The following is a 72,089-nucleotide window of genomic DNA, read 5'->3' as shown; positions in this document are numbered from 1 at the left end:
TTGTTATCTCAATGCTTCTAATATCAAACTTGAGACCCTCCCTATAGCATGAGATTTGACATCCAAGTCCTTCCCATTCCAATCCTGAGACCCTTCCGATAGCAGAGATGTGATATCTCAATGCTTATACCAAACCTGAGACCCTTCCTATGGCCTGAGATGTCATATACAACTCCTTCCCATTCCAATCCTGAGACCCTTCCTATAGCATGAGATGTGATATCTCAATGCTTATACCAAATCTGAGACCCTTCCTATAGCATGAGATGTGATATCCAACTCCTTCTCATTCCAATCCTGAGACCCTTCCTATAGCATGAGAAGTGATATCTCCATGCGTATACCAAACCTGAGACCCTTCCTATAGCATGAGATGTGATATCCAAATCCGTCCCATTTCAATCTTGAGACCCTTCCTATAGCATGAGATGTGATATCTCAATGCTTATACCAAACCTGAGAGCCTACCTATAGCATGAGATGTGATGTCCAAGTCCATCCCATTCCAATCCTTAGACCCTTCCTACAGCATGCGATGTGATATCTCAATGATTCTAATACCAAACCAGAGACCCGTCCTATAACATGAGATGGGATATCCAACTCCTTCCCATTCCAATCCTGAGCCACTTCCGATAGCAGAGATGTGATATCTCAATGCTTATACCAAACCTGAGACCCTTCCTATAACATGAGATGTGATATCCAAATCATTCCCATTCCAATCCTGAGACCCTTCCGATAGCATGAGATGTGACATCTCAATGCTTCTAATACCAAACCTGAGATCCTTCCTATAGCATATGTGATATCCAACTCCTTCCCATTCCAAACATGAGACCCTTCCTATAGCAAGAATGTAATATCCAACTCCTACCCATTCCAATCCTGAGACCATTCCTATAGCATGAGATGTGATATCTCAATGCTTATACCAAACCTGAGACTCTTCCTATAGCATGAGATGTGATATCCAACTCCTTCCCCTTCCAAACCTGAGAGCCTTCCTATAGCATGAGATATGATATCCAAGTCCTTCCCATTCCAATCCTGAGACCCTTCCTATAACATGAGATGTGATATCCAACTCCTTTCCCTTCCAAACCTGAGAGCCTTCCTATAGCATGAGATATGATATCCAAGGCTTCCCATTCCAATCCTGAGACCCTTCCTATAACATGAGATGGGATATCCAACTCCTTCCAAATCCAATACTGATACCCTTCCGATAGCATGAGATGTGATATCCCAATGCTTCTACCAAACCTGAGACCCATACTATGGCATGAGATGTGATATCCAACTCCTTCCCATTCCAATCCTGAGACACTTCCTATAGCATGAGATGTGATATCTCACTGCTTATACCAAACCTGAGACCCTTCCTATAGCATGAGATGTGATATCTCAATGCCTCTTATACCAAACCTGAGATCCTTCCTCTAACATGAAATGTGATATCCAACTCCTTCCCCTTCCAAACCTGAGAGCCTTCCTATAGCATGAGATATGATATCCAAGTCCTTCCCATTCCAATCCTGAGACCCTTCCTATAACATGAGATGTGATATCCAACTCCTTCCCATTCCAACCTGAGACCCTTCCTATAGCATGAGATGGGATATCCAACTCCTTCCAAATACAATACTGATACCCTTCCGATAGCATGAGATGTGATATCCCAATGCTTCTACCAAACCTGAGACCCATACTATGGCAGGAGATGTGATATAAAACTCCTTCCCATTCCAATCCTGAGACCCTTACTATAGCTTGAGTTGTGATATCCAACTCCTTCCCATTCCAATTCTGAGACCCTTCCTATACCATGAGACTTGATATCTCAGTGCTTCTAATACCAAACCTGAGACCCGTCCTATAACATGAGATGTGATATCCAAATCCTTCCCCTTCCAAACCTTAGACCCTTCCTTTATCATGAGATGTGATATCCAACTCCTTCCCATTCCAATCCTGAGACCCTTCCGATATCATGAGATGTCATATCTCAATGCTTCTAATATCAAACTTCAGACCCTCCCTATAGCATGAGATGTGATATCCAAGTCCTTCCCATTCCAATCCTGAGACCCTTCCTATAGCATGAGAAGTGATATCTCAATGCTTCTAATACCAAACCTGAGACCCGTCCTATAACATGAGATGTGATATCCAAATCCTTCCCCTTCCAAACCTTAGACCCTTCCTTTATCATGAGATGGGAATATCCAACTCCTTCCCATTCCAATCCTGAGACCATTCCGATAGCAGAGATGTGATATCTCAATGCTTATACCAAACCTGAGATCCTTCCTATAACATGAGATGTGATATCCAACTCCTTCCCATTCCAATCCTGAGACACTTCCTATAGCATGAGATGTGATATCTCACTGCTTATACCAAACCTGAGACCCTTCCTATAGCATGAGATGTGATATCCAACTCCTTCCCATTCTAATCCTGAGACCCTTCCTATAGCATGAGATGTGATATCTCAATGCTTCTAATATCAAACTTGAGACCCTCCCTATAGCATGAGATGTGATATCCAAGTCCTTCCCATTCCAATCCTGAGACACTTCCTATAGCATGAGATGTAATATCTCAATGCTTCTAATACCAAACCTGAGACTCTTCCTATAACATGAGATGGGATATCCAACTCCTTCCGATTCCAATCCTGAGACCCTTTCGATTGCAGAGATGTGATATCTCAATGCTTATACCAAACCTGAGACCCTTCCTACGGCATGAGATGTCATATACAACTCCTTCCCATTCCAATCCTGAGACCCTTCCTATAGCATGAGATGTGATATCTCAATGCTTATACCTAACCTGAGACCCTTCCTATAGCATGAGATGTGATATCCAACTCCTTCCCATTCCAATCCTGAGACCCTTCCTATAGCATGAGATGTGATGTCTCAATGCCTCTAATACCAAACCTGAGATCCTTCCTCTAACATGAAATGTGATATCCAACTCCTTCCCTTTCCTCCAAACCTGAGAGCCTATCTATAGCATGAGATGTGATATCCAAGTCCTTCCCATTCCAATACTTAGACCCTTCCTACAGCATGCAATATGATATCTCAATGATTCTAATAACAAACCTGAGACCCATCCTATAACATGAGATGGGATATCCAACTCCTTCCCATTCCAATCCTGAGACACTTCCGATAGCAGAGATATGATATCTCAATGCTTATACCAAACCTGAGACCCTTCCTATAACATGAGATGTGATATCCAACTCCTTCCCGTTCCAAACCTGAGACCCTTCCTTTAGCATGAGATGTGATATCCAACTCCTTCCCCTTCCAATCCTGAGACCCTTCCTATAGCATGAGATGTGATATCTCAATGCTTCTAATACCAAACCTGAGACCCTTCCTATAGCTTGAGATGTGATATCCAACTCCTTCCCCTTCCAAACCTGAGAGCCTTCCCATAGCATGAGATATGATATCCAAGTCCTTCCCATTCCAATCCTGAGACCCTTCCTATAACATGAGATGTGATATCCAACTCCTTCCCATTCCAACCTGAGACCCTTCCTATAGCATGATGGGATATCCAACTCCTTCCAAATCCAATACTGATACCCTTCCGATAGCATGAGATGTGATATCCCAATGCTTCTACCAAACATGAGACCCATACTATGGCATGAGATGTGATATCAAACTTCTTCCCATTCCAATCCTGAGACCCTTGCTATAGCTTGAGATGTGTTATCCAACTCCTTCCCATTCCAATTCTGAGACCCTTCCTATACCATGAGACTTGATATCTCAATGCTTCTAATACCAAACCTGATACCCGTCCTATAACATGAGATGTGATATCCAAATCCTTCCCCTTCCAAACCTGAGACCCTTCATATATCATGAGATGTGATATCCAACTCCTTCCCATTCCAATCCTGAGACCCTTCCGATATCATGAGATTTGTTATCTCAATGCTTCTAATATCAAACTTGAGACCCTCCCTATAGCATGAGATTTGACATCCAAGTCCTTCCCATTCCAATCCTGAGACCCTTCCGATAGCAGAGATGTGATATCTCAATGCTTATACCAAACCTGAGACCCTTCCTATGGCCTGAGATGTCATATACAACTCCTTCCCATTCCAATCCTGAGACCCTTCCTATAGCATGAGATGTGATATCTCAATGCTTATACCAAATCTGAGACCCTTCCTATAGCATGAGATGTGATATCCAACTCCTTCTCATTCCAATCCTGAGACCCTTCCTATAGCATGAGAAGTGATATCTCCATGCGTATACCAAACCTGAGACCCTTCCTATAGCATGAGATGTGATATCCAAATCCGTTCCATTCCAATCTTGAGACCCTTCCTATAGCATGAGATGTGATATCTCAATGCTTATACCAAACCTGAGAGCCTACCTATAGCATGAGATGTGATGTCCAAGTCCATCCCATTCCAATCCTTAGACCCTTCCTACAGCATGCGATGTGATATCTCAATGATTCTAATACCAAACCAGAGACCCGTCCTATAACATGAGATGGGATATCCAACTCCTTCCCATTCCAATCCTGAGCCACTTCCGATAGCAGAGATGTGATATCTCAATGCTTATACCAAACCTGAGACCCTTCCTATAACATGAGATGTGATATCCAAATCATTCCCATTCCAATCCTGAGACCCTTCCGATAGCATGAGATGTGACATCTCAATGCTTCTAATACCAAACCTGAGATCCTTCCTATAGCATATGAGATATCCAACTCCTTCCCATTCCAAACATGAGACCCTTCCTATAGCAAGAATGTAATATCCAACTCCTACCCATTCCAATCCTGAGACCATTCCTATAGCATGAGATGTGATATCTCAATGCTTATACCAAACCTGAGACTCTTCCTATAGCATGAGATGTGATATCCAACTCCTTCCCCTTCCAAACCTGAGAGCCTTCCTATAGCATGAGATATGATATCCAAGTCCTTCCCATTCCAATCCTGAGACCCTTCCTATAACATGAGATGTGATATCCAACTCCTTTCCCTTCCAAACCTGAGAGCCTTCCTATAGCATGAGATATGATATCCAAGGCCTTCCCATTCCAATCCTGAGACCCTTCCTATAACATGAGATGGGATATCCAACTCCTTCCAAATCCAATACTGATACCCTTCCGATAGCATGAGATGTGATATCCCAATGCTTCTACCAAACCTGAGACCCATACTATGGCATGAGATATGATATCCAACTCCTTCCCATTCCAATCCTGAGACACTTCCTATAGCATGAGATGTGATATCTCACTGCTTATACCAAACCTGAGACCCTTCCTATAGCATGAGATGTGATATATCAATGCCTCTTATACCAAACCTGAGATCCTTCCTCTACCATGAAATGTGATATCCAACTCCTTCCCCTTCCAAACCTGAGAGCCTTCCTATAGCATGAGATATGATATCCAAGTCCTTCCCATTCCAATCCTGAGACCCTTCCTATAACATGAGATGTGATATCCAACTCCTTCCCATTCCAACCTGAGACCCTTCCTATAGCATTAGATGAGATATCCAACTCCTTCCAAATCCAATACTGATACCCTTCCGATAGCATGAGATGTGATATCCCAATGCTTCTACCAAACCTGAGACCCATACTATGGCATGAGATGTGATATCAAACTCCTTCTCATTCCAATCCTGAGACCCTTACTATAGCTTGAGATGTGATATCCAACTCCTTCCCATTGCAATTCTGAGACCCTTCCTATACCATGAGACTTGATATCTCAATGCTTCTAATACCAAACCTGAGACCCGTCCTATAACATGAGATGTGATATCCAAATCCTTCCCCTTCCAAACCTTAGACCCTTCCTTTATCATGAGATGTGATATCCAACTCCTTCCCATTCCAATCCTGAGACCCTTCCGATATCATGAGATGTCATATCTCAATGCTTCTAATATCAAACTTCAGACCCTCCCTATAGCATGAGATGTGATATCCAAGTCCTTCCCATTCCAATCCTGAGACCCTTCCTATAGCATGAGAAGTGATATCTCAATGCTTCTAATACCAAACCTGAGACCCGTCCTATAACATGAGATGTGATATCCAAATCCTTCCCCTTCCAAACCTTAGACCCTTCCTTTATCATGAGATGGGAATATCCAACTCCTTCCCATTCCAATCCTGAGACCATTCCGATAGCAGAGATGTGATATCTCAATGCTTATACCAAACCTGAGATCCTTCCTATAACATGAGATGTGATATCCAACTCCTTCCCATTCCAATCCTGAGACACTTCCTATAGCATGAGATGTGATATCTCACTGCTTATACCAAACCTGAGACCCTTCCTATAGCATGAGATGTGATATCCAACTCCTTCCCATTCTAATCCTGAGACCCTTCCTATAGCATGAGATGTGATATCTCAATGCTTCTAATATCAAACTTGAGACCCTCCCTATAGCATGAGATGTGATATCCAAGTCCTTCCCATTCCAATCCTGAGACACTTCCTATAGCATGAGATGTAATATCTCAATGCTTCTAATACCAAACCTGAGACTCTTCCTATAACATGAGATGGGATATCCAACTCCTTCCGATTCCAATCCTGAGACCCTTTCGATTGCAGAGATGTGATATCTCAATGCTTATATCAAACCTGAGACCCTTCCTACGGCATGAGATGTCATATACAACTCCTTCCCATTCCAATCCTGAGACCCTTCCTATAGCATGAGATGTGATATCTCAATGCTTATACCTAACCTGAGACCCTTCCTATAGCATGAGATGTGATATCCAACTCCTTCCCATTCCAATCCTGAGACCCTTCCTATAGCATGAGATGTGATGTCTCAATGCCTCTAATACCAAACCTGAGATCCTTCCTCTAACATGAAATGTGATATCCAACTCCTTCCCTTTCCTCCAAACCTGAGAGCCTATCTATAGCATGAGATGTGATATCCAAGTCCTTCCCATTCCAATACTTAGACCCTTCCTACAGCATGCAATATGATATCTTAATGATTCTAATAACAAACCTGAGACCCATCCTGTAACATGAGATGGGATATCCAACTCCTTCCCATTCCAATCCTGAGACACTTCCGATAGCAGAGATATGATATCTCAATGCTTATACCAAACCTGAGACCCTTCCTATAACATGAGATGTGATATCCAACTCCTTCCCGTTCCAAACCTGAGACCCTTCCTTTAGCATGAGATGTGATATCCAGCTCCTTCCCATTCCAATCCTGAGACATTTCCGATAGCATGAGATGTGATATCTCAATGATTCTACCAAACCTGAGACCCTTCCTTTAGCATGAGATGTGATATCCAACTCCATCCCATTCCAATCCTGAGACCCTTCTTATAGCATGAGATGTGATATCTCAATACTTCTAATACCAAACCTGAGATCCTTCCGATAGCATGAGATGTGATATCTCAATGCTTCTAATACCAAACCTGAGATCCTTCCGATAACATGAGATGTGATATCCAAATCCTTCCCCTTCCAAACCTGAGACCCTCCCTTTAGCATGAGATGTGATATCCAACTCCTTCCCATTCCAATCCTGAGACCCTTCTGATAGCATGAGATGTGATATCTCAATGCTTCTAATACCAAACCTGAGATCCTTCCGATAGCATGAGATGTGATATCTCAATGCTTCTAATACCAAACCTGAGATCCTTCCTATAACATGAGATGTGATATCCAAATCCTTCCCCTTCCAAACCTGAGACCCTCCCTTTAGCATGAGATGTGAAATCCAACTCCTTCCCATTCCAATCCTGAGACCCTTCTGATAGCATGAGATGTGATATCTCAATGCCTCTAAAACCAATCCTGAGACCCTTCCTATAACATGAGATGTGATATCCAACTCCTTCCCATTTCAACCTGAGACCCTTCCTATAGCATGAGATGGGATATCCAACTCCTTCCAAATCCAATTCTGATACCCTTCCGATAGCATGAGATGTGATATCCCAATGCTTCTACCAAACCTGAGACCCTTCCTTTAGCATGAGATGTGATATCCAACTCCATCCCATTCCAATCCTGAGACCCTTCTTATAGCATGAGATGTGATATCTCAATGCTTCTAATACCAAGCCTGAGATCCTTCCTATAACATGTGATGTGATATCCAAATCCTTCCCCTTCCAAACCTGAGACCCTCCCTTTAGCATGAGATGTGAAATCCAACTCCTTCCCATTCCAATCCTGAGACTCTTATGATAGCATGAGATGTGATATCTCAATGCCTCTAATACCAAACCTGAGATACTTCCGATAGCATGAGATGTGATATCTCAATGCTTCTAATACAAAACCTGAGATCCTTCCTATAACATGAGATGTGATATCCAAATCCTTCCCCTTCCAAACCTGAGACCCTCCCTTTAGCATGAGATGTGATATCCAACTCCTTCCCATTCCAATCCTGAGACCCTTCTGATAGCATGAGATGTGATATCTCAATGCCTCTAATACCAAACCTGAGATCCTACCTCTAACATGAAATGTGATATCCAACTCCTTCCCTTTCCAAACCTGAGACCCTGCCTATAGCATGAGATGTGATATCCAAGTCCTTCCCATTCCAATCCTGAGACCCTTCCTATAGCATGTGATGTGATATCTCAATGCTTATACCAAACCTGAGACCCTTCCTATGGCATGAGATTTCATATACAACTCCTTCCCATTCCAATCCTGAGACCCTTCCTATAGCATGAGATGTGATATCTCAATGCTTATACCAAACCTGAGACCCTTCCTATAGCATGAGATGTGATATCCAACTTCTTCAAATTCCAATCCTGAGACCCTTCCTATAACATGAGATTTGATGTCTCAATGCTTCTAATACCAAACCTGAGATCTTTCCTATAACATGAGATGTGATATCCAACTCCTTCCCATTCCAATTCTGAGACCCTTCCTATAGCATGAGATGTGATATCTCAATGCTTATACCAAACCTGAGACCCTTCCTATAGCTTGAGATGTGATATCCAACTCCTTCCCATTCCAATCCTGAGACCCTTCCTATAGCATGAGATGTGATATCTCAATGCTTCTAATACCAAACCTGAGACCCTTCCTATAGCTTGAGATGTGATATCCAACTCCTTCCCCTTCCAAACCTGAGAGCCTTCCCATAGCATGAGATATGATATCCAAGTCCTTCCCATTCCAATCCTGAGACCCTTCCTATAACATGAGATGTGATATCCAACTCCTTCCCATTCCAACCTGAGAGCCTTCCTATAGCATGATGGGATATCCAACTCCTTCCAAATCCAATACTGATACCCTTCCGATAGCATGAGATGTGATATCCCAATGCTTCTACCAAACCTGAGACCCATACTATGGCATGAGATGTGATATCAAACTTCTTCCCATTCCAATCCTGAGACCCTTCCTATAGCTTGAGATGTGTTATCCAACTCCTTCCCATTCCAATTCTGAGACCCTTCCTATACCATGAGACTTGATATCTCAATGCTTCTAATACCAAACCTGAGACCCGTCCTATAACATGAGATGTGATATCCAAATCCTTCCCCTTCCAAACCTTAGACCCTTCCTTTATCATGAGATGTGATATCCAACTCCTTCCCATTCCAATCCTGAGACCCGTCCGATATCATGAGATGTCATATCTCAATGCTTCTAATATCAAACTTGAGACCCTCCCTATAGCATGAGATGTGATATCCAAGTCCTTCCCATTCCAATCCTGAGACACTTCCTATAGCATGAGATGTAATATCTCAATGCTTCTAATACCAAACCTGAGACTCTTCTTATAACATGAGATGGGATATCCAACTCCTTCCGATTCCAATCCTGAGACCCTTTCGATTGCAGAGATGTGATATCTCAATGCTTATACCAAACCTGAGACCCTTCCTACGGCATGAGATGTCATATACAACTCCTTCCCATTCCAATCCTGAGACCCTTCCTATAGCATGAGATGTGATATCTCAATGCTTATACCTAACCTGAGACCCTTCCTATAGCATGAGATGTGATATCCAACTCCTTCCCATTCCAATCCTGAGACCCTTCCTATAGCATGAGATGTGATGTCTCAATGCCTCTAATACCAAACCTGAGATCCTTCCTCTAACATGAAATGTGATATCCAACTCCTTCCCTTTCCTCCAAACCTGAGAGCCTATCTATAGCATGAGATGTGATATCCAAGTCCTTCCCATTCCAATACTTAGACCCTTCCTACAGCATGCAATATGATATCTCAATGATTCTAATAACAAACCTGAGACCCATCCTATAACATGAGATGGGATATCCAACTCCTTCCCATTCCAATCCTGAGACACTTCCGATAGCAGAGATATGATATCTCAATGCTTATACCAAACCTGAGACCCTTCCTATAACATGAGATGTGATATCCAACTCCTTCCCGTTCCAAACCTGAGACCCTTCCTTTAGCATGAGATGTGATATCCAACTCCTTCCCCTTCCAATCCTGAGACCCTTCCTATAGCATGAGATGTGATATCTCAATGCTTCTAATACCAAACCTGAGACCCTTCCTATAGCTTGAGATGTGATATCCAACTCCTTCCCCTTCCAAACCTGAGAGCCTTCCCATAGCATGAGATATGATATCCAAGTCCTTCCCATTCCAATCCTGAGACCCTTCCTATAACATGAGATGTGATATCCAACTCCTTCCCATTCCAACCTGAGACCCTTCCTATAGCATGATGGGATATCCAACTCCTTCCAAATCCAATACTGATACCCTTCCGATAGCATGAGATGTGATATCCCAATGCTTCTACCAAACATGAGACCCATACTATGGCATGAGATGTGATATCAAACTTCTTCCCATTCCAATCCTGAGACCCTTGCTATAGCTTGAGATGTGTTATCCAACTCCTTCCCATTCCAATTCTGAGACCCTTCCTATACCATGAGACTTGATATCTCAATGCTTCTAATACCAAACCTGATACCCGTCCTATAACATGAGATGTGATATCCAAATCCTTCCCCTTCCAAACCTGAGACCCTTCATATATCATGAGATGTGATATCCAACTCCTTCCCATTCCAATCTTGAGACCCTTCCGATATCATGAGATTTGTTATCTCAATGCTTCTAATATCAAACTTGAGACCCTCCCTATAGCATGAGATTTGACATCCAAGTCCTTCCCATTCCAATCCTGAGACCCTTCCGATAGCAGAGATGTGATATCTCAATGCTTATACCAAACCTGAGACCCTTCCTATGGCCTGAGATGTCATATACAACTCCTTCCCATTGCAATCCTGAGACCCTTCCTATAGCATGAGATGTGATATCTCAATGCTTATACCAAATCTGAGACCCTTCCTATAGCATGAGATGTGATATCCAACTCCTTCTCATTCCAATCCTGAGACCCTTCCTATAGCATGAGAAGTGATATCTCCATGCGTATACCAAACCTGAGACCCTTCCTATAGCATGAGATGTGATATCCAAATCCGTCCCATTCCAATCTTGAGACCCTTCCTATAGCATGAGATGTGATATCTCAATGCTTATACCAAACCTGAGAGCCTACCTATAGCATGAGATGTGATGTCCAAGTCCATCCCATTCCAATCCTTAGACCCTTCCTACAGCATGCGATGTGATATCTCAATGATTCTAATACCAAACCAGAGACCCGTCCTATAACATGAGATGGGATATCCAAATCCTTCCCATTCCAATCCTGAGCCACTTCCGATAGCAGAGATGTGATATCTCAATGCTTATACCAAACCTGAGACCCTTCCTATAACATGAGATGTGATATCCAAATCATTCCCATTCCAATCCTGAGACCCTTCCGATAGCATGAGATGTGACATCTCAATGCTTCTAATACCAAACCTGAGATCCTTCCTATAGCATATGAGATATCCAACTCCTTCCCTTTCCAAACATGAGACCCTTCCTATAGCAAGAATGTAATATCCAACTCCTACCCATTCCAATCCTGAGACCATTCCTATAGCATGAGATGTGATATCTCAATGCTTATACCAAACCTGAGACTCTTCCTATAGCATGAGATGTGATATCCAACTCCTTCCCCTTCCAAACCTGAGAGCCTTCCTATAGCATGAGATATGATATCCAAGTCCTTCCCATTCCAATCCTGAGACCCTTCCTATAACATGAGATGTGATATCCAACTCCTTTCCCTTCCAAACCTGAGAGCCTTCCTATAGCATGAGATATGATATCCAAGGCCTTCCCATTCCAATCCTGAGACCCTTCCTATAACATGAGATGGGATATCCAACTCCTTCCAAATCCAATACTGATACCCTTCCGATAGCATGAGATGTGATATCCCAATGCTTCTACCAAACCTGAGACCCATACTATGGCATGAGATGTGATATCCAACTCCTTCCCATTCCAATCCTGAGACACTTCCTATAGCATGAGATGTGATATCTCACTGCTTATACCAAACCTGAGACCCTTCCTATAGCATGAGATGTGATATCTCAATGCCTCTTATACCAAACCTGAGATCCTTCCTCTACCATGAAATGTGATATCCAACTCCTTCCCCTTCCAAACCTGAGAGCCTTCCTATAGCATGAGATATGATATCCAAGTCCTTCCCATTCCAATCCTGAGACCCTTCCTATAACATGAGATGTGATATCCAACTCCTTCCCATTCCAACCTGAGACCCTTCCTATAGCATGAGATGAGATATCCAACTCCTTCCAAATCCAATACTGATAACCTTCCGATAGCATGAGATGTGATATCCCAATGCTTCTACCAAACCTGAGACCCATACTATGGCATGAGATGTGATATCAAACTCCTTCCCATTCCAATCCTGAGACCCTTACTATAGCTTGAGATGTGATATCCAACTCCTTCCCATTCCAATTCTGAGACCCTTCCTATACCATGAGACTTGATATCTCAATGCTTCTAATACCAAACCTGAGACCCGTCCTATAACATGAGATGTGATATCCAAATCCTTCCCCTTCCAAACCTTAGACCCTTCCTTTATCATGAGATGTGATATCCAACTCCTTCCCATTCCAATCCTGAGACCCTTCCGATATCATGAGATGTCATATCTCAATGCTTCTAATATCAAACTTCAGACCCTCCCTATAGCATGAGATGTGATATCCAAGTCCTTCCCATTCCAATCCTGAGACCCTTCCTATAGCATGAGAAGTGATATCTCAATGCTTCTAATACCAAACCTGAGACCCGTCCTATGACATGAGATGTGATATCCAAATCCTTCCCCTTCCAAACCTTAGACCCTTCCTTTATCATGAGATGGGAATATCCAACTCCTTCCCATTCCAATCCTGAGACCATTCCGATAGCAGAGATGTGATATCTCAATGCTTATACCAAACCTGAGATCCTTCCTATAACATGAGATGTGATATCCAACTCCTTCCCATTCCAATCCTGAGACACTTCCTATAGCATGAGATGTGATATCTCACTGCTTATACCAAACCTGAGACCCTTCCTATAGCATGAGATGTGATATCCAACTCCTTCCCATTCCAATTCTGAGACCCTTCCTATAGCATGAGATGTGATATCTCAATGCTTATACCAAACCTGAGACCCTTCCTATAGCTTGAGATGTGATATCCAACTCCTTCCCATTCCAATCCTGAGACCCTTCCTATAGCATGAGATGTGATATCTCAATGCTTCTAATACCAAACCTGAGACCCTTCCTATAGCTTGAGATGTGATATCCAACTCCTTCCCCTTCCAAACCTGAGAGCCTTCCCATAGCATGAGATATGATATCCAAGTCCTTCCCATTCCAATCCTGAGACCCTTCCTATAACATGAGATGTGATATCCAACTCCTTCCCATTCCAACCTGAGAGCCTTCCTATAGCATGATGGGATATCCAACTCCTTCCAAATCCAATACTGATACCCTTCCGATAGCATGAGATGTGATATCCCAATGCTTCTACCAAACCTGAGACCCATACTATGGCATGAGATGTGATATCAAACTTCTTCCCATTCCAATCCTGAGACCCTTCCTATAGCTTGAGATGTGTTATCCAACTCCTTCCCATTCCAATTCTGAGACCCTTCCTATACCATGAGACTTGATATCTCAATGCTTCTAATACCAAACCTGAGACCCGTCCTATAACATGAGATGTGATATCCAAATCCTTCCCCTTCCAAACCTTAGACCCTTCCTTTATCATGAGATGTGATATCCAACTCCTTCCCATTCCAATCCTGAGACCCTTCCGATATCATGAGATGTCATATCTCAATGCTTCTAATATCAAACTTCAGACCCTCCCTATAGCATGAGATGTGATATCCAAGTCCTTCCCATTCCAATCCTGAGACCCTTCCTATAGCATGAGAAGTGATATCTCAATGCTTCTAATACCAAACCTGAGACCCGTCCTATAACATGAGATGTGATATCCAAATCCTTCCCCTTCCAAACCTTAGACCCTTCCTTTATCATGAGATGGGAATATCCAACTCCTTCCCATTCCAATCCTGAGACCATTCCGATAGCAGAGATGTGATATCTCAATGCTTATACCAAACCTGAGATCCTTCCTATAACATGAGATGTGATATCCAACTCCTTCCCATTCCAATCCTGAGACACTTCCTATAGCATGAGATGTGATATCTCACTGCTTATACCAAACCTGAGACCCTTCCTATAGCATGAGATGTGATATCCAACTCCTTCCCATTCTAATCCTGAGACCCTTCCTATAGCATGAGATGTGATATCTCAATGCTTCTAATATCAAACTTGAGACCCTCCCTATAGCATGAGATGTGATATCCAAGTCCTTCCCATTCCAATCCTGAGACACTTCCTATAGCATGAGATGTAATATCTCAATGCTTCTAATACCAAACCTGAGACTCTTCTTATAACATGAGATGGGATATCCAACTCCTTCCGATTCCAATCCTGAGACCCTTTCGATTGCAGAGATGTGATATCTCAATGCTTATACCAAACCTGAGACCCTTCCTACGGCATGAGATGTCATATACAACTCCTTCCCATTCCAATCCTGAGACCCTTCCTATAGCATGAGATGTGATATCTCAATGCTTATACCTAACCTGAGACCCTTCCTATAGCATGAGATGTGATATCCAACTCCTTCCCATTCCAATCCTGAGACCCTTCCTATAGCATGAGATGTGATGTCTCAATGCCTCTAATACCAAACCTGAGATCCTTCCTCTAACATGAAATGTGATATCCAACTCCTTCCCTTTCCTCCAAACCTGAGAGCCTATCTATAGCATGAGATGTGATATCCAAGTCCTTCCCATTCCAATACTTAGACCCTTCCTACAGCATGCAATATGATATCTCAATGATTCTAATAACAAACCTGAGACCCATCCTATAACATGAGATGGGATATCCAACTCTTTCCCATTCCAATCCTGAGACACTTCCGATAGCAGAGATATGATATCTCAATGCTTATACCAAACCTGAGACCCTTCCTATAACATGAGATGTGATATCCAACTCCTTCCCGTTCCAAACCTGAGACCCTTCCTTTAGCATGAGATGTGATATCCAACTCCTTCCCCTTCCAATCCTGAGACCCTTCCTATAGCATGAGATGTGATATCTCAATGCTTCTAATACCAAACCTGAGACCCTTCCTATAGCTTGAGATGTGATATCCAACTCCTTCCCCTTCCAAACCTGAGAGCCTTCCCATAGCATGAGATATGATATCCAAGTCCTTCCCATTCCAATCCTGAGACCCTTCCTATAACATGAGATGTGATATCCAACTCCTTCCCATTCCAACCTGAGACCCTTCCTATAGCATGATGGGATATCCAACTCCTTCCAAATCCAATACTGATACCCTTCCGATAGCATGAGATGTGATATCCCAATGCTTCTACCAAACATGAGACCCATACTATGGCATGAGATGTGATATCAAACTTCTTCCCATTCCAATCCTGAGACCCTTGCTATAGCTTGAGATGTGTTATCCAACTCCTTCCCATTCCAATTCTGAGACCCTTCCTATACCATGAGACTTGATATCTCAATGCTTCTAATACCAAACCTGATACCCGTCCTATAACATGAGATGTGATATCCAAATCCTTCCCCTTCCAAACCTGAGACCCTTCATATATCATGAGATGTGATATCCAACTCCTTCCCATTCCAATCTTGAGACCCTTCCGATATCATGAGATTTGTTATCTCAATGCTTCTAATATCAAACTTGAGACCCTCCCTATAGCATGAGATTTGACATCCAAGTCCTTCCCATTCCAATCCTGAGACCCTTCCAATAGCAGAGATGTGATATCTCAATGCTTATACCAAACCTGAGACCCTTCCTATGGCCTGAGATGTCATATACAACTCCTTCCCATTCCAATCCTGAGACCCTTCCTATAGCATGAGATGTGATATCTCAATGCTTATACCAAATCTGAGACCCTTCCTATAGCATGAGATGTGATATCCAACTCCTTCTCATTCCAATCCTGAGACCCTTCCTATAGCATGAGAAGTGATATCTCCATGCGTATACCAAACCTGAGACCCTTCCTATAGCATGAGATGTGATATCCAAATCCGTCCCATTCCAATCTTGAGACCCTTCCTATAGCATGAGATGTGATATCTCAATGCTTATACCAAACCTGAGAGCCTACCTATAGCATGAGATGTGATGTCCAAGTCCATCCCATTCCAATCCTTAGACCCTTCCTACAGCATGCGATGTGATATCTCAATGATTCTAATACCAAACCAGAGACCCGTCCTATAACATGAGATGGGATATCCAAATCCTTCCCATTCCAATCCTGAGCCACTTCCGATAGCAGAGATGTGATATCTCAATGCTTATACCAAACCTGAGACCCTTCCTATAACATGAGATGTGATATCCAAATCATTCCCATTCCAATCCTGAGACCCTTCCGATAGCATGAGATGTGACATCTCAATGCTTCTAATACCAAACCTGAGATCCTTCCTATAGCATATGAGATATCCAACTCCTTCCCTTTCCAAACATGAGACCCTTCCTATAGCAAGAATGTAATATCCAACTCCGACCCATTCCAATCCTGAGACCATTCCTATAGCATGAGATGTGATATCTCAATGCTTATACCAAACCTGAGACTCTTCCTATAGCATGAGATGTGATATCCAACTCCTTCCCCTTCCAAACCTGAGAGCCTTCCTATAGCCTGAGATATGATATCCAAGTCCTTCCCATTCCAATCCTGAGACCCTTCCTATAACATGAGATGTGATATCCAACTCCTTTCCCTTCCAAACCTGAGAGCCTTCCTATAGCATGAGATATGATATCCAAGGCCTTCCCATTCCAATCCTGAGACCCTTCCTATAACATGAGATGGGATATCCAACTCCTTCCAAATCCAATACTGATACCCTTCCGATAGCATGAGATGTGATATCCCAATGCTTCTACCAAACCTGAGACCCATACTATGGCATGAGATGTGATATCCAACTCCTTCCCATTCCAATCCTGAGACACTTCCTATAGCATGAGATGTGATATCTCACTGCTTATACCAAACCTGAGACCCTTCCTATAGCATGAGATGTGATATCTCAATGCCTCTTATACCAAACCTGAGATCCTTCCTCTACCATGAAATGTGATATCCAACTCCTTCCCCTTCCAAACCTGAGAGCCTTCCTATAGCATGAGATATGATATCCAAGTCCTTCCCATTCCAATCCTGAGACCCTTCCTATAACATGAGATGTGATATCCAACTCCTTCCCATTCCAACCTGAGACCCTTCCTATAGCATGAGATGAGATATCCAACTCCTTCCAAATCCAATACTGATACCCTTCCGATAGCATGAGATGTGATATCCCAATGCTTCTACCAAACCTGAGACCCATACTATGGCATGAGATGTGATATCAAACTCCTTCCCATTCCAATCCTGAGACCCTTACTATAGCTTGAGATGTGATATCCAACTCCTTCCCATTCCAATTCTGAGACCCTTCCTATACCATGAGACTTGATATCTCAATGCTTCTAATACCAAACCTGAGACCCGTCCTATAACATGAGATGTGATATCCAAATCCTTCCCCTTCCAAACCTTAGACCCTTCCTTTATCATGAGATGTGATATCCAACTCCTTCCCATTCCAATCCTGAGACCCTTCCGATATCATGAGATGTCATATCTCAATGCTTCTAATATCAAACTTCAGACCCTCCCTATAGCATGAGATGTGATATCCAAGTCCTTCCCATTCCAATCCTGAGACCCTTCCTATAGCATGAGAAGTGATATCTCAATGCTTCTAATACCAAACCTGAGACCCGTCCTATGACATGAGATGTGATATCCAAATCCTTCCCCTTCCAAACCTTAGACCCTTCCTTTATCATGAGATGGGAATATCCAACTCCTTCCCATTCCAATCCTGAGACCATTCCGATAGCAGAGATGTGATATCTCAATGCTTATACCAAACCTGAGATCCTTCCTATAACATGAGATGTGATATCCAACTCCTTCCCATTCCAATCCTGAGACACTTCCTATAGCATGAGATGTGATATCTCACTGCTTATACCAAACCTGAGACCCTTCCTATAGCATGAGATGTGATATCCAACTCCTTCCCATTCTAATCCTGAGACCCTTCCTATAGCATGAGATGTGATATCTCAATGCTTCTAATATCAAACTTGAGACCCTCCCTATAGCATGAGATGTGATATCCAAGTCCTTCCCATTCCAATCCTGAGACACTTCCTATAGCATGAGATGTAATATCTCAATGCTTCTAATACCAAACCTGAGACTCTTCCTATAACATGAGATGGGATATCCAACTCCTTCCGATTCCAATCCCGAGACCCTTTCGATTGCAGAGATGTGATATCTCAATGCTTATATCAAACCTGAGACCCTTCCTACGGCATGAGATGTCATATACAACTCCTTCCCATTCCAATCCTGAGACCCTTCCTATAGCATGGGATGTGATATCTCAATGCTTATACCTAACCTGAGACCCTTCCTATAGCATGAGATGTGATATCCAACTCCTTCCCATTCCAATCCTGAGACCCTTCCTATAGCATGAGATGTGATGTCTCAATGCCTCTAATACCAAACCTGAGATCCTTCCTCTAACATGAAATGTGATATCCAACTCCTTCCCTTTCCTCCAAACCTGAGAGCCTATCTATAGCATGAGATGTGATATCCAAGTCCTTCCCATTCCAATACTTAGACCCTTCCTACAGCATGCAATATGATATCTCAATGATTCTAATAACAAACCTGAGACCCATCCTATAACATGAGATGGGATATCCAACTCCTTCCCATTCCAATCCTGAGACACTTCCGATAGCAGAGATATGATATCTCAATGCTTATACCAAACCTGAGACCCTTCCTATAACATGAGATGTGATATCCAACTCCTTCCCGTTCCAAACCTGAGACCCTTCCTTTAGCATGAGATGTGATATCCAGCTCCTTCCCATTCCAATCCTGAGACATTTCCGATAGCATGAGATGTGATATCTCAATGATTCTACCAAACCTGACACCCTTCCTTTAGCATGAGATGTGATATCCAACTCCATCCCATTCCAATCCTGAGACCCTTCTTATAGCATGAGATGTGATATCTCAATACTTCTAATACCAAACCTGAGATCCTTCCGATAACATGAGATGTGATATCCAAATCCTTCCCCTTCCAAACCTGAGACCCTCCCTTTAGCATGAGATGTGATATCCAACTCCTTCCCATTCCAATCCTGAGACCCTTCTGATAGCATGAGATGTGATATCTCAATGCTTCTAATACCAAACCTGAGATCCTTCCGATAGCATGAGATGTGATATCTCAATGCTTCTAATACCAAACCTGAGATCCTTCCTATAACATGAGATGTGATATCCAAATCCTTCCCCTTCCAAACCTGAGACCCTCCCTTTAGCATGAGATGTGAAATCCAACTCCTTCCCATTCCAATCCTGAGACCCTTCTGATAGCGTGAGATGTGATATCTCAATGCCTCTAAAACCAATCCTGAGACCCTTCCTATAACATGAGATGTGATATCCAACTCCTTCCCATTTCAACCTGAGACCCTTCCTATAGCATGAGATGGGATATCCAACTCCTTCCAAATCCAATTCTGATACCCTTCCGATAGCATGAGATGTGATATCCCAATACTTCTACCAAACCTGAGACCCTTCCTTTAGCATGAGATGTGATATCCAACTCCATCCCATTCCAATCCTGAGACCCTTCTTATAGCATGAGATGTGATATCTCAATGCTTCTAATACCAAGCCTGAGATCCTTCCTATAACATGTGATGTGATATCCAAATCCTTCCCCTTCCAAACCTGAGACCCTCCCTTTAGCATGAGATGTGAAATCCAACTCCTTCCCATTCCAATCCTGAGACTCTTATGATAGCATGAGATGTGATATCTCAATGCCTCTAATACCAAACCTGAGATACTTCCGATAGCATGAGATGTGATATCTCAATGCTTCTAATACCAAACCTGAGATCCTTCCTATAACATGAGATGTGATATCCAAATCCTTCCCCTTCCAAACCTGAGACCCTCCCTTTAGCATGAGATGTGATATCCAACTCCTTCCCATTCCAATCCTGAGACCCTTCTGATAGCATGAGATGTGATATCTCAATGCCTCTAATACCAAACCTGAGATCCTACCTCTAACATGAAATGTGATATCCAACTCCTTCCCTTTCCAAACCTGAGACCCTGCCTATAGCATGAGATGTGATATCCAAGTCCTTCCCATTCCAATCCTGAGACCCTTCCTATAGCATGTGATGTGATATCTCAATGCTTATACCAAACCTGAGACCCTTCCTATGGCATGAGATTTCATATACAACTCCTTCCCATTCCAATCCTGAGACCCTTCCTATAGCATGAGATGTGATATCTCAATGCTTATACCAAACCTGAGACCCTTCCTATAGCATGAGATGTGATATCCAACTTCTTCAAATTCCAATCCTGAGACCCTTCCTATAACATGAGATTTGATGTCTCAATGCTTCTAATACCAAACCTGAGATCTTTCCTATAACATGAGATGTGATATCCAACTCCTTCCCATTCCAATTCTGAGACCCTTCCTATAGCATGAGATCTGATATCTCAATGCTTATACCAAACCTGAGACCCTTCCTATAGCTTGAGATGTGATATCCAACTCCTTCCCATTCCAATCCTGAGACCCTTCCTATAGCATGAGATGTGATATCTCAATGCTTCTAATACCAAACCTGAGACCCTTCCTATAGCTTGAGATGTGATATCCAACTCCTTCCCCTTCCAAACCTGAGAGCCTTCCCATAGCATGAGATATGATATCCAAGTCCTTCCCATTCCAATCCTGAGACCCTTCCTATAACATGAGATGTGATATCCAACTCCTTCCCATTCCAACCTGAGACCCTTCCTATAGCATGATGGGATATCCAACTCCTTCCAAATCCAATACTGATACCCTTCCGATAGCATGAGATGTGATATCCCAATGCTTCTACCAAACCTGAGACCCATACTATGGCATGAGATGTGATATCAAACTCCTTCCCCTTCCAAACCTGAGACCCTTCCTATGGCCTGAGATGTCATATACAACTCCTTCCCATTCCAATCCTGAGACCCTTCTGATAGCATGAGATGTGATATCTCAATGCCTCTAATACCAAACCTGAGATCCTACCTCTAACATGAAATGTGATATCCAACTCCTTCCCTTTACAAACCTGAGACCCTGCCTATAGCATGAGATGTGATATCCAACTCCTTCCCATTCCAATTCTGAGACCCTTCCTATAGCATGAGATATGATATCCAAGTCCTTCCCATTCCAATCCTGAGACCCTTCCTATAACATGAGATGTGATATCCAACTCCTTCCCATTCCAATCCTGAGACCCTTCCTATAACATGAGATGTGATATCCAACTCCTTCCCATTCCAACCTGAGACCCTTCCTATAGCATGATGGGATATCCAACTCCTTCCAAATCCAATACTGATACCCTTCCGATAGCATGAGATGTGATATCCCAATGCTTCTACCAAACCTGAGACCCATACTATGGCATGAGATGTGATATCAAACTTCTTCCCATTCCAATCCTGAGACCCTTCCTATAGCTTGAGATGTGTTATCCAACTCCTTCCCATTCCAATTCTGAGACCCTTCCTATACCATGAGACTTGATATCTCAATGCTTCTAATACCAAACCCGAGACCCGTCCTATAACATGAGATGTGATATCCAAATCCTTCCCCTTCCAAACCTTAGACCCTTCCTATATCATGAGATGTGATATCCAACTCCTTCCCATTCCAATGTGAGACTATTCCGATATCATGAGATTTGTTATCTCAATGCTTCTAATATCAAACTTGAGACCCTCCCTTATAGCATGAGATGTGACATCCAAGTCCTTCCCATTCCAATCCTGAGACCCTTCCGATAGCAGAGATGTGATATCTCAATGCTTATACCAAACCTGAGACCCTTCCTATGGCCTGAGATGTCATATACAACTCCTTCCCATTCCAATCCTGAGACCCTTCCTATAGCATGAGATGTGATATCTCAATGCTTATACCAAATCTGAGACCCTTCCTATAGCATGAGATGTGATATCCAACTCCTTCCCATTCCAATCCTGAGACCCTTCCTATAGCCTGAGAAGTGATTTCTCCATGCGTATACCAAACCTGAGACCCTTCCTATAGCATGAGATGTGATATCCAAATCGGTCCCATTCCAATCCTGAGACCCTTCCTATAGCATGAGATGTGATATCTCAATGCTTATACCAAACCTGAAAGCCTACCTATAGCATGAGATGTGATGTCCAAGTCCATCCCATTCCAATCCTTAGACCCTTCCTACAGCATGCGATGTGATCTCTCAATGATTCTAATACCAAACCAGAGACCCGTCCTATAACATGAGATGGGATATCCAACTCCTTCCCATTCCAATCCTGAGCCACTTCCGATAGCAGAGATGTGATATCTCAATGCTTATACCAAACCTGAGACCCTTCCTATAACATGAGATGTGATATCCAAATCATTCCCATTCCAATCCTGAGACCCTTCCGATAGCATGAGATGTGATATCTCAATGCTTCTAATACCAAACCTGAGATCCTTCCTATAGCATATGTGATATCCAACTCCTTCCCATTCCAAACATGAGACCCTTCCTATAGCAAGAATGTAATATCCAACTCCTACCCATTCCAATCCTGAGACCATTCCTATAGCATGAGATGTGATATATCAATGCTTCTAATACCAAACCTGAGATCCTTCCTATGACATGAGATGTGATATCCAAATCCTTCCCATTCCAATCCTGAGACCCTTCCGATAGCATGAGATGTGATATCTCAATGCTTCTAATACCAAATCTGAGATCCTTCCTATAGCATGAGGTGTGATATCCAACTTCTTCCCATTCCAATCCTGAGATCCTTCCTATAGCATGAGATGTGATATCTCAATGCTTATACCAAACCTGAGACCCTTCCTATAGCATGAGATGTGATATCCAACTTCTTCCCATTCCAATCCTGAGACCCTTCCTATAACATGAGATGTGATGTCTCAATGCTTCTAATACCAAACCTGAGATCTTTCCTATAACATGAGATGTGATATCCAACTCCTTCCCATTCCAATTCTGAGACCCTTCCTATAGCATGAGATATGATATCCAAGTCCTTCCCATTCCAATCCTGAGACCCTTCCTATAACATGAGATGTGATATCCAACTCCTTCCCATTCCAACCTGAGACCCTTCCTATAGCATGAGATGGGATATCCAACTCCTTCCAAATCCAATACTGATACCCTTCCGATAGCATGAGATGTGATATCCCAAAGCTTCTACCAAACCTGAGACCCATACTATGGCGTTAGATGTGATATCAAACTCCTTCCCCTTCCAAACCTGAGACCCTCCCTTTAGCATGAGATGTGATATCCAACTCCTTCCCATTCCAATCCTGAGACCCTTCTGATAGCATGAGATGTGATATCTCAATGCCTCTAATACCAAACCTGAGATCCTACCTCTAACATGAAATGTGATATCCAACTCCTTCCCTTTACAAACCTGAGACCCTGCCTATAGCATGAGATGTGATATCCAAGTCCTTCCCATTCCAATCCTGAGACCCTTCTTATAGCATGTGATGTGATATCTCAATGCTTATACCAAACCTGAGACCCTTCCTATGGCATGAGATGTCATATACAACTCCTTCCCATTCCAATCCTGAGACCCTTCCTATAGTATGAGATGTGATATCTCAATGCTTATACCAAACCTGAGACCCTTCCTATAGCATGAGATGTGATATCCAACTTCTTCCCATTCCAATCCTGAGACCCTTCCTATAACATGAGATTTGAAGCCTCAATGCTTCTAATACCAAACCTGAGATCTTTCCTATAACATGAGATGTGATATCCAACTCCTTCCCATTCCAATTCTGAGACCCTTCCTCTAGCGTGAGATATGATATCCAAGTCCTTCCCATTCCAATCCTGAAACCCTTCCTATAACATGAGATGTGATATCCAACTCCTTCCCATTCCAACCTGAGACCCTTCCTATAGCATGAGATGGGATATCCAACTCCTTCCAAATCCAATACTGATACCCTTCCGATAGCATGAGATGTGATATCCCAATGCTTCTACCAAACCTGAGACCCATACTATGGCATGAGATGTGATATCAAACTCCTTCCCCTTCCAAACCTGAGACCCTCCCTTTAGCATGAGATGTGATATCCAACTCCTTCCCATTCCAATCCTGAGACCCTTCTGATAGTATGAGATGTGATATCTCAATGCCTCTAATACCAAAACTGAGATCCTACCTCTAACATGAAATGTGATATCCAACTCCTTCCCTTTCCAAACCTGAGACCCTGCCTATAGCATGAGATGTGATATCCAAGTCCTTCCCATTCCAATCCTGAGACCCTTCCTATAGCATGTGATGTGATATCTCAATGCTTATACCAAACCTGAGACCCTTCCTATGGCATGAGACGTCATATACAACTCCTTCCCATTCCAATCCTGAGACCCTTCCTATAGCATGAGATGTGATATCCAACTTCTTCCCATTCCAATCCTGAGACCCTTCCTATAACATGAGATTTGATGTCTCAATGCTTCTAATACCAAACCTGAGATCTTTCCTATAACATGAGATGTGATATCCAACTCCTTCCCATTCCAATTCTGACACCCTTCCTATAGCATGAGATGTGATATCTCAATGCTTATACCAAACCTGAGACCCTTCCTATAGCTTGAGATGTGATATCCAACTCCTTCCCATTCCAATCCTGAGACCCTTCCTATAGCATGAGATGTGATATCTCAATGCTTCTAATACCAAACCTGAGACCCTTCCTATAGCTTGAGATGTGATATCCAACTCCTTCCCCTTCCAAACCTGAGAGCCTTCCCATAGCATGAGATATGATATCCAAGTCCTTCCCATTCCAATCCTGAGACCCTTCCTATAACATGAGATGTGATATCCAACTCCTTCCCATTCCAACCTGAGACCCTTCCTATAGCATGATGGGATATCCAACTCCTTCCAAATCCAATACTGATACCCTTCCGATAGCATGAGATGTGATATCCCAATGCTTCTACCAAACATGAGACCCATACTATGGCATGAGATGTGATATCAAACTTCTTCCCATTCCAATCCTGAGACCCTTGCTATAGCTTGAGATGTGTTATCCAACTCCTTCCCATTCCAATTCTGAGACCCTTCCTATACCATGAGACTTGATATCTCAATGCTTCTAATACCAAACCTGAGACCCGTCCTATAACATGATTAGACCTTTGGGGGTCCACTCCGCTAATCTGGCCTTCTCCTCCTACGAGGAAGAAGAGATTACAGGAGCATCCTTCTCCTCAGACTCGTTTCCCAGCGGAATAGAGGCTGAGGTAGTTTTAGTGTCCCTAGGTTCCTGGGAGCCGAAAGTCGCAGAGGCTTATGCTAGGATTCCGGATAATACCAAGCACTACTTTAAAGACAGTGTGCTGATCACTGGAGTGGATACTCCAGCTCTTAGGGATAGTGGGTGCAGTCGCACTGTAGTGGATTCTACCTTGGTAGACTCAGAGGAAGTTGCCAGAGCTACTCTGATGCCCACTAAGTTGGCTGACGGCCCCCTCCGTATGTTTCCAGTAATACCTGTAAATCTTACTTTAAATAGTACAGCAGTCAGGATTCCAGTGAGCATTCAGAGAAACGTCCCGGGAAAGGTCTTGTTAGGTAATGATCTCAGAGCTTTAGGGCTCGTAGGAGACACTGCCGAAAGACCCTACACACGGTCTCAAGCACGGGCAGCATTGGCCAAGTCCAATACGCCGCCCCAGCCGAAGGGGAAACCCAAGGCGAAAGGAGTCTACAAGTCAAAACGAGGGAAAGAGAATATTCCCCCGAGCTCGCCTACCACTGCGGTGGAGGAAGTTGGTCAATCGCCCGGGCCTGACGAGGAGGTGGCGATGCCTGAAGTATTCGACCCCAACGATCATCCTGAACTAAAAGACTTGTTAGTTGAAGGAGGTCCTGATAGGGACGAATTCAGTAAAGGCCAACGTGAGTGCCCATCTCTGGAAGGCCTAAGGAGACAGGCCTGCTCCCAGCTTGAGGGTGAACCTCCTGGGAAGCATAGGATTTATTGGGAAGGTGGACTCCTGTATAGTGAGCCCACAGAGTCTACAGAAGGAGACCATAGGAGGTTGGTGGTTCCCCTTGCTGTTAGGCCCTTCCTCCTGCAGTTGGCGCATGAAGTTCCCCTTGCTGGTCACCTTGGTATGAAGAGGACCAAGCAAAGGTTATCCATGCACTTCTACTGGCCCAAGATGGGGGTGCAAGTAGAAAGTCACTGCAGGAGTTGTGCCTCCTGCCAGTTGTCTGGTAAGGTTGGCGCGACAATCCAAGCTCCGTTGGTACCGCTCCCAGTTGTGGGGGTACCATTTGAAAGGGTAGGGATCGACATGGTTGGTCCCCTTGACCCGCAAACATCCTCGGGCAATAGGTTTATCCTGGTGCTGGTCGACCATGCAACCAGGTATCCTGAGGCCATCCCATGGAAAACTGTAACTGCCAAGTCAGTTGCAGAAGCTTTACTCGGCATATTTACTAGGGTTGGCTTCCCTAAAGAAGTTGTGCCGGATGATGGCAGCAACTTTATGTCGAAGTATAGGCAGGCTATGTGGAAAGAATGTGGGGTCACCTACAGGTTCTCTTCTGCATACCACCCCCAGACCAATGGTCTGGGGGGGCGTTTCAACAGGACGTTAAAGAGCATGATTGGGGCTCTGGAGGAGCCTCAGAGAAGAAAATGGGATCTTCTTGTTTCATGCTTACTGTTTGCCTACCGAGAGGTACCACAGGAGGGTGTTGGCTTCAGCCCCTTCGAACTTCTGTTCGGTCATCCCGTACGGGGACCCTTAGCCATCGTCAAAGAGGGATGGGAGATGCCCACTCCCCCTGTTACTACCAACGTAGTTGATTATGTGCTAGGGCTCAGAAAAGGGATGGTACTTCTGATGGGCTTGGCTAGTGATAAATTGAAGGCAGGGCAAGCGCTGGTGAAACATTGGTACGACCAGAAAGCTTCCCTCATCAACTTTACACTTGGTCAGCAAGTCCTGATCATGAATCCCATAAGGCCTCGAGCTTTACAGGACAAATGGTCAGGCCCTTACCCAGTGGTGGAGCCCCTGGGTGAGGTTAACTATTCAGTGGACCTTGGAAGGCCTGGACAGGCTCCAAAAGTGTTTCACGCGAATAGGCTGAAGGCTTTCGGCCCAAGCGTCGAAATCGCAGCACTGCTACTGGCTTCAGACGTTGCGGGAGAGGAGTCTGAACCTCTCCCCGACCTGTTCCCAAGCAGTCCTTCAGATAGCTCTTTTGAGGGGGTCCGAGTGGCCCCTCACCAAAATGGACAAGGCTCAGTGGTTTACCTTGGACATGAAGTAGGTGGAGGGAGGAGACAGCCTCTACTCAGTCAGGTACAAGCAGTACAAGACTGGCCTACCCCCACTACGCAAACCCAAGTGAGAGCCTTTTTAGGACTCACGGGGTATTACCGCAATTTTGTGGCAGACTATGGCACCATAGCTGCTCCTCTGACTGCCCTCACAACTCCGAAGAAACCCAAGAAGGTAACTTGGACCGACGAGTGTGAGAAGGCCTTCAATGGCTTAAAAGACTCCTTGTGCCAGGCCCCTGTCCTTAGGGCCCCTGATTATCAAAGACCTTTTATCGTGCAGACGGACGCCTCTGACACTGGGATAGGAGCTGTACTATCACAAGTAGATGAGAAGGGTAAGGAACACCCTATCGGTTTTATTAGTCGCCAGCTTAAGGACAGAGAGCTCAGATGGTCCACGGTAGAGAAAGAATGTTTCTCTGTTGTGTGGGCCCTAAGGAAGCTGAGGCCCTACCTCTATGGGACCCACTTCACTGTGCAAACTGACCATAAGCCGTTAAAGTGGCTAATGAACATGAAGGGGGAGAATCCAAAGTTGCTTAGGTGGTCCATAAGTCTACAAGGCTTCGACTTCACTATTGAGCATAGGCCAGGTGTCCAACATAGCAATGCTGATGGGTTGTCCAGAATGTTTAACCGACCTGAACAAGAGACTCATCCAGGGGTGGATTAGTTCCCCCTGTCCATAGTCTGGGAGGGGTGAGTGTTAGGAAAGATTTCGTAATTGTAGGTAATTTTCCTTCCATGTGGCAACCCCTAAACTTTTTGCTGTTGTTTTCACCTTGTTCTTGACTTTGCCAGAGAAGTGCAGCCTTCTGCCGCACTCCTCTGGGCTTTCGCTCCTTTCTTACGGGGAAACTGACATGCCCTTAAGACAGCCAGTACCGGGGAACGCTGTTTCCCATAGTTTCTTTTATCATGTTGCGGCTTTAGTGCAACATGACACAAGAGGGCACTGTAAGCTAAGTTACAGCTCTCTTGGGTCTCTAGCCTTCTACAGGCCCTAGATACTCTTTTAGGATGGTATTTGATCGGTGCAAGTCATTCAGGGACTGGAATGGTGGCAGCGATCGTTTTGTTTATTTTGAGCTCCTTTTGGCGTTCTGAGCACGTTTTTCGCACTGAACCCAAAATGGTGGCCTGGCTCCCAAAATGGCCAGACCACGAGGCTCCTTTGTCTTGTCCACTGACCGTCTTGCTCCCTTCACCTTCCCCAGGTCGAGCGACCCGGGGCCTTCCTTATTTGGGCATGTACTTTCCCGCGAAACGTGGTTGCTTTCGCGGGCTTCTACATGTCGTTTGTGTGCCTCCAGGGTGTGGGCTGGGATGTCTGGTCCCAATACACATCCTGGGTGCCAGAGAGTCTAGGGTGGTGTGAATGCCTGGGACCACCGTGGTCCGTGATTGGTCCACGTATGGTATGTGTGTTGATGAGCGGATCTCCCATTGGCTCCCCTCCGTTTTGGCGCGAAGGGAACCGTGGATAAGAGGGGGCTGGAAACACCACTACCATGTCGATCTCCTGAGTTCTCACGAACGAAGGAATACAGGAGCCAAGTATCCTGCAACCACGAGGCTGGACCGAGGAATCGCTGGTGACCCGCTGAAGGAATCCTCCTTTGCACTGCTGTCGTCCTGTGAAACCCTTTCCTCCTTTGATCGAACCAGAAGGCCTGTACTGGTGCTTCGACCTTTGGAATAGCAGGAACAGCTATTCCCGGCGACTTCATCATCTCCTGCCAAGTAAGCCTTCGGAAGTGTCTCTGGGCCATCCAGTTGACTGACCAGCTTACAAGGGAGTCCTGCTCTGTAACCGCCGCCAGGTTGTGTTGTATTTCGAGTCCTTGTCACTCTCCCACGCTTCGTACACTTGGCGTTCCCAAGTCTGAAGGGAGGAGTGTACATTTGGCTCGAATACACACGGCCGCTCCGTTGTCCTGCTGCGGCAACAAACTGTGCCGGTTTCGTCGATTGGGACGTCTTTTTGCTCTACACGACTACGAGGCGTTCCCTGCTCTTCTGAACCTGCCAGCTGCTGAAACTAACGTGGAGAAGCCTGGGTCTGCTTGCTTCGGGGACCGGTGAGTAGTATAGCTAGGATCTGGTCGCCCTCCTGCAGTATCCCATTGCTTTTCCCTGCTGTGTAAAAACAGCACCCTTTTGCCGTACTCGCGCTCTGCTTCTGCTCGCTGTGGAGGCTGCGCTTGAGTTGCGGAACCTGTTCTCCTTCTGCTGTGCACTAACCCGAACTGCCTGACTTCCTCCGAAGAGCTTCTCCTTTTGCCCGTTGGCACCGGCGTGGCAGGTACTTTGAGCACAAGGCTCCACTCTTCGCAGGGCTCGGACTTCCATCTAGTTAGGTGCCTCTGAAGGCGAACTGAGTCTAAAGCGTTATCGCACTGCCTGTTTTCCTTCCCTGGCAGGTGGACTACACATTTCGTGCCTCTAATGCTTAAGACTGTTGTATTTGTATATATATTGTGTTGATATGGTATGTGTTGGTTTAATACTGTGATATTGTGATTTTTTCGCTACGGTCATTATTTTAAAGGCCTTAAAATAAATGTGTATATATTTTTGATATAACAACTGTTTGGAGTAGTTTGTAAGCGCTCTTGCTTTGTGTGCTCATTGCGGGCTTTCAGTCACCCTCACCCCTCTTGAGACCTAGTCTTGACCGCCGCGATCGCTACCTTGATTGGTCTGGCTCGTCCAGAGGTTACCCTGTTCCAAGTAATTAGGTTGGCCTTCTGAACTTCTGCGCCACCAGGACAGAGTTCAGAAATCCGTCTTAACACCAACTCCTTCCCATTCCAATCCTGAGACCCTTCCGATAGCAGAGATGTGATATCTCAATGCTTATACCAAACCTGAGACCCTTCCTATGGCATGAGATGTGATATCCAACTCCTTGCCATTCAAATCCTGAGACCCTTCCTATAGCATGAGAAGGGATATCCAACTCCTTCCCAATCCAATCCTGAGAACCTTCCGATAGCAGAGACGTGATATCTCAATGCTTCTACCAAACCTGAGACCCTTCCTTTAGCATGAGATGTGATATCCAAATCCTTCACATTCCAATCCTGAGACCCTTCCGATAGCATGAGATGTGATATCTCAATGCTTCTAATACCAAACCTGAGATCCTTCCTATAACATGAGATGTGATATCCAATTCCTTCCCATTCCAAACCTGAGACCCTTCCTATTGGATGAGTTGTGATATCCAACTCCTTCCCATTCCAACCCTGAGACCCGTCCTATAGCATGAGATGTGATATCTCAATAATTATACCAAACCTGAGACCCTTCCTATAGCATGAGATGTGATATCCAACTACTTCCCATTCCAATCCTGAGACCCTTCCTATAGCATGAGATGTGATATCTCAATGCTTCTAATACCAAACCTGAGATCCTTCCTATAACATGAGATGTGATATCCAACTCCTTCCATTCCAATCCTGAGACCCGTCCTATAGCATGAGATGTGATATCTCAATGCTTATACCAAACCTGAGACCCTTCCTATAGCATGAGATGTGATATCCAACTACTTCCCATTCCAATCCTGAGACCCTTCCTATAGCATGAGATGTGATATCTCAATGCTTCTAATACCAAACCTGAGATCCTTCCTCTAACATGAAATGTGATATCCAACTCCTTCCCTTTCCAAACCTAAGAGCCTATCTATAGCATGAGATGTGATATCCAGGTCCTTCCCATTCCAATCCTTAGACCCTTCCTACAGCATGCAATATGATATCTCAATGATTCTAATAACAAACCTGAGACCCGTCCTATAGCATGAGATATGATATCCAAGTCCTTCCCATTCCAATCCTGAGACCCTTCCTATAACATGAAATGTGATATCCAACTCCTTCCCATTCCAACTTGAGACCCTTCCTATAGCATGAGATGGGATATCCAACTTCTTCCAAATCCAATACTGATACCCTTCCGATAGCATGAGATGTGATATCCCAATGCTTCTACCAAACCTGAGACCCATACTATGGCATGAGATGTGATATCAAACTCCTTCCCATTCCAATCCTGAGACCCTTCCTATAGCTTGAGGTGTGATATCCAACTCCTTCCCATTCCAATTCTGAGACCCTTCTTATACCATGAGACTTGATATCTCAATGCTTCTAATACCAAACCTGAGACCCGTCCTATAACATGAGATGTGATATCCAAATCCTTCCCCTTCCAAACCTTAGACCCTTCCTTTATCATGAGATGTGATATCCAACTCCTTCCCATTCCAATCCTGAGACCCTTCCGATATCATGAGATTTGTTATCTCAATGCTTCTAATATCAAACTTGAGACCCTCCCTATAGCATGAGATGTGACATCCAAGTCCTTCCCATTCCAATCCTGAGACCCTTCCTATAGCATGAGATGTGATATCTCAATGCTTATACCAAACCTGAGAGCCTACCTATAGCATGAGATGTGATATCCAAGTCCATCCCATTCCAATCCTTAGACCCTTCCTACAGCATGCGATGTGATATCTCAATGATTCTAATACCAAACCAGAGACTCTTCCTATAACATGAGATGGGATATCCAACTCCTTCCCATTCCAATCCTGAGCCGCTTCCGATAGCAGAGATGTGATATCTCAATGCTTATACCAAACCTGAGACCCTTCCTATAACATGAGATGTGATATCCAACTCCTTCCCGTTCCAAACCTGAGACACTAACTATAGCATATGTGATATCCAACTCCTTCCCATTCCAAACATGAGACCCTTCCTATAGCAAGAAAGTAATATCCAACTCCTACCCATTCCAATCCTGAGACCCTTCCTATAGCAAGAGATGTGATATCCAAATCCTTCCCATTCCAAACCTGAGACCCTTCCTATAACATGAGATGTGATATCCAACTCCTTCCCATTCCAACCTGAGACACTTCCTATAGCATGAGAAGGGATATCCAACTCCTTCCCAATCCAATCCTGAGACCCTTCCGATAGCAGAGATGTGATATCTCAATGCTTATTCCAAACCTGAGACCCTTCCTATGGCATGAGATGTGATATCCAACTCCTTGCCATTCAAATCCTGAGACCCTTCCTATAGCATGAGAAGGGATATCCAACTCCTTCCCAATCCAATCCTGAGACCATTCCGATAGCAGAGACGTGATATCTCAATGCTTCTACCAAACCTGAGACCCTTCCTTTAGCATGAGATGTGATATCCAAATCCTTCACATTCCAATCCTGAGACCCTTCCTATAGCATGAGATGTGATATCTCAATGCTTCTAATACCAAACCTGAGATCCTTCCTATAACATGAGATGTGATATCCAATTCCTTCCCATTCCAAACCTGAGACCCTTCCTATTGGATGAGATGTGATATCCAACTCCTTCCCATTCCAACCCTGAGACCCTTCCTATAGCATGAGATGTGATGTCTCAATGCTTCTAATACCAAATCTGAGATCCTTCCTATAACATGAGATGTGATATCCAACTCCTTCCATTCCAATCCTGAGACCCGTCCTATAGCATGAGATGTGATATCTCAATGCTTATACCAAACCTGAGACCCTTCCTATAGCATGAGATGTGATATCCAACTGCTTCCCATTCCAATCCTGAGACCCTTCCTATAGCATGAGATGTGATATCTCAATGCTTCTAATACCAAACCTGAGATCCTTCCTCTAACATGAAATGTGATATCCAACTCCTTCCCTTTCCAAACCTAAGAGCCTATCTATAGCATGAGATGTGATATCCAAGTCCTTCACATTCCAACCCTTAGACCCTTCCTACAGCATGCAATATGATATCTCAATGATTCTAATAACAAACCTGAGACCCGTCCTATAACATGAGATGGGATATCCAACTCCTTCCCATTCCAATCCTGAGACACTTCCGATAGCAGAGATGTGATATCTCAATGCTTATACCAAACCTGAGACACTTCCTATAACATGAGATGTGATATCCAAATCCTTCCCGTTCCAAACCTGAGACCCTTCCTTTAGCATGAGATGTGATATCCAGCTCCTTCCCATTCCAATCCTGAGACACTTCCGATAGCATGAGATGTGATATCTCAATGCTTCTAATATCAAAACTGAGACCCCCCCTATAGCATGATATGTGATATCTAAGTCCTTCCCATTCCAATCCTGAGACCCTCCCTATAGCATGAGATGTGATATCCAACTCCTTCCCATTCCAATCCTGAGACCCTTCCTATAGCATGAGATATGATATCTCAATACTTCTAATACCAAACGTGAGATCCTTCCGATAACATGAGATGTGATATCCAAATCCTTCCCCTTCCAAACCTGAGACCCTCCCTTTAGCATGAGATGTGATATCCAACTCCTTCCTATTCCAATCCTGAGGCTCTTCTGATAGCATGAGATGTGATATCTCAATGCTTCTAATACCAAACCTGAGATCCTTCCGATAGCATGAGATGTGATATCTCAATGCTTCTAATACCAAACCTGAGATCCTTCCTATAACATGAGATGTGATATCCAAATCCTTCCCCTTCCAAACCTGAGACCCTCCCTTTAGCATGAGATGTGATATCCAACTCCTTCCCATTCCATTCCTGAGACCCTTCTGATAGCATGAGATGTGATATCTCAATGCCTCTAATACCAAACCTGAGATCCTACCTCTAACATGAAATGTGATATCCAACTCTTTCCCCTTCCAAACCTGAGAGCCTTCCTATAGCATGAGATGTGATAGCCAAGTCCTTCCCATTCCAATCCTGAGACCCTTCCTATAGCTTGAGATGTGATATCCAACTCCTTCCCATTCCAATTCTGAGACCCTTCCTATACTATGAGACTTGATATCTCAATGCTTCTAATACCAAACCTGAGACCCGTAATATAACATGAGATGTGATATCCAAATCCTTCCCCTTCCAAACCTTAGACCCTTCCTTTATCATGAGATGTGATATCCAACTCCTTCCCATTACAATCCTGAGACCCTTCCGATATCATGAGATGTGATATCTCAAAGCTTCTAATATCAAACTTGAGACCCTCCCTATAGCATGAGATGTGATATCCAAGTCCTTCCCATTCCACTCCTGAGACCCTTCCTATAGCATGAGATGTGATATCTCAATGCTTCTAATACCAAACCTGAGACCCTTCCTATAACATGAGATGGGAATATCCAACTCCTTCCCATTCCAATCCTGAGACCCTTCCGATAGCAGAGATGTGATATCTCAATGCTTATACCAAACCTGAGATCCTTCCTATAACATGAGATGTGATATCCAACTCCTTCCCATTCCAATCCTGAGACACTTCCTATAGCATGAGATGTGATATCTCACTGCTTATACCAAACCTGAGACCCTTCCCATAGCATGAGATGTGATATCCAACTCCTTCCCATTCCAATCCTCAGACCCTTCCTATAGCATGAGATGTGATATCTCAATGCTTCTAATAACAAACTTGAGACCCTACCTATAGCATGAGATGTGATATCCAAGTCTTTCCCATTCCAATCCTGAGACACTTCCTATAGCAGAGATGTGATATCTCAATGTTTATACCAAACCTGAGACCCTTCCTATAACATGAGATGTGATATCCAACTCCTTCCCGTTCCAAACCTGAGACCCTTCCTTTAGCATGAGATGTGATATCCAGCTCCTTCCCATTCCAATCCTGAGACACTTCCGATAGCATGAGATGTGATATCTCAATGCTTCTAATATCAAAACTGAGACCCTCCCTATAGCATGATATGTGATATCTACGTCCTTCCCATTCCAATCCTGAGACCCTTCCTATAGCATGAGATGTGATATCTCAATGCTTCTATCAAACCTGAGACCCTTCCTTTAGCATGAGATGTGATATCCAACTCCTTCCCATTCCAATCCTGAGACCCTTCCTATAGCATGAGATGTGATATCTCAATACTTCTAATACCAAACCTGAGATCCTTCCGATAACATGAGATGTGATATCTCAATACTTCTAATACCAAACCTGAGATCCATCCTATAACATGAGATGTGATATCCAAATCCTTCCCCTTCCAAACCTGAGACCCTCCCTTTAGCATGAGATGTGACATCCAACTCCTTCCCATTCCAATCCTGAGACCCTTCCTATAGCATGAGATGTGATATCACAATGCTTCTAATACCAAACCTGAGATCCTTACTATAACATGAGATGCGATATCCAATTCCTTCCCATTCCAAACCTGAGACCCTTCCTATTGGATGAGATGTGATATCCAACTCCTTCCCATTCCAACCCTGAGACCCTTCCTATAGCATGAGATGTGATGTCTCAATGCTTCTAACACCAAACCTGAGATCCTTCCTATAACATGAGATGTGATATCCAACTCCTTCCATTCCAATCCTGAGACCCGTCCTATAGCATGAGATGTGATATCTCAATGCTTATACCAAACCTGAGACCCTTCCTATAGCATGAGATGTGATATCCAACTGCTTCCCATTCCAATCCTGAGACCCTTCCTATAGCATGATATGTGATATCTCAATGCTTCTAATACCAAACCTGAGATCCTTCCTCTAACATGAAATGTGATATCCAACTCCTTCCCTTTCCAAACCTAAGAGCCTATCTATAGCATGAGATGTGATATCCAAGTCCTTCACATTCCAACCCTTAGACCCTTCCTACAGTATGCAATATGATATCTCAATGATTCTAATAACAAACCTGAGACCAGTCCTATAACATGAGATGGGATATCCAACTCCTTCCCATTCCAATCCTGAGACACTTCCGATAGCAGAGATGTGATATCTCAATGCTTATACCAAACCTGAGACCCTTACTATAACATGAGATGTGATATCCAAATCCTTCCCGTTCCAAACCTGAGACCCTTCCTTTAGCATGAGATGTGATATCCAGCTCCTTCCCATTCCAATCCTGAGACCCTTCCTATAGCATGAGATATGATATCTCAATACTTCTAATACCAAACGTGAGATCCTTCCGATAACATGAGATGTGATATCCAAATCCTTCCCCTTCCAAACCTGAGACCCTCCGTTTAGCATGAGATGTGATATCCAACTCCTTCCTATTCCAATCCTGAGACTCTTCTGATAGCATGAGATGTGATATCTCAATGCTTCTAATACCAAACCTGAGATCCTTCCGATAGCATGAGATGTGATATCTCAATGCTTCTAATACCAAACCTGAGATCCTTCCTATAACATGAGATGTGATATCCAAATCCTTCCCCTTTCAAACCTGAGACCCTCCCTTTAGCATGAGATGTGATATCCAACTCCTTCCCATTCCATTCCTGAGACCCTTCTGATAGCATGAGATGTGATATCTCAATGCCTCTAATACCAAACCTGAGATCCCACCTCTAACATGAAATGTGATATCCAACTCTTTCCCCTTCCAAACCTGAGAGCCTTCCTATAGCATGAGATGTGATAGCCAAGTCCTTCCCATTCCAATCCTGAGACCCTTCCTATAGCTTGAGATGTGATATCCAACTCCTTCCCATTCCAATTCTGAGACCCTTCCTATACTATGAGACTTGATATCTCAATGCTTCTAATACCAAACCTGAGACCCGTAATATAACATGAGATGTGATATCCAAATCCTTCCCCTTCCAAACCTTAGACCCTTCCTTTATCATGAGATGTGATATCCAATTCCTTCCCATTCCAATCCTGAGACCCTTCCGATATCATGAGATGTGATATCTCAAAGCTTCTAATATCAAACTTGAGACCCTCCCTATAGCATGAGATGTGATATCCAAATCCTTCCCCTTCCAAACCTTAGACCCTTCCTTTATCATGAGATGTGATATCCAACTCCTTCCCATTCCAATCCTGAGACCCTTCCGATATCATGAGATGTGATATCTCAAAGCTTCTAATATCAAACTTGAGACCCTCCCTATAGCATGAGATGTGATATCCAAGTCCTTCCCATTCCAATCCTGAGACCCTTCCGATAGCAGAGATGTGATATCTCAATGCTTATACCAAACCTGAGATCCTTCCTATAACATGAGATGTGATATCCAACTCCTTCCCATTCCAATCCTGAGACACTTCCTATAGCATGAGATGTGATATCTCACTGCTTATACCAAACCTGAGACCCTTCCCATAGCATGAGATGTGATATCCAACTCCTTCCCATTCCAATCCTCAGACCCTTCCTATAGCATGAGATGTGATATCTCAATGTTTCTACCAAACCTGAGACCCTTCCTTTAGCATGAGATGTGATATCCAACTCCTTCCCATTCCAATCCTGAGACCCTTCCTATAGCATGAGATGTGATATCTCAATACTTCTAATACCAAACCTGAGATCCTTCCGATAACATGAGATGTGATATCTCAATACTTCTAATACCAAACCTGAGATCCATCCTATAACATGAGATGTGATATCCAAATCCTTCCCCTTCCAAACCTGAGACCCTCCCTTTAGCATGAGATGTGATATCCAACTCCTTCCCATTCCAATCCTGAGACCCTTCTGATAGCATAAGATATGATATCTCAATGCTTCTATACCAAACCTGAGATCCTTCCGATAGCATGAGATGTGATATCTCAATACTTCTAATACCAAACCTGAGATCCTTCCTATAACATGAGATGTGATATCCAAATCCTTATCTTCCAAACCTGAGACCCTCCCTTTAGCATGAGATGTGATATCCAACTCCTTCCCATTCCAATCCTGAGACTCTTCTGATAGCATAAGATATGATATCTCAATGCTTCTATACCAAACCTGAGATCCTTCTGATAGCATGAAATGTGATATCCAACTCTTTCCCCTTGCAAACCTGAGAGCCTTCCTATAGCATGAGATGTGATATCCAAGTCCTTCCCATTCCAATCCTGAGACCCTTCCTATAACATGCGATGTGATATCCAACTCCTTCCCATTCCAACCTGAGACCCTTCCTATAGCATGAGATGGGATAACCAACTCCTTCCAAATCCAATCCCGATACCCTTCCGATAACATGAGATGTGATATCCCAATGCTCCTACCAAACCTGAGACCCATACTATGGCATGACATGTGATATCAAACTCCTTCCCATTCTAATCCTGAGACCCTTCCTATAGCTTGAGATGTGATATCCAACTCCTTCCCATTCCAATTCTGAGACCCTTCCTATACCATGAGACTTGATATCTCAATGCTTCTAATACCAAACCTGAGACCCGTCCTATAACATGAGATGTGATATCCAAATCCTTCCCCTTCCAAACCTTAGACCCTTCCTTTATCATGAGATGTGATATCCAACTCCTTCCCATTCCAATCTTGAGACCCTTCCGATATCATGAAATGTGATACCTCAATGCTTCTAATATCAAACTTGAGACCCTCCCTATAGCAAGAGATGTGATATCCAAGTCCTTCCCATTCCAATCCTGAGACCCTTCCTATAGCATGAGATGTGATATCTCAATGCTTCTAATACCAAACCTGAGACCCTTCCTATAACATGAGATGGGAATATCCAACTCCTTCCCATTCCAATCCTGAGACCCTTCCGATAGCAGAGATGTGATATCTCAATGCTTATACCAAACCTGAGATCCTTCCTATAACATGAGATGTGATATCCAACTCCTTCCCATTCCAATCCTGAGACACTTCCTATAGCATGAGATGTGATATCTCACTGCTTATACCAAACCTGTGACCCTTCCTATAGCATGAGATGTGATATCTCAATGCTTCTAATATCAAACTTGAGACCCTCCCTATAGCATGAGATGTGATACCCAAGTCCTTCCCATTCCAATCCTGAGACCCTTCCTATAGCATGAGATGTGATATCCAACTCCTTCCTATTCCAATCCTGAGACCCTTCCTATAGCATGAGATGTGATGTCTCAATACTTCTAATACCAAACCTGAGATCCTTCCTATAACATGAGATGTGATATCCAAATCCTTATCTTCCAAACCTGAGACCCTCCCTTTAGCATGAGATGTGATATCCAACTCCTTCCCATTCCAATCCTGAGACTCTTCTGATAGCATAAGATATGATATCTCAATGCTTCTATACCAAACCTGAGATCCTTCTGATAGCATGAAATGTGATATCCAACTCTTTCCCCTTGCAAACCTGAGAGCCTTCCTATAGCATGAGATGTGATATCCAAGTCCTTCCCATTCCAATCCTGAGACCCTTCCTATAACATGAGATGTGATATCCAACTCCTTCCCATTCCAACCTGAGACCCTTCTGATAGCATGAGATGTGATATCTCAATGCTTCTAATACCAAACCTGAGATCCTTCCGATAGCATGAGATGTGATATCTCAATGCTTCTAATACCAAACCTGAGATCCTTCCTATAACATGAGATGTGATATCCAAATCCTTCCCCTTCCAAACCTGAGACCCTCCCTTTAGCATGAGATGTGATATCCAACTCCTTCCCATTCCATTCCTGAGACCCTTCTGATAGCATGAGGTGATATCTCAATGCCTCTAATACCAAACCTGAGATCCTACCTCTAACATGAAATGTGATATCCAACTCTTTCCCCTTCCAAACCTGAGAGCCTTCCGATAGCATGAGATGTGATAGCCAAGTCCTTCCCATTCCAATCCTGAGACCCTTCCTATAGCTTGAGAGGTGATATCCAACTCCTTCCCATTCCAATTCTGAGACCCTTCCTATACTATGAGACTTGATATCTCAATGCTTCTAATACCAAACCTGAGACCCGTAATATAACATGAGATGTGATATCCAAATCCTTCCCCTTCCAAACCTTAGACCCTTCCTTTATCATGAGATGTGATATCCAACTCCTTCCCATTCCAATCCTGAGACCCTTCCGATATCATGAGATGTGATATCTCAAAGCTTCTAATATCAAACTTGAGACCCTCCCTATAGCATGAGATGTGATATCCAAATCCTTCCCCTTCCAAACCTTAGACCCTTCCTTTATCATGAGATGTGATATCCAACTCCTTCCCATTCCAATCCTGAGACCCTTCCGATATCATGAGATGTGATATCTCAATGCTTCTAATACCAAACCTGAGACCCTTCCTATAACATGAGATGGGAATATCCAACTCCTTCCCATTCCAATCCTGAGACCCTTCCGATAGCAGAGATGTGATATCTCAATGCTTATACCAAACCTGAGATCCTTCCTATAACATGAGATGTGATATCCAACTCCTTCCCATTCCAATCCTGAGACACTTCCTATAGCATGAGATGTGATATCTCAATGCTTCTAATACCAAACCTGAGATCCTTCCTATAACATGAGATGTGATATCCAATTCCTTCCCATTCCAAACCTGAGACCCTTCCTATTGGATGAGATGTGATATCCAACTCCTTCCCATTCCAACCCTGAGACCCTTCCTATAGCATGAGATGTGATGTCTCAATGCTTCTAATACCAAATCTGAGATCCTTCCTATAACATGAGATGTGATATCCAACTCCTTCCATTCCAATCCTGAGACCCGTCCTATAGCATGAGATGTGATATCTCAATGCTTATACCAAACCTGAGACCCTTCCTATAGCATGAGATGTGATATCCAACTGCTTCCCATTCCAATCCTGAGACCCTTCCTATAGCATGAGATGTGATATCTCAATGCTTCTAATACCAAACCTGAGATCCTTCCTCTAACATGAAATGTGATATCCAACTCCTTCCCTTTCCAAACCTAAGAGCCTATCTATAGCATGAGATGTGATATCCAAGTCCTTCACATTCCAACCCTTAGACCCTTCCTACAGCATGCAATATGATATCTCAATGATTCTAATAACAAACCTGAGACCCGTCCTATAACATGAGATGGGATATCCAACTCCTTCCCATTCCAATCCTGAGACACTTCCGATAGCAGAGATGTGATATCTCAATGCTTATACCAAACCTGAGACACTTCCTATAACATGAGATGTGATATCCAAATCCTTCCCGTTCCAAACCTGAGACCCTTCCTTTAGCATGAGATGTGATATCCAGCTCCTTCCCATTCCAATCCTGAGACACTTCCGATAGCATGAGATGTGATATCTCAATGCTTCTAATATCAAAACTGAGACCCTCCCTATAGCATGATACGTGATATCTAAGTCCTTCCCATTCCAATCCTGAGACCCTCCCTATAGCATGAGATGTGATATCCAACTCCTTCCCATTCCAATCCTGAGACCCTTCCTATAGCATGAGATATGATATCTCAATACTTCTAATACCAAACGTGAGATCCTTCCGATAACATGAGATGTGATATCCAAATCCTTCCCCTTCCAAACCTGAGACCCTCCCTTTAGCATGAGATGTGATATCCAACTCCTTCCTATTCCAATCCTGAGGCTCTTCTGATAGCATGAGATGTGATATCTCAATGCTTCTAATACCAAACCTGAGATCCTTCCGATAGCATGAGATGTGATATCTCAATGCTTCTAATACCAAACCTGAGATCCTTCCTATAACATGAGATGTGATATCCAAATCCTTCCCCTTCCAAACCTGAGACCCTCCCTTTAGCATGAGATGTGATATCCAACTCCTTCCCATTCCATTCCTGAGACCCTTCTGATAGCATGAGATGTGATATCTCAATGCCTCTAATACCAAACCTGAGATCCTACCTCTAACATGAAATGTGATATCCAACTCTTTCCCCTTCCAAACCTGAGAGCCTTCCTATAGCATGAGATGTGATAGCCAAGTCCTTCCCATTCCAATCCTGAGACCCTTCCTATAGCTTGAGATGTGATATCCAACTCCTTCCCATTCCAATTCTGAGACCCTTCCTATACTATGAGACTTGATATCTCAATGCTTCTAATACCAAACCTGAGACCCGTAATATAACATGAGATGTGATATCCAAATCCTTCCCCTTCCAAACCTTAGACCCTTCCTTTATCATGAGATGTGATATCCAACTCCTTCCCATTACAATCCTGAGACCCTTCCGATATCATGAGATGTGATATCTCAAAGCTTCTAATATCAAACTTGAGACCCTCCCTATAGCATGAGATGTGATATCCAAGTCCTTCCCATTCCACTCCTGAGACCCTTCCTATAGCATGAGATGTGATATCTCAATGCTTCTAATACCAAACCTGAGACCCTTCCTATAACATGAGATGGGAATATCCAACTCCTTCCCATTCCAATCCTGAGACCCTTCCGATAGCAGAGATGTGATATCTCAATGCTTATACCAAACCTGAGATCCTTCCTATAACATGAGATGTGATATCCAACTCCTTCCCATTCCAATCCTGAGACACTTCCTATAGCATGAGATGTGATATCTCACTGCTTATACCAAACCTGAGACCCTTCCCATAGCATGAGATGTGATATCCAACTCCTTCCCATTCCAATCCTCAGACCCTTCCGATAGCATGAGATGTGATATCTCAATGCTTCTAATAACAAACTTGAGACCCTACCTATAGCATGAGATGTGATATCCAAGTCTTTCCCATTCCAATCCTGAGACACTTCCTATAGCAGAGATGTGATATCTCAATGTTTATACCAAACCTGAGACCCTTCCTATAACATGAGATGTGATATCCAACTCCTTCCCGTTCCAAACCTGAGACCCTTCCTTTAGCATGAGATGTGATATCCAGCTCCTTCCCATTCCAATCCTGAGACACTTCCGATAGCATGAGATGTGATATCTCAATGCTTCTAATATCAAAACTGAGACCCTCCCTATAGCATGATATGTGATATCTACGTCCTTCCCATTCCAATCCTGAGACCCTTCCTATAGCATGAGATGTGATATCTCAATGCTTCTATCAAACCTGAGACCCTTCCTTTAGCATGAGATGTGATATCCAACTCCTTCCCATTCCAATCCTGAGACCCTTCCTATAGCATGAGATGTGATATCTCAATACTTCTAATACCAAACCTGAGATCCTTCCGATAACATGAGATGTGATATCTCAATACTTCTAATACCAAACCTGAGATCCATCCTATAACATGAGATGTGATATCCAAATCCTTCCCATTCCAAACCTGAGACCCTCCCTTTAGCATGAGATGTGATATCCAACTCCTTCCCATTCCAATCCTGAGACCCTTCCTATAGCATGAGATGTGATATCACAATGCTTCTAATACCAAACCTGAGATCCTTACTATAACATGAGATGCGATATCCAATTCCTTCCCATTCCAAACCTGAGACCCTTCCTATTGGATGAGATGTGATATCCAACTCCTTCCCATTCCAACCCTGAGACCCTTCCTATAGCATGAGATGTGATGTCTCAATGCTTCTAACACCAAACCTGAGATCCTTCCTATAACATGAGATGTGATATCCAACTCCTTCCATTCCAATCCTGAGACCCGTCCTATAGCATGAGATGTGATATCTCAATGCTTATACCAAACCTGAGACCCTTCCTATAGCATGAGATGTGATATCCAACTGCTTCCCATTCCAATCCTGAGACCCTTCCTATAGCATGATATGTGATATCTCAATGCTTCTAATACCAAACCTGAGATCCTTCCTCTAACATGAAATGTGATATCCAACTCCTTCCCTTTCCAAACCTAAGAGCCTATCTATAGCATGAGATGTGATATCCAAGTCCTTCACATTCCAACCCTTAGACCCTTCCTACAGCATGCAATATGATATCTCAATGATTCTAATAACAAACCTGAGACCAGTCCTATAACATGAGATGGGATATCCAACTCCTTCCCATTCCAATCCCGAGACACTTCCGATAGCAGAGATGTGATATCTCAATGCTTATACCAAACCTGAGACCCTTACTATAACATGAGATGTGATATCCAAATCCTTCCCGTTCCAAACCTGAGACCCTTCCTTTAGCATGAGATGTGATATCCAGCTCCTTCCCATTCCAATCCTGAGACACTTCCGATAGCATGAGATGTGATATCTCAATGCTTCTAATATCAAAACTGAGACCCTCCCTATAGCATGATATGTGATATCTAAGTCCTTCCCATTCCAATCCTGAGACCCTCCCTATAGCATGAGATGTGATATCCAACTCCTTCCCATTCCAATCCTGAGACCCTTCCTATAGCATGAGATATGATATCTCAATACTTCTAATACCAAACGTGAGATCCTTCCGATAATATGAGATGTGATATCCAAATCCTTCCCCTTCCAAACCTGAGACCCTCCCTTTAGCATGAGATGTGATATCCAACTCCTTCCTATTCCAATCCTGAGACTCTTCTGATAGCATGAGATGTGATATCTCAATGCTTCTAATACCAAACCTGAGATCCTTCCGATAGCATGAGATGTGATATCTCAATGCTTCTAATACCAAACCTGAGATCCTTCCTATAACATGAGATGTGATATCCAAATCCTTCCCCTTTCAAACCTGAGACCCTCCCTTTAGCATGAGATGTGATATCCAACTCCTTCCCATTCCATTCCTGAGACCCTTCTGATAGCATGAGATGTGATATCTCAATGCCTCTAATACCAAACCTGAGATCCCACCTCTAACATGAAATGTGATATCCAACTCTTTCCCCTTCCAAACCTGAGAGCCTTCCTATAGCATGAGATGTGATAGCCAAGTCCTTCCCATTCCAATCCTGAGACCCTTCCTATAGCTTGAGATGTGATATCCAACTCCTTCCCATTCCAATTCTGAGACCCTTCCTATACTATGAGACTTGATATCTCAATGCTTCTAATACCAAACCTGAGACCCGTAATATAACATGAGATGTGATATCCAAATCCTTCCCCTTCCAAACTTTAGACCCTTCCTTTATCATGAGATGTGATATCCAATTCCTTCCCATTCCAATCCTGAGACCCTTCCGATATCATGAGATGTGATATCTCAAAGCTTCTAATATCAAACTTGAGACCCTCCCTATAGCATGAGATGTGATATCCAAATCCTTCCCCTTCCAAACCTTAGACCCTTCCTTTATCATGAGATGTGATATCCAACTCCTTCCCATTCCAATCCTGAGACCCTTCCGATATCATGAGATGTGATATCTCAAAGCTTCTAATATCAAACTTGAGACCCTCCCTATAGCATGAGATGTGATATCCAAGTCCTTCCCATTCCAATCCTGAGACCCTTCCTATAGCATGAGATGTGATATCTCAATGCTTCTAATACCAAACCTGAGACCCTTCCTATAACATGAGATGGGAATATCCAACTCCTTCCCATTCCAATCCTGAGACCCTTCCGATAGCAGAGATGTGATATCTCAATGCTTATACCAAACCTGAGATCCTTCCTATAACATGAGATGTGATATCCAACTCCTTCCCATTCCAATCCTGAGACACTTCCTATAGCATGAGATGTGATATCTCACTGCTTATACCAAACCTGAGACCCTTCCCATAGCATGAGATGTGATATCCAACTCCTTCCCATTCCAATCCTCAGACCCTTCCTATAGCATGAGATGTGATATCTCAATGCTTCTAATAACAAACTTGAGACCCTACCTATAGCATGAGATGTGATATCCAAGTCTTTCCCATTCCAATCCTGAGACACTTCCTATAGCAGAGATGTGATATCTCAATGTTTATACCAAACCTGAGACCCTTCCTATAACATGAGATGTGATATCCAACTCCTTCCCGTTCCAAACCTGAGACCCTTCCTTTAGCATGAGATGTGATATCCAGCTCCTTCCCATTCCAATCCTGAGACACTTCCGATAGCATGAGATGTGATATCTCAATGCTTCTAATATCAAAACTGAGACCCTCCCTATAGCATGAGATGTGATATCCAACTCCTTCCCATTCCAATCCTGAGACCCTTCCTATAGCATGAGATGTGATATCTCAATACTTCTAATACCAAACCTGAGATCCTTCCGATAACATGAGATGTGATATCTCAATACTTCTAATACCAAACCTGAGATCCATCCTATAACATGAGATGTGATATCCAAATCCTTCCCCTTCCAAACCTGAGACCCTCCCTTTAGCATGAGATGTGATATCCAACTCCTTCCCATTCCAATCCTGAGACCCTTCTGATAGCATAAGATATGATATCTCAATGCTTCTATACCAAACCTGAGATCCTTCCGATAGCATGAGATGTGATATCTCAATACTTCTAATACCAAACCTTAGATCCTTCCTATAACATGAGATGTGATATCCAAATCCTTATCTTCCAAACCTGAGACCCTCCCTTTAGCATGAGATGTGATATCCAACTCCTTCCCATTCCAATCCTGAGACTCTTCTGATAGCATACGATATGATATCTCAATGCTTCTATACCAAACCTGAGATCCTTCTGATAGCATGAAATGTGATATCCAACTCTTTCCCCTTGCAAACCTGAGAGCCTTCCTATAGCATGAGATGTGATATCCAAGTCCTTCCCATTCCAATCCTGAGACCCTTCCTATAACATGCGATGTGATATCCAACTCCTTCCCATTCCAACCTGAGACCCTTCCTATAGCATGAGATGGGATAACCAACTCCTTCCAAATCCAATCCCGATACCCTTCCGATAACATGAGATGTGATATCCCAATGCTCCTACCAAACCTGAGACCCATACTATGGCATGAGATGTGATATCAAACTCCTTCCCATTCTAATCCTGAGACCCTTCCTATAGCTTGAGATGTGATATCCAACTCCTTCCCATTCCAATTCTGAGACCCTTCCTATACCATGAGACTTGATATCTCAATGCTTCTAATACCAAACCTGAGACCCGTCCTATAACATGAGATGTGATATCCAAATCCTTCCCCTTCCAAACCTTAGACCCTTCCTTTATCATGAGATGTGATATCCAACTCCTTCCCATTCCAATCTTGAGACCCTTCCGATATCATGAAATGTGATACCTCAATGCTTCTAATATCAAACTTGAGACCCTCCCTATAGCAAGAGATGTGATATCCAAGTCCTTCCCATTCCAATCCTGAGACCCTTCCTATAGCATGAGATGTGATATCTCAATGCTTCTAATACCAAACCTGAGACCCTTCCTATAACATGAGATGGGAATATCCAACTCCTTCCCATTCCAATCCTGAGACCCTTCCGATAGCAGAGATGTGATATCTCAATGCTTATACCAAACCTGAGATCCTTCCTATAACATGAGATGTGATATCCAACTCCTTCCCATTCCAATCCTGAGACACTTCCTATAGCATGAGATGTGATATCTCACTGCTTATACCAAACCTGAGACCCTTCCTATAGCATGAGATGTGATATCTCAATGCTTCTAATATCAAACTTGAGACCCTCCCTATAGCATGAGATGTGATACCCAAGTCCTTCCCATTCCAATCCTGAGACACTTCCTATAGCATGAGATGTGATATCTCAATGCTTCTAATACCAAACCTGAGACTCTTCCTATAACATGAGATGGGATATCCAACTCCTTCCCATTCCAATCCTGATTCCCTTTCGATAGCAGAGATGTGATATCTCAATGTTTATACCAAACCTGAGACCCTCCCTACGGCATGAGATGTCATATACAACTCCTTCCCATTCCAATCCTGAGACCCTTCCTATAGCATGAGATGTGATATCCAACTCCTTCCTATTCCAATCCTGAGACCCTTCCTATAGCATGAGATGTGATGTCTCAATACTTCTAATACCAAACCTGAGATCCTTGCTATAACATGAGATGTGATATCCAAATCCTTATCTTCCAAACCTGAGACCCTCCCTTTAGCATGAGATGTGATATCCAACTCCTTCCCATTCCAATCCTGAGACTCTTCTGATAGCATAAGATATGATATCTCAATGCTTCTATACCAAACCTGAGATCCTTCTGATAGCATGAAATGTGATATCCAACTCTTTCCCCTTGCAAACCTGAGAGCCTTCCTATAGCATGAGATGTGATATCCAAGTCCTTCCCATTCCAATCCTGAGACCCTTCCTATAACATGAGATGTGATATCCAACTCCTTCCCATTCCAACCTGAGACCCTTCTGATAGCATGAGATGTGATATCTCAATGCTTCTAATACCAAACCTGAGATCCTTCCGATAGCATGAGATGTGATATCTCAATGCTTCTAATACCAAACCTGAGATCCTTCCTATAACATGAGATGTGATATCCAAATCCTTCCCCTTCCAAACCTGAGACCCTCCCTTTAGCATGAGATGTGATATCCAACTCCTTCCCATTCCATTCCTGAGACCCTTCTGATAGCATGAGGTGATATCTCAATGCCTCTAATACCAAACCTGAGATCCTACCTCTAACATGAAATGTGATATCCAACTCTTTCCCCTTCCAAACCTGAGAGCCTTCCGATAGCATGAGATGTGATAGCCAAGTCCTTCCCATTCCAATCCTGAGACCCTTCCTATAGCTTGAGAGGTGATATCCAACTCCTTCCCATTCCAATTCTGAGACCCTTCCTATACTATGAGACTTGATATCTCAATGCTTCTAATACCAAACCTGAGACCCGTAATATAACATGAGATGTGATATCCAAATCCTTCCCCTTCCAAACCTTAGACCCTTCCTTTATCATGAGATGTGATATCCAACTCCTTCCCATTCCAATCCTGAGACCCTTCCGATATCATGAGATGTGATATCTCAAAGCTTCTAATATCAAACTTGAGACCCTCCCTATAGCATGAGATGTGATATCCAAATCCTTCCCCTTCCAAACCTTAGACCCTTCCTTTATCATGAGATGTGATATCCAACTCCTTCCCATTCCAATCCTGAGACCCTTCCGATATCATGAGATGTGATATCTCAATGCTTCTAATACCAAACCTGAGACCCTTCCTATAACATGAGATGGGAATATCCAACTCCTTCCCATTCCAATCCTGAGACCCTTCCGATAGCAGAGATGTGATATCTCAATGCTTATACCAAACCTGAGATCCTTCCTATAACATGAGATGTGATATCCAACTCCTTCCCATTCCAATCCTGAGACACTTCCTATACCATGAGATGTGATATCTCACTGCTTATACCAAACCTGAGACCCTTCCCATAGCATGAGATGTGATATCCAACTCCTTCCCATTCCAATCCTCAGACCCTTCCTATAGCATGAGATGTGATATCTCAATGCTTCTAATAACAAACTTGAGACCCTACCTATAGCATGAGATGTGATATCCAAGTCTTTCCCATTCCAATCCTGAGACACTTCCTATAGCAGAGATGTGATATCTCAATGTTTATACCAAACCTGAGACCCTTCCTATAACATGAGATGTGATATCCAACTCCTTCCCGTTCCAAACTTGAGACCCTCCCTATAGCAAGAGATGTGATATCCAAGTCCTTCCCATTCCAATCCTGAGACACTTCCTATAGCAGAGATGTGATATCTCAATGCTTATACCAAACCTGAGATCCTTCCTATAACATGAGATGTGATATCCAACTCCTTCCCATTCCAATCCTGAGACACTTCCTATAGCATGAGATGTGATATCTCACTGCTTATACCAAACCTGAGACCCTTCCTATAGCATGAGATGTGATATCTCAATGCTTCTAATATCAAACTTGAGACCCTCCCTATAACATGAGATGGGATACCCAAGTCCTTCCCATTCCAATCCTGAGACACTTCCTATAGCATGAGATGTGATATCTCAATGCTTCTAATACCAAACCTGAGACTCTTCCTATAACATGAGATGGGATATCCAACTCCTTCCCATTCCAATCCTGATTCCCTTTCGATAGCATGAGATGTGATATCTCAATGCTTCTACCAAACCTGAGACCCTTCCTTTAGCATGAGATGTGATATCCAACTCCTTCCCATTCCAATCCTGAGACCCTTCCCACAGCATGAGATGTGATATCTCAATACTTCTAATACCAAACCTGAGATCCTTCCGATAACATGAGATGTGATATCTCAATACTTCTAATACCAAACCTGAGATCCATCCTATAACATGAGATGTGATATCCAAATCCTTCCCCTTCCAAACCTGAGACCCTCCCTTTAGCATGAGATGTGATATCCAACTCCTTCCCATTCCAATCCTGAGACCCTTCTGATAGCATAAGATATGATATCTCAATGCTTCTATACCAAACCTGAGATCCTTCCGATAGCATGAGATGTGATATCTCAATACTTCTAATACCAAACCTGAGATCCTTCCTATAACATGAGATGTGATATCCAAATCCTTATCTTCCAAACCTGAGACCCTCCCTTTAGCATGAGATGTGATATCCAACTCCTTCCCATTCCAATCCTGAGACTCTTCTGATAGCATAAGATATGATATCTCAATGCTTCTATACCAAACCTGAGATCCTTCTGATAGCATGAAATGTGATATCCAACTCTTTCCCCTTGCAAACCTGAGAGCCTTCCTATAGCATGAGATGTGATATCCAAGTCCTTCCCATTCCAATCCTGAGACCCTTCCTATAACATGCGATGTGATATCCAACTCCTTCCCATTCCAACCTGAGACCCTTCCTATAGCATGAGATGGGATATCCAACTCCTTCCAAATCCAATCCCGATACCATTCCGATAACATGAGATGTGATATCCCAATGCTTCTACCAAACCTGAGACCCATACTATGGCATGAGATGTGATATCAAACTCCTTCCCATTCTAATCCTGAGACCCTTCCTATAGCTTGAGATGTGATATCCAACTCCTTCCCATTCCAATTCTGAGACCCTTCCTATACCATGAGACTTGATATCTCAATGCTTCTAATACCAAACCTGAGACCCGTCCTATAACATGAGATGTGATATCCAAATCCTTCCCCTTCCAAACCTTAGACCCTTCCTTTATCATGAGATGTGATATCCAACTCCTTCCCATTCCAATCTTGAGACCCTTCCGATATCATGAAATGTGATACCTCAATGCTTCTAATATCAAACTTGAGACCCTCCCTATAGCAAGAGATGTGATATCCAAGTCCTTCCCATTCCAATCCTGAGACCCTTCCTATAGCATGAGATGTGATATCTCAATGCTTCTAATACCAAACCTGAGACCCTTCCTATAACATGAGATGGGAATATCCAACTCCTTCCCATTCCAATCCTGAGACCCTTCCGATAGCAGAGATGTGATATCTCAATGCTTATACCAAACCTGAGATCCTTCCTATAACATGAGATGTGATATCCAACTCCTTCCCATTCCAATCCTGAGACACTTCCTATAGCATGAGATGTGATATCTCACTGCTTATACCAAACCAGAGACCCTTCCTATAGCATGAGATGTGATATCTCAATGCTTCTAATATCAAACTTGAGACCCTCCCTATAGCATGAGATGTGATACCCAAGTCCTTCCCATTCCAATCCTGAGACACTTCCTATAGCATGAGATGTGATATCTCAATGCTTCTAATACCAAACCTGAGACTCTTCCTATAACATGAGATGGGATATCCAACTCCTTCCCATTCCAATCCTGATTCCCTTTCGATAGCAGAGATGTGATATCTCAATGTTTATACCAAACCTGAGACCCTCCCTACGGCATGAGATGTCATATACAACTCCTTCCCATTCCAATCCTGAGACCCTTCCTATAGCATGAGATGTGATATCCAACACCTTCCTATTCCAATCCTGAGACCCTTCCTATAGCATGAGATGTGATGTCTCAATACTTCTAATACCAAACCTGAGATCCTTCCTATAACATGAGATGTGATATCCAAATCCTTATCTTCCAAACCTGAGACCCTCCCTTTAGCATGAGATGTGATATCCAACTCCTTCCCATTCCAATCCTGAGACTCTTCTGATAGCATAAGATATGATATCTCAATGCTTCTATACCAAACCTGAGATCCTTCTGATAGCATGAAATGTGATATCCAACTCTTTCCCCTTGCAAACCTGAGAGCCTTATTATAGCATGAGATGTGATATCCAAGTCCTTCCCATTCCAATCCTGAGACCCTTCCTATAACATGAGATGTGATATTCAACTCCTTCCCATTCCAACCTGAGACCCTTCCTATAGCATGAGATGGGATATACAACTCCTTCCAAATCCAATCCCGATACCCTTCCGATAACATGAGATGTGATATTCCAATGCTTCTACCAAACCTGAGACCCATACTATGGCATGAGATGTGATATCAAACTCCTTCCCATTCTAATCCTGAGACCCTTCCTATAGCTTGAGATGTGATATCCAACTCCTTCCCATTCCAATTCTGAGACCCTTCCTATACCATGATATTTGATATCTCAATGCTTCTAATACCAAACCTGAGACCCGTCCTATAACATGAGATGTGATATCCAAATCCTTCCCCTTCCAAACCTTAGACCCTTCCTTTATCATGAGATGTGATATCCAACTCCTTCCCATTCCAATCTTGAGACCCTTCCGATATCATGAAATGTGATACCTCAATGTTTCTAATATCAAACTTGAGACCCTCCCTATAGCAAGAGATGTGATATCCAAGTCCTTCCCATTCCAATCCTGAGACCCTTCCTATAGCATGAGATGTGATATCTCAATGCTTCTAATACCAAACCTGAGACCCTTCCTATAACATGAGATGGGAATATCCAACTCCTTCCCATTCCAATCCTGAGACCCTTCCGATAGCAGAGATGTGATATCTCAATGCTTATACCAAACCTGAGATCCTTCCTATAACATGAGATGTGATATCCAACTCCTTCCCATTCCAATCCTGAGACACTTCCTATAGCATGAGATGTGATATCTCAATGCTTCTAATACCCAACCTGAGACTCTTCCTATAACATGAGATGGGATATCCAACTCCTTCCCATTCCAATCCTGATTCCCTTTCGATAGCAGAGATGTGATATCTCAATGTTTATACCAAACCTGAGACCCTCCCTATGGCATGAGATGTCATATACAACTCCTTCCCATTCCAATCCTGAGACCCTTCCTATAGCATGAGATGTGATATCCAACTCCTTCCCATTCCAATCTTGAGACCCTTCCGATATCATGAAATGTGATACCTCAATGCTTCTAATATCAAACTTGAGACCCTCCCTATAGCAAGAGATGTGATATCCAAGTCCTTCCCATTCCAATCCTGAGACCCTTCCTATAGCATGAGATGTGATATCTCAATGCTTCTAATACCAAACCTGAGACCCTTCCTATAACATGAGATGGGAATATCCAACTCCTTCCCATTCCAATCCTGAGACCCTTCCGATAGCAGAGATGTGATATCTCAATGCTTATACCAAACCTGAGATCCTTCCTACGGCATGAGATGTCATATACAACTCCTTCCCATTCCAATCCTGAGACCCTTCCTATAGCATGAGATGTGATATCCAACTCCTTCCTATTCCAATCCTGAGACCCTTCCTATAACATGAGATGGGAATATCCAACTCCTTCCCATTCCAATCCTGAGACCCTTCCGATAGCAGAGATGTGATATCTCACTGCTTATACCAAACCAGAGACCCTTCCTATAGCATGAGATGTGATATCTCAATGCTTCTAATATCAAACTTGAGACCCTCCCTATAGCATGAGATGTGATACCCAAGTCCTTCCCATTCCAATCCTGAGACACTTCCTATAGCATGAGATGTGATATCTCAATGCTTCTAATACCAAACCTGAGACTCTTCCTATAACATGAGATGGGATATCCAACTCCTTCCCATTCCAATCCTGATTCCCTTTCGATAGCAGAGATGTGATATCTCAATGTTTATACCAAACCTGAGACCCTCCCTACGGCATGAGATGTCATATACAACTCCTTCCCATTCCAATCCTGAGACCCTTCCTATAGCATGAGATGTGATATCCAACTCCTTCCTATTCCAATCCTGAGACCCTTCCTATAGCATGAGATGTGATGTCTCAATACTTCTAATACCAAACCTGAGATCCTTCCTATAACATGAGATGTGATATCCAAATCCTTATCTTCCAAACCTGAGACCCTCCCTTTAGCATGAGATGTGATATCCAACTCCTTCCCATTCCAATCCTGAGACTCTTCTGATAGCATAAGATATGATATCTCAATGCTTCTATACCAAACCTGAGATCCTTCTGATAGCATGAAATGTGATATCCAACTCTTTCCCCTTGCAAACCTGAGAGCCTTCCTATAGCATGAGATGTGATATCCAAGTCCTTCCCATTCCAATCCTGAGACCCTTCCTATAGCATGAGAAGTGATATCTCCATGCTTATACCAAACCGGAGACCCTTCCTATAGCATGAGATGTGATATCCAAATCCTTCCCATTCCAATCCTGAGACCCTTCCTATAGCATGAGATGTAATATCTCAATGCTTATCCCAAACCTGAGAGCCTACCTATAGCATGAGATGTGATATCCAAGTCCATCCCATTCCAATCCTTAGACCCTTCCTACAGCATGCGATGTGATATCTCAATGATTCTAATACCAAACCTGAGACCCTTCCTATAACATGAGATGTGATATCCAACTCCTTCCCGTTCCAAACCTGAGACACTTCCTATAGCATATGTGATATCCAACTCCTTCCCATTCCAAACATTAGACCCTTCCTATAGCAAGAATGTAATATCCAACTCCTACCCATTCCAATCCTGAGACCATTCCTATAGCATGAGATTTGATATATCAATGCTTCTAATACCAAACCTGAGATCCTTCCTATGACATGAGATGTGATATCCAAATCCTTCCCATTCCAATCCTGAGACCCTTCCTATAGCAAGAGATGTGATATCCAAATCCTTCCCATTCCAATCCTGAGACCCTTCCTATAACATGAGTTGTGATATCCAACTCCTTCCCATTCCAACCTGAGACCCTTCCTATAGCATGAGAAGGGATATCCAACTCCTTCCCAATCTAATCCTGAGACCCTTCCGATAGCAGAGATGTGATATCACAATGCTTATACCAAACCTGAGACCCTTCCTATGGCATGAGATGTGATATCCAACTCCTTGCCATTCAAATCCTGAGACCCCTACTATAGCATGAGATGTGATATCTCAATGCTTCTACCAAACCTGAGACCCTTCCTTTAGCATGAGATGTGATATCCAAATCCTTCCCATTCCAATTCTGAGACCCTTCCTATACCATGAGACTTGATATCTCAATGCTTCTAATACCAAACCTGAGACCCATCCTATAACATGGGATGTGATATCCAAATCCTTCCCCTTCCAAACCTTAGACCCTTCCTTTATCATGAGATGTGATATCCAACTCCTTCCCATTCCAATCCTGAGACCCTTCCGATATCATGAGATTTGTTATCTCAATGCTTCTAATATCAAACTTGAGACCCTCCCTATAGCATGAGATGTGATACCCAAGTCCTTCCCATTAGAATCCTGAGACCCTTCCGATAGCAGAGATGTGATATCTCAATGCTTATACCAAACCTGAGACCCTTCCTATGGCCTGAGATGTCATATACAACTCCTTCTTATTAAAATCCTGAGACCCTTCCTATAACATGAGATGTGATGTCTCAATGCTTCTAATACCAAACCTGAGATCCTTCCTATAACATGAGATGTGATATCCAACTCCTTCCCATTCCAATCCTGAGACCCTTCCTATAGCATGAGAAGTGATATCTCCATGCTTATACCAAACCTGAGACCCTTCCTATAGCTTGAAATGTGATATCCAACTCCTTCCCATTCCAATTCTGAGACCCTTCCTATACCATGAGACTTGATATCTCAATGCTTCTAATACCAAACCTGAGACCCATCCTATAACATGGGATGTGATATCCAAATCCTTCCCCTTCCAAACCTTAGACCCTTCCTTTATCATGAGATGTGATATCCAACTCCTTCCCTTTCCAATCCTGAGACCCTTACGATATCATGAGATTTGTTATCTCAATGCTTCTAATATCAAACTTGAGACCCTCCCTATAGCATGAGATGTGACATCCAAGTCCTTCCCATTAAAATCCTGGGACACGTCCGATAGCAGAGATGTGATATCTCAATGCTTATACCAAACCTGAGACCCTTCCTATGGCCTAAGATGTCATATACAACTCCTTCCCATTAAAATCCTGAGACCCTTCCTATAGCATGAGATGTGATATCTCAATGCTTATACCAAATCTGAGACCCTTCCTATAGCATGAGATGTGATATCCAACTTCTTCCCATTCCAATCCTGAGACCCTTCCTATAGCATGAGATCTGATGTCTGAATGCTTCTAATACCAAACCTGAGATCCTGCCTATAACATGAGATGTGATATCCAACTCCTTCCCATTCCAATCCTGAGACCCTTCCTATAGCATGAGAATTGATATCTCCATGCTTATACCAAACCTGAGACCCTTCCTATGGCCTGAGATGTCATATACAACTCCTTCCCATTCCAATCCTGAGACACTTCCTATAGCATGAGATGTGATATCCAACTCCTTCCCATTCCAACTTGAGACCCTTCCTATAGCATGAGATGGGATATCCAACTCCTTCGCATTCCAATCCTGAGACCCTTCCTATAGCATGAGATGTGATGTCTGAATGCTTCTAATACCAAACCTGAGATCCTTCCTATAACATGAAATGTGATATCCAACTCCTTCCCCTTCCAAACCTGAGAGCCTTCCCATAGCATGAGATATGATATCCAAGTCCTTCCCATTCCAATCCTGAGACCCTTCCTATAACATGAGATGTGATATCCAACTCCTTCCCATTCCAACCTGAGACCCTTCCGATAGCATGAGATGTGATATCCCAATGCTTCTACCAAACCTGAGACCCATACTATGGCATGAGATGTGATATCAAACTCCTTCCCATTCCAATCCTGAGACCCTTCCTATAGCTTGAGATGTGATATCCAACTCCTTCCCATTCCAATTCTGAGACCCTTCCTATACCATGAGACTTGATATCTCAATGCTTCTAATACCAAACCTGAGACCCATCCTATAACATGGGATGTGATATCCAAATCCTTCCCCTTCCAAACCTTAGACCCTTCCTTTATCATGAGATGTGATATCCAACTCCTTCCCATTCCAATCCTGAGACCCTTCCGATATCATGAGATTTGTTATCTCAATGCTTCTAATATCAAACTTGAGACCCTCCCTATAGCATGAGATGTGACACCCAAGTCCTTCCCATTAGAATCCTGAGACCCTTCGGATAGCAGAGATGTGATATCTCAATGCTTATACCAAACCTGAGACCCTTCCTATGGCCTGAGATGTCATATACAACTCCTTCTTATTAAAATCCTGAGACCCTTCCTATAGCATGAGATTTGATATCCAACTCCTTCCCATTCCAATCCTGAGACCCTTCCTATAACATGAGATGTGATGTCTCAATGCTTCTAATACCAAACCTGAGATCCTTCCTATAACATGAGATGTGATATCCAACTCTTTCCCATTCCAATCCTGAGACCCTTCCTATAGCATGAGATGGGATATCCAACTCCTTCCAAATCCAATACTGATACCCTTCCGATAGCATGAGATGTGATATCCCAATGCTTCTACCAAACATGAGACTCATATTATGGCATGAGATGTGATATCAAACTCCTTCCCATTCAAATCCTGAGACCCTTACTATAGCTTGAGATGTGATATCCAACTCCTTCCCATTCCAATTCTGAGACCCTTCCTATACCATGAGACTTGATATCTCAATGCTTCTAATACCAAACCTGAGACCCGTCCTATAACATGAGATGTGATATCCAAATCCTTCCACTTCCAAACCTTAGACCCTTCCTTTATCATGAGATGTGATATCCAACTCCTTCCCATTCCAATCCTGAGACCCTTCCGATATCATGAGATGTGATATCTCAATGCTTCTAATATCAAACTTCAGACCCTCCCTATAGCATGAGATGTGATATCCAAGTCCTTCCCATTCCAATCATGAGACCCTTCCTATAGCATGAGAAGTGATATCTCAATGCTTCTAATACCAAACCTGAGACCCTTCCTATAACATGAGATGGGAATATCCAACTCCTTTCCATTCCAATCCTGAGACCATTCCGATAGCAGAGATGTGATATCTCAATGCTTATACCACACCTGAGATCCTTCCTATAACATGAGATGTGATATCCAACTCCTTCCCATTCCAATCCTGAGACACTTCCTATAGCATGAGATGTGATATCTCACTGCTTATACCAAACCTGAGACCCTTCCTATAGCATGAGATGTGATATCCAACTCCTTCCCATTCTAATCCTGAGACCCTTCCTATAGCATGAGATGTGATATCTCAATGCTTCTAATATCAAACTTGAGACCCTCCCTATAGCATGAGATGTGATATCCAAGTCCTTCCCATTCCAATCCTGAGACACTTCCTATAGCATGAGATGTAATATCTCAATGCTTCTAATACCAAACCTGAGACTCTTCCTATAACATGAGATGGGATATCCAACTCCTTCCCATTCCAATCCTGAGACCCTTTCAATTGCAGAGATGTGATATCTCAATGCTTATACCAAACATGAGACCCTTCCTACGGCATGAGATGTCATATACAACTCCTTCCCATTCCAATCCTGAGACCCTTCCTATAGCATGAGATGTGATATCTCAATGCTTATACCTAACCTGAGACCCTTCCTATAGCATGAGATGTGATATCCAACTCCTTCCCATTCCAATCCTAAAACCCTTCCTATAGCATGAGATGTGATGTCTCAATGCCTCTAATACCAAACCTGAGATCCTTCCTCTAACATGAAATGTGATATCCAACTCCTTCCCTTTCCAAACCTGAGAGCCTATCTATAGCATGAGATGTGATATCCAAGTCCTTCCCATTCCAATACTTAGACCCTTCCTACAGCATGCAATATGATATCTCAATGATTCTAATAACAAACCTGAGACCCGTCCTATAACATGAGATGGGATATCCAACTCCTTCCCATTCCAATCCTGAGACACTTCCGATAGCAGAGATATGATATTTCAATGCTTATACCAAACCTGAGACCCTTCCTATAACATGAGATGTGATATCCAACTCCTTCCCGTTCCAAACCTGAGACCCTTCCTTTAGCATGAGATGTGATATCCAGCTCCTTCCCATTCCAATCCTGAGACATTTCCGATAGCATGAGATGTGATATCTCAATGATTCTACCAAACCTGAGACTTTTCCTTTAGCATGAGATGTGATATCTCAATGCTTCTAATATCAAACTTGAGACCCTCCCTATAGCATGAGATGTGACATCCAAGTCCTTCCCATTAAAATCCTGAGATCCTTCCGATAGCAGAGATGTGATATCTCAATGCTTATACCAAACCTGAGACCCTTCCTATGGCCTGAGATGTCATATACAACTCCTTCCCATTCCAATCCTGAGACCCTTCCTATAGCATGAGATGTGATATCTCAATACTTCTAATACCAAACCTGAGATCCTTCCGATAACATGAGATGTGATATCCAAATCCTTCCCCTTCCAAACCTGAGACCCTCCCTTTAGCATGAGATGTGATATCCAACTCCTTCCCATTCCAATCCTGAGACCCTTCTGATAGCATGAGATGTGATATCTCAATGCTTCTAATACCAAACCTGAGATCCTTCCGATAGCATGAGATGTGATATCTCAATGCTTCTAATATCAAACTTGAGACCCTCCCTATAGCATGAGATGTGACAGCCAAGTCCTTCCCATTAAAATCCTGAGACCCTTCCGATAGCAGAGATGTGATATCTCAATGCTTATACCAAACCTGAGACCCTTCCTATGGCCTGAGATGTCATATACAACTCCTTCCCATTCCAATCCTGAGACCCTTCCTATAGCATGAGATGTGATATCTCAATACTTCTAATACCAAACCTGAGATCCTTCCGATAACATGAGATGTGATATCCAAATCCTTCCCCTTCCAAACCTGAGACCCTCCCTTTAGCATGAGATGTGATATCCAACTCCTTCCCATTCCAATCCTGAGACCCTTCTGATAGCATGAGATGTGATATCTCAATGCTTCTAATACCAAACCTGAGATCCTTCCGATAGCATGAGATGTGATATCTCAATGCTTCTAATATCAAACTTGAGACCCTCCCTATAGCATGAGATGTGACAGCCAAGTCCTTCCCATTAAAATCCTGAGACCCTTCCGATAGCAGAGATGTGATATCTCAATGCTTATACCAAACCTGAGACCCTTCCTATGGCCTGAGATGTCATATACAACTCCTTCCCATTCCAATCCTGAGACCCTTCCTATAGCATGAGATGTGATATCTCAATGCTTATACCAAATCTGAGACCCTTCCTATAGCATGAGATGTGATATCCAACTCCTTCCCATTCCAATCCTGAGACCCTTCCTATAGCATGAGATGTGACGTCTCAATGCTTCTAATACCAAACCTGAGATCCTTCCTATAACATGAGATGTGATATCCAACTCCTTCCCATTCCAATCCTGAGACCCTTCCTGTAGCATGAGAAGTGCTATCTCCATGGTTATACCAAACCTGAGACCCTTCCTATAGCATGAGATGTGATATCCAAATCCTTCCCATTCCAATCCTGAGACCCTTCCTATAGCATGAGATGTGATATCTCAATGCTTATACCAAACCTGAGAGCCTACCTATAGCATGAGATGTGATATCCAAGTCCATCCCATTCCAATCCTTAGACCCTTCCTACAGCATGCGATGTGCTATCTCAATGATTCTAATACCAAACCAGAGACCCGTCCTATAACATGAGATGGGATATCCAACTCCTTCCCATTCCAATCCTGAGCCACTTCCGATAGCAGAGATGTGATATCTCAATGCTTATACCAAACCTGAGACCCTTCCTATAACATAAGATGTGATATCCAACTCCTTCCCGTTCCAAACCTGAGACACTTCCTATAGCATATGTGATATCCAACTCCTTCCCATTCCAAACATGAGACCCTTCGTATAGCAAGAATGTAATATCCAACTCCTACCCATTCCAATCCTGAGACCATTCCTATACCATGAGATGTGATATATCAATGCTTCTAATACCAAACCTGAGATCCTTCCTATGACATGAGATGTGATGTCTCAATGCTTCTAATACCAAACCTGAGATCTTTCCTATAACATGAGATGTGATATCCAACTCCTTCCCATTCCAATTCTGAGACCCTTCCAATAGCATGAGATGTGATATCTCAATGCTTATACCAAACCTGAGACCCTTCCTATAGCTTGAGATGTGATATCCAACTCCTTCCCATTCCAATCCTGAGACCCTTCCTATAGCGTGAGATGTGATATCTCAATGCCTCTAATACCAAACCTGAGATCCTTCCTCTAACATGAAATGTGATATCCAACTCCTTCCCCTTCCAAACCTGAGAGCCTTCCCATAGCATGAGATATGATATCCAAGTCCTTCCCATTCCAATCCTGAGACCCTTCCTATAAAATGAGATGTGATATCCAACTCCTTCCCATTCCAACATGAGACCCTTCCTATAGCATGAGATGGGATATCCAACTCCTTCCAAATCCAATCCTGATACCCTTCCGATAGCATGAGATGTGATATCCCAATGCTTCTACCAAACCTGAGACCCATACTATGGCATGAGATGTGATATCAAACTCCTTCCCATTCCAATACTGAGACCCTTCCTATAGCTTGAAATGTGATATCCAACTCCTTCCCATTCCAATTCTGAGACCCTTCCTATACCATGAGACTTGATATCTCAATGCTTCTAATACCAAACCTGAGACCCATCCTATAACGTGGGATGTGATATCCAAATCCTTCCCCTTCCAAACCTTACACCCTTCCTTTATCATGAGATGTGATATCCAACTCCTTCCCTTTCCAATCCTGAGACCCTTACGATATCATGAGATTTGTTATCTCAATGCTTCTAATATCAAACTTGAGACCCTTCCTATGGCCTGAGATGTCATATACAACTCCTTCCCATTAAAATCCTGAGACCCTTCCTATAGCATGAGATGTGATATCTCAATGCTTATACCAAATCTGAGACCCTTCCTATAGCATGAGATGTGATATCCAACTCCTTCCCATTCCAATCCTGAGACCCTTCCTATAGCATGAGATCTGATGTCTGAATGCTTCTAATACCAAACCTGAGATCCTTCCTATAACATGAGATGTGATATCCAACTCCTTCCCATTCCAATCCTGAGACCCTTCCTATAGCATGAGAAGTGATATCTCCATGCTTATACCAAACCTGAGACCCTTCCTATGGCCTGAGATTTCATATCCAACTCCTTCCCATTCCAATCCTGAGACCCTTCCTATAGCATGAGATGTGATGTCTGAATGCTTCTAATACCAAACCTGAGATCCTTCCTATACCATGAAATGTGATATCCAACTCCTTCCCCTTCCAAACCTGAGAGCCTTCCCATAGCATGAGATATGATATCCAAGTCCTTCCCATTCCAATCCTGAGACCCTTCCTATAACATGAGATGTGATATCCAACTCCTTCCCATTCCAATCCTGAGACCCTTCCTATAACATGAGATGTGATATCCAAATCCTTCCCCTTCCAAACCTTAGACCCTTCCTTTATCATGAGATGTGATATCCAACTCCTTCCCATTCCAATCCTGAGACCCTTCCGATATCATGAGATTTGTTATCTCAATGCTTCTAATATCAAACTTGAGACCCTCCCTATAGCATGAGATGTGACATCTAAGTCCTTCCCATTCCAATCCTGAGACCCATCCTATAGCATGAGATGTGATATCTCAGTGCTTCTAATACCAAACCTGAGACCCTTCCTATAACATGAGATGGGATATCCAACTCCTTCCCATTCCAATCCTGAGACCCTTCCGATAGCAGAGATGTGATATCTCAATGCTTATACCAAACCTGAGACCCTTCCTATGGCCTGAGATGTCATATACAACTCCTTCCCATTCCAATCCTGAGACCCTTCCTATAGCATGGGATGTGATATCTCAATGCTTATACCAAATCTGAGACCCTTCCTATAGCATGAGATGTGATATCCAACTCCTTCCCATTCCAATCCTGAGACCCTTCCTATAGCATGAGATGTAATATCTCAATGCTTATCCCAATCCTGAGTGCCTATCTATAGCATGAGATGTGATATCCAAGTCCATCCCATTCCAATCCTTAGACCCTTCCTACAGCATGCGATGTGATATCTCAATGATTCTAATACCAAACCAGAGACCCGTCCTATAACATGAGATGGGATATCCAACTCCTTCCCATTCCAATCCTGAGCCACTTTCAATAGTAGAGATGTGATATCTCAATGCTTATACCAAACCTGAGACCCTTCCTATAACATGAGATGTGATATGCAACTCCTTCCCGTTCCAAACCTGAGACACTTCCTATAGCATATGTGATATCCAACTCCTTCCCATTCCAAACATTAGACCCTTCCTATAGCAAGAATGTAATATCCAACTCCTACCCATTCCAATCCTGAGACCATTCCTATAGCATGAGATGTGATATATCAATGCTTCTAATACCAAACCTGAGATCCTTCCTATGACATGAGATGTGATATCCAAATCCTTCCCATTCCAATCCTGAGACCCTTCCTATAGCAAGAGATGTGATATCCAAATCCTTCCCATTCCAATCATGAGACCCTTCCTATAACATGAGTTGTGATATCCAATTTCTTCCCATTCCAACCTGAGACCCTTCCTATAGCATGAGAAGGGATATCCAACTCCTTCCCAATCCAATCCTGAGACCCTTCCTATAGCAGAGATGTGATATCACAATGCTTATACCAAACCTGAGACCCTTCCTATGGCATGAGATGTGATATCCAACTCCTTGCCATTCAAATCCTGAGACCCCTACTAAAGCATGAGATGTGACATCTCAATGCTTCTACCAAACCTGAGACCCTTCCTTTAGCATTAGATGTGATATCCAAATCCTTCATATTCCAATCCTGAGGCCCTTCCTATAGCATGAGATGTGATATCTCAATGCTTCTAATACCAAACCTGAGATCCTTCCTATAACATGAGATGTGATAGCCAATTCCTTCCCATTCCAAACCTGAGACCCTTCCTATTGGATGAGATGTGATCTCCAACTCCTTCCCATTCCAACCCTGAGACCCTTCCTATACCATGAGATGTGATATCTCAATGCTTCTAATACCAAACCTGGGACCCGTCCTATAACATGAGATATGATATCCAAATCCTTCCCCTTCCAAACCTGAGACCCTTCCTTTAGCATGAGATGTGATATCCAAATCCTTCCCATTCCAATCCTAAAACCCTTCCTATAGCATGAGATGTGATATCTCAATGTTTCTAATAAAAAACCTTAGACCCTTCCTATAGCAAGAGATGTGATATCCAAATCCTTCCCATTCCAATCCTGAGACCCTTCCTATAACATGAGATGTGATATCCAACTCCTTCCCATTCCAACCTGAGACCCTATAGTATGAGAAGGGATATCCAACTCCTTCCCAATCCAATCCTGAGACCCTTCCCATAGCAGAGATGTGATATCTCAATGCTTATACCAAACCTGAGACCCTTCCTATGGCATGAGATGTGATATCCAACTCCTTGCCATTCAAATCCTGAGACCCTCCCTATAACAAGAGATGTCATATCCAACTCCTTCCCATTCCAAACCTGAGACCCTTCCTTTAGCATGAGATGTGATATCCAAATCCTTCACATTCCAATCCTGAGACCCTTCCTATAGCATGAGATGTGATATCTCAATGCTTCTAATACCAAACCTGAGATCCTTCCTATAACATGAGATGTGATATCCAACTACTTCCCATTCCAAACCTGAGACCCTTCCGATAGCATGAGATGTGATATCTCAATGCTTCAAAAACCAAACATGAGAACCATCCTATAACATGAGATGTGAAATCCAAATCCTTTCCTTCCCAAACCTGAGACTCTTCCTATTGCATGAGATGTGATATCTCAATGCTTCTACCAAACCTGAAACCCTTCCTATAGCATAAGATGTGATATCCAACTCCTTCCCATTCCAATCCTGAGACCCTTCCTATAGCATGAGATGTGATATCTCAATGCTTCTAATACCAAACCTGAGACCCGTCCTATAGCATGAGATGTGATATCCAAATCCTTCCCCTTCCAAACCTGAGACCCTTCCTTTAGCATGAGATGTGATATCCAGCTCCTCCCATTCCAATCCTGAGACCCTTCCGATAGCATGAGATGTGATATCTCAATGCTTCTAATATCAAAATTGAGACCCTCCTTATAGCATGAGATGTGATATCTAAGTCCTTCCCATTCCAATCCTGAGACCCTTCCGATAGCAGAGATGTGATATCTCAATGCTTATACCAAACCTGAGACCCTTCCTATAGCATGAGATGTGATATCCAACTCCTTCCCATTCCAATCCTGAGACCCTTCCTATAGCATGAGATGTGATATCTCAATGCTTCTACCAAAACTGAGACCCTTCCTTTAGCATGAGATGTGATATCCAACTCCTTCCCATTCCAATCCTGAGACCCTTCCTATAGCATGAGATGTGATATCTCAATGCTTCTAATACCAAACCTGAGACCCTTCCTATAACATGAGATGTGATATCCAACTCCTTCCCATTCCAATCCTGAGACCCTTCCTATAGCATGAGATGTGATATCTCAATGCTTCTAATACCAAACCTGAGATCCTTCCGATAGCATGAGTTGTGATATCTCAATGCTTCTAATACCAAACCTGAGATCCTTCCTATAACATGAGATGTGATATCCAAATCCTTCCCCTTCCAAACCTGAGACCCTCCCTTTAGCATGAGATGTGATATCCAACTCCTTCCCATTCCAATCCTGATACCCTTCTGATAGCATGAGATGTGATATCTCAATGCCTCTAATACCAAACCTGAGATCCTACCTCTAACATGAAATGTGATAGCCCACTCCTTCCCTTTCCAAACCTGAGAGCTTTCCTACAGCATGAGATGTGATATCCAACTCCTTCCCATTCCAATCCTGAGACCCTTCCGATAGCATGAGATGTGATATCTCAATGCTTCTAATATCAAAACTGAGACCCTCCCTATAGCATGAGATGTGATATCTAAGTCCTTCCCATTCCAATCCTGAGACCCTTCCGATAGCAGAGATGTGATATCTCAATGCTTATACCAAACCTGAGACCCTTCCTATAGCATGAGATGTGATATCCAACTCCTTCCCATTCCAATCCTGAGACCCTTCCTATAGCATGAGATGTGATATCTCAATGCTTCTACCAAAACTGAGACCCTTCCTTTAGCATGAGATGTGATATCCAACTCCTTCCCATTCCAATCCTGAGACCCTTCCTATAGCATGAGATTTGATATCTCAATGCTTCTAATACCAAACCTGAGATCCTTCCTATAACATGAGATGTGATATCCAACTCCTTCCCATTCCAATCCTGAGACCCTTCCTATAGCATGAGATGTGATATCTCAATGCTTCTAATACCAAACCTGAGATCCTTCCGATAGCATGAGTTGTGATATCTCAATGCTTCTAATACCAAACCTGAGATCCTTCCTATAACATGAGATGTGATATCCAAATCCTTCCCCTTCCAAACCTGAGACCCTCCCTTTAGCATGAGATGTGATATCCAACTCCTTCCCATTCCAATCCTGATACCCTTCTGATAGCATGAGATGTGATATCTCAATGCCTCTAATACCAAACCTGAGATCCTACCTCTAACATGAAATGTGATAGCCCACTCCTTCCCTTTCCAAACCTGAGAGCCTTCCTACAGAATGAGATGTGATATCCAAGTCCTTCCCATTCCAATCCTGAGACCCTTCCTATAACATGAGATGTGATATCCAACTCCTTCCCATTCCAACCTTAGACCCTTCCTATAGCATGAGATGGGATATCCAACTCCTTCCAAATCCAATCCTGATACCCTTCCGATAGCATGAGATGTGTTATCCCAATGCTTCTACAAAACCTGAGACCCATACCATGGCATGAGATGTGATATCAAACTCCTTCCCATTCCAATCCTGAGACTCATCCTATAGCTTGAGATGTGATATCCAACTCCTTCACATTCCAATCCTGAGACCCTTCCTATAGCTTGAGATGTGATATCCAACTCCTTCCCATTCCAATTCTGAGACCCGTCCTATACCATGAGACTTGATATCTCAATGCTTCTAATACCAAACCTGAGACCCTTCCTATAACATGTCGATGTGATATCCAAGTCCTTCCCATTACAATCCGGAGACCCTTCCTATAGCTTGAGATGTGATATCCAACTCCTTCCCATTCCAATTCTGAGACCCGTCCTATACCATGAGACTTGATATCTCAATGCTTCTAATGCCAAACCTGAGACCGGTCCTACACCATGAGATGTGATATACAAATCCTTCCGCTTCCAAACCTTAGACCCTTCCTATAGCATGAGATGTGATATCGCAATGCTTCTAATACCAAACCTGAGACCCTTCTTATAACGAGATGGGATATCCAACTCCTTCCCATTCCAATCCTGAGACCCTTCCGATAGCAGAGATGTGATAACTCAATGCCTATACCAAACCTGAGACCCTTCCTATGGCATGAGATGTCATATACAACTCCTTTCGATTCCAATCCTGAGACCCTTCCTAGAGCATGAGATGTGATATCCAACTCCTTCCCATTCAAATCCTGAGACCCTTCCTATAGCATGAGATGTGATATCTCAATGCTTCTAATACCAAACCTGAGATCCTTCCTATAACATGAGATGTGATATCAAACTCCTTCCCCTTCCAAACCTGAGACCCTCCCTTTAGCATGAGATGTGATATCCAAATCCTTCCCCTTCCAAACCTGAGACCCTCCCTTTAGCATGAGATGTGATATCCAACTCCTTCCCATTCCAATCCTGAGACCCTTCTGATAGCATGAGATGTGATATCTCAATGCCTCTAATACCAATCCTGAGACCCTTCCTATAACATGAGATGTGATATCCAACTCCTTCCCATTCCAACCTGAGACCCTTCCTATAGCATGAGATGGGATATCCAACTCCTTCCAAATCCAATACTGATACCCTTCCGATAGCATGAGATGTGATATCCCAATGCTTCTACCAAACCTGAGACCCATACTATGGCATGAGATGTGATATCAAACTCATTCCCATTCCAATCCTGAGACCCTTCCTATAGCTTGAGATGTGATATCCAACTCCTTCCCATTCCAATTCTGAGATCCTTCCTATACCATGAGACTTGATATCTCAATGCTTCTAATACCAAACCTGAGACCCGTCCTATAACATGAGATGTGATATCCAACTCCTTTCCATTCCAATCCTGAGACACTTCCTATAGCATGAGATGTGATATCTCACTGCTTATACCAAACCTGAGACCCTTCCTATAGCATGAGATGTGATATCCAACTCCTTCCCATTCTAATCCTGAGACCCTTCCTATAGCATGAGATGTGATATCTCAATGCTTCTAATATCAAACTTGAGACCCTCCCTATAGCATGAGATGTGATATCCAAGTCCTTCCCATTCCAATCCTGAGACACTTCCTATAGCATGAGATGTAATATCTCAATGCTTCTAATACCAAACCTGAGACTCTTCCTATAACATGAGATGGGATATCCAACTCCTTCCCATTCCAATCCTGAGACCCTTTCAATTGCAGAGATGTGATATCTCAATGCTTATACCAAACCTGAGACCCTTCCTACGGCATGAGATGTCATATACAACTCCTTCCCATTCCAATCCTGAGACCCTTCCTATAGCATGAGATGTGATATCTCAATGCTTATACCTAACCTGAGACCCTTCCTATAGCATGAGATGTGATATCCAACTCCTTCCCATTCCAATCCTAAAACCCTTCCTATAGCATGAGATGTGATGTCTCAATGCCTCTAATACCAAACCTGAGATCCTTCCTCTAACATGAAATGTGATATCCAACTCCTTCCCTTTCCAAACCTGAGAGCCTATCTATAGCATGAGATGTGATATCCAAGTCCTTCCCATTCCAATACTTAGACCCTTCCTACAGCATGCAATATGATATCTCAATGATTCTAATAACAAACCTGAGACCCGTCCTATAACATGAGATGGGATATCCAACTCCTTCCCATTCCAATCCTGAGACACTTCCGATAGCAGAGATATGATATTTCAATGCTTATACCAAACCTGAGACCCTTCCTATAACATGAGATGTGATATCCAACTCCTTCCCGTTCCAAACCTGAGACCCTTCCTTTAGCATGAGATGTGATATCCAGCTCCTTCCCATTCCAATCCTGAGACATTTCCGATAGCATGAGATGTGATATCTCAATGATTCTACCAAACCTGAGACTTTTCCTTTAGCATGAGATGTGATATCTCAATGCTTCTAATATCAAACTTGAGACCCTCCCTATAGCATGAGATGTGACATCCAAGTCCTTCCCATTAAAATCCTGAGATCCTTCCGATAGCAGAGATGTGATATCTCAATGCTTATACCAAACCTGAGACCCTTCCTATGGCCTGAGATGTCATATACAACTCCTTCCCATTCCAATCCTGAGACCCTTCCTATAGCATGAGATGTGATATCTCAATACTTCTAATACCAAACCTGAGATCCTTCCGATAACATGAGATGTGATATCCAAATCCTTCCCCTTCCAAACCTGAGACCCTCCCTTTAGCATGAGATGTGATATCCAACTCCTTCCCATTCCAATCCTGAGACCCTTCTGATAGCATGAGATGTGATATCTCAATGCTTCTAATACCAAACCTGAGATCCTTCCGATAGCATGAGATGTGATATCTCAATGCTTCTCATATCAAACTTGAGACCCTCCCTATAGCATGAGATGTGACATCCAAGTCCTTCCCATTAAAATCCTGAGACCCTTCCGATAGCAGAGATGTGATATCTCAATGCTTATACCAAACCTGAGACCCTTCCTATGGCCTGAGATGTCATATACAACTCCTTCCCATTCCAATCCTGAGACCCTTCCTATAGCATGAGATGTGATATCTCAATGCTTATACCAAATCTGAGACCCTTCCTATAGCATGAGATGTGATATCCAACTCCTTCCCATTCCAATCCTGAGACCCTTCCTATAGCATGAGATGTGACGTCTCAATGCTTCTAATACCAAACCTGAGATCCTTCCTATAACATGAGATGTGATATCCAACTCCTTCCCATTCCAATCCTGAGACCCTTCCTGTAGCATGAGAAGTGCTATCTCCATGGTTAAACCAAACCTGAGACCCTTCCTATAGCATGAGATGTGATATCCAAATCCTTCCCATTCCAATCCTGAGACCCTTCCTATAGCATGAGATGTGATATCTCAATGCTTATACCAAACCTGAGAGCCTACCTATAGCATGAGATGTGATATCCAAGTCCATCCCATTCCAATCCTTAGACCCTTCCTACAGCATGCGATGTGATATCTCAATGATTCTAATACCAAACCAGAGACCCGTCCTATAACATGAGATGGGATATCCAACTCCTTCCCATTCCAATCCTGAGCCACTTCCGATAGCAGAGATGTGATATCTCAATGCTTATACCAAA

This window comes from Ambystoma mexicanum, chromosome 13, assembly GCF_040938575.1.
Source record: "Ambystoma mexicanum isolate Mex_15411 chromosome 13, UKY_AmexF1_1, whole genome shotgun sequence".
Lineage (NCBI taxonomy): Eukaryota > Metazoa > Chordata > Amphibia > Caudata > Ambystomatidae > Ambystoma > Ambystoma mexicanum.
Note: the sequence above shows the minus strand (reverse complement) of the source record.